The sequence below is a fragment of the Rhipicephalus sanguineus genome, chromosome 1, assembly GCF_013339695.2.
Source record: "Rhipicephalus sanguineus isolate Rsan-2018 chromosome 1, BIME_Rsan_1.4, whole genome shotgun sequence".
Classification (NCBI taxonomy): domain Eukaryota; kingdom Metazoa; phylum Arthropoda; class Arachnida; order Ixodida; family Ixodidae; genus Rhipicephalus; species Rhipicephalus sanguineus.
The window spans coordinates 243,489,828-243,558,850 of record NC_051176.1 but is presented as its reverse complement, the minus strand read 5'-3'; the positions used below and the strand labels follow the sequence as shown (position 1 = coordinate 243,558,850).

The 69,023-nt window shown below is 45.9% G+C and overlaps 2 protein-coding genes and 1 long non-coding RNA gene across 3 annotated transcripts in view; all 3 read right to left on the bottom strand.

The window, feature by feature from the left end:
* LOC125757021 (uncharacterized) overlaps positions 1-6,061 on the bottom strand; it is an 8,620-nt gene extending 2,559 nt beyond the window's left edge. Inside the window, exons 1-2 of the long non-coding RNA XR_007415008.1 lie at positions 5,915-6,061; positions 3,566-3,738 (exon numbers count right to left, since the gene is read on the bottom strand). This is a non-coding gene — a long non-coding RNA (uncharacterized LOC125757021). The remainder of the gene's footprint in view (positions 1-3,565; positions 3,739-5,914) is intronic.
* An 18,363-nt stretch (positions 6,062-24,424) lies between these two features.
* Positions 24,425-38,487, bottom strand: LOC119382066 (uncharacterized). The gene is made up of 5 exons (XM_049412617.1): positions 38,394-38,487; positions 31,885-32,002; positions 25,681-29,354; positions 25,446-25,572; positions 24,425-24,705 (listed from the first exon to the last, which is right to left on the bottom strand). Exons 1-5 carry the CDS (start codon positions 38,485-38,487, stop codon positions 24,498-24,500), a joined length of 4,221 nt encoding a protein of 1,406 aa, XP_049268574.1. The 3' UTR covers positions 24,425-24,497.
* A 5,581-nt stretch (positions 38,488-44,068) lies between these two features.
* On the bottom strand, positions 44,069-53,241 carry LOC119387887 (uncharacterized). Its single transcript, XM_037655452.2, has 2 exons — positions 53,004-53,241; positions 44,069-44,676 (listed from the first exon to the last, which is right to left on the bottom strand). The coding sequence occupies exons 1-2, from the start codon at positions 53,081-53,083 to the stop codon at positions 44,433-44,435; spliced, it is 324 nt and encodes a 107-aa protein (XP_037511380.1). The 5' UTR covers positions 53,084-53,241; the 3' UTR covers positions 44,069-44,432.
* Between the last annotated feature and the right edge of the window lie 15,782 nt (positions 53,242-69,023).

Genomic DNA, 69,023 nt, shown 5'->3' with positions numbered 1-69,023 from the left:
CATGCCTAGTTTCAATTCTTAAAAATGTTATGCAAGTTAGTTCGGTCCATGACAAAAGTCGTTTTTCTTTACAATATGTTATATATACTATTCGAACTATTCTCTTAGAAATTATTCGACCAAGTCACTGTTTACCTCGAATTGGCTTCGAACCACAATTTTACTATTCGCCCATCCTTAGCACGAACAAATTTAGGCCTGTCTCTCTCGCAACCCAATATGTAATACCCGTCTTGATGTGTTAACCTAAGGGAAGCCATACGCTTAACGTTATCAGAAATTTCGATCGCAAGATAAGATTCATAACAAATACACGTTCGGAAGCGGCGCCACAGCCCCGACATTCTTTCGGACGGTACGATTTATAACGTCGTGTTGAACAGAAGTATTTCATCTGTAAGGTACGTGTTCCCATTCATACTTCTATTTGTAAATGTCGCACTGTAGCCGTTCATCTGTTCTGGTAATGAGGGAAAGCCCGTGACTTTTAACGCGACAGCGTTAAAGAGCTCGTTTCGCAGAAATTCCGGCGTCGGTGTCGTTGGTTGTGAGCAAAAAATCATCATCTTGTCCGTGACCGAAAAATCGAGAAAGATCCAAATAAAATAAATATTAGAAATCTTGCGTTTGAGTGAGAATCTAACCCAGGCCGTCTGCGTGGCAAGCAGGTGTTCTACCACAGAGCTACGCTATTGCTTGAAACTGCTTCGGAAAAAAACACTATATGAATGCCATGTAGGGGGAACGAGTCTCCTTAGCGCATGTAATATTGTGTGGCAGAAGCGTAAAATCGCGCCACGCGTCAGAACATGTGAATTGCGCAACGGGTGGGTGTTTTAAAGGCCCACCTAATACAAAGCGCTCAGACATATTTACTCATCATCATCTGCAAAAGCATCAACAAAGCGAACAGCTGCATAGGTTCGCTAGTTGCCTTACGGACGCGCAGTGGGCCCTCTGCTGATTCGCAAATGGAAGAATTACAGCGCAGTGGGCTCTTAACAACTGTACGTGCAGTGGGTATTCTAGGATAGTTTGAAACGGCCAACGTTATGCGCACTCTTGTTCGTTTCCTTACTGCACGGTTGAAGCATGCACCGAGAACCTAAGCGAGGCTAGCAATTGAGAAGGCGATGCTCACAGGTCCCGATTACGCTATCGCGTTCTACTCTTGGAAGACGAAGCTCAAGCGTCCAAGCTTTTTTTTTCTGTTTAACGCCTAGGCATGGCGGTGGTACAGTGGTTACGGTACACGGCTGCTGACCCGAAAGTCGCGGGCTCGATCCCGGCCGCGGCGGTCGCACTTCGATGGAGGCGAAATGCTAGAGGCCCGTGTACTGTGCGATGTCAGTGCACGTTAAGAACCCCGGGAGGTGGAACTTTCAGGACCCACCACTGGGCGGCATGCACAAGGGAAAATTCAACGCAGAATCTTCTCTGGGATTTATCTAAATGGTGTGTCAGCGCTGTGCTTGGTACAACTTTGAGAAACAACACGAAATAATTCTGAAACGGAGAAGCGCGTTTGAAACACCGAAAAGCGAGACCAGCAACGACAATGGACAGGCGAATGGTGCGCTCTTTGCTCCCGATGGCATCCAGTGTCACCCGCTTGTAATTGCAGCGCTTGTTATGCGTTGCAGGCCTTCCCTGGCCTTCCATTGGCACGGCGCCATTCGTCTTCTTGCTTTCGTCAGCTTCTTGCTGCAGTTGCTCGCTCTAGGCAGCCTTCTTTCTGGCATAATCTGTTTCTTGAATAATCTGTACGCACGAGTGTCATATCGGTCGGGGAAGGGACGCCCCCACAGAATGCACATCCCGCGACCACCGAAACTCATCGGGAGCGTGGAGTGTTTGACATTTGTCCTAGAAAGGGTTTTCGTTTAAAAATTTCCGTATTTTTCAACAAAGTGTTCACAGAAAGTTCAGCACATTCGTAAGGTTCAAGGTCCGAATTCACAAAACTTTCCCATTGGTTAGCTGGCTTCGCCAATATGTCCCGCAGCGTGATTGGCTGAAGTATTCTATTACGCAAATATTTTACCTGAGACTTTTTTGTGATTATGCGCCCAGATATATCCACATTCTGCAAGCGTCATTGTTTAGCACAGTGGGTAAGGTACTCGGCTTCTGAACGTGTGGTCATAGCTCACGAACTTTCCACCGCTAATGTTTTTCCTTTCGAAGTTATTTTGGTTTATACATTAATTTCTTAATGAATAACTGTCTTACGGGAAGGACAGACAGGCTTTCCTCGTTAGGTGGGCATAGAAATGCTTACGCATTTAAAAAAACTCGACTTCGATGCAATATCGATTAATCAAACGCATGACACCTCTTTCTACAAAGACAGAGCCTGATGGTGTAACCATTCGGCCACCACCGATTTCTTTTTTTCGATATTGTACTAGGCATGCGCCTGCAGCGAAGTGGTAAGAACATCGAGCTAGGGCATTACGCCACCACTGCACACATGCTCCTTGCGTGCCACTTCCATTTCGTTCCTCCACGCTCTGCGGGTGGCGTGCGGCTAAGCCGCGTGGCTGCGCCCAAACGCGCCTCCAAAGGGAGACTGGGCACCACGGCGGAGAACCGCGGTGGCGTTAGCGCCGACGGCGTCGAAGGGCGGCGAGCAGCATGAGAGGAGCGAGCGCGTGAGCCGGGCTTGTTGTGTATACATCGCGCGGCCTATTAGAAAACTATCATCATCAACGGGCATGTGGCACAGAAATTGGGCAAGTCCCACTACTCACCAATGGTTCACTAAGAGAGCGAGAGAGAGAGAGAGAGAAAGCCATAGAAAGAAAGACGGAAATAATGGGAATAAAGACATAAAAAGATAGAATGATATAGCAAGAAAGACACAGAAGGAGAGAGAAAGAGATAGGAAAAAATAGAAAGATCAAAAGCAGGGAGAAAGAAAGCGAAGAAAGAGAAAGATAAAAAGAGCGAGAAAGAGACAGAAATAGAAAGGAAGAAATAAAATGAACAGATACAAAATAGAGATACAGGAAGCGGAGAAAAGAAAAAGAGAGGAAAGAAAGAAAGGAAAAATAATGAGAAAGAAGGCCACCCAGTTACGCTCTTCCTTCAGGCTTGGCACGACTAGTGCGAAGCTGCCATACAAGGGAACGGGAAAGGAAGCAGCGGCTGCGAGAAGAGCCCGAAGCGATAGAAGCCCTACGCCAATGACGACGACGTGCCCGTAGATCTATGAGAGGTGCGAACGCTCGGTTCTGGAGTTTCGACATCCGTGTCGTGACTAACCTAGCTAAAGCATAACAACAACCTGGAAGGAACCAGGTTAATACTTCAGGATCGTCCAGTTTCGCTGTTTCAAGCCTAGCGCAGCTTCGCTTCTCTTTTTTTGTGTGTGTGCTCCTGTGAAATTATATTGGCAAGGACCGAACTATAGTTGCAACTGGAAACTGGTTTCATTATGCTTTGTAGTGATACTGCTTTCGTTGTACCTTTTCTGCACACCATGTTCAAAATTTCTTGGTTTCCTTACAATTCGCATAATAATGCCCCTTTGGAGGAATGTATATGTGAAGAAATGACTCACTTGAAATCTGTGAGCGTTGCGCCTTTGGCATGCCGTCCGAACTGCAAGCCACTCCTTGGTCTTCTAGAGCTCCGCTTGAGAAGTAGGAGACATGTTTTCGTAGTGCCTCATCCAAAAAGCAGTCCGTAGAAGAAAGTGCCATTGATGTACATTTTTGGTATTCGTGCACAGCCCTGAAGAACAAATAGCAACGTGTCAAAGAGGTGCGCCACACAATCGCAACCAAATGTCAGTAACAGTTTTTCAAATGCCGACACCTTTGCGGCGTCACTTTTCTTTTGCTTCCTGTAGGCTGCTGTCAGCTGCGTTGCCGGCCTAGAAGTCCTCATTTGATCTCTTAAGAGAAAGCGCAAAGCGAGGTCTTTTCAGGACTCCAAAATAAAGGGCCAGGAGAACCTCATTACGCTGATGCACGTGGCATATGGGAGCTAAAATTATGTTTGGAGAGACCGAAGCCACCTTTGTGTAATTTCCGCAGCACTCCGTTATGATTAGATACTATAGCGAATAATGGCGCTCATTTCTACATTGAGATCATAGATACGAGGCGGCACTGATCCGCGTTCCGAATTACAATATCTTGGTTTTGCCGAAGCCATCGACCTAACTCATCGGTTTTAACGGAGCGTTCAGTGCGCAATGTCTACAAATTGCGGCTTTCCCCTTTGAAGACGAGCTTCAAGTGCTGCTGGGGCTTATGAATGCTGACGCGTTCGTTCGGCTTGGCATCGAGTATGCAATATAGAAACGCCTATCTACGGTGTCTTCGAAGTTACACTAACAGTCATTTTTACGAAAACGAGAGGACAGCTACGCAAAATCTGCTTGCATAGGCGGTTTGAGCACCTTGGCGGGTACAATTTTTTAAGAAGATAGGGAATCAAACGCAAATTACGTTTCCTAGTTATCTCGCTGACACGATTAGAGCATATGTGCATATTTGGAATGTCAATACGTATTTCAAGATCACTTCGCTTAGCTTGCTTCTAATGGAATGCTCATTCTGGTTTAGAGGTCTGGAGAAAGTTTTCATAATCCACGAGTTCAGTTTGAGTGCGAAGGTAGTCAGAACGCGGCTGGAGCATACAGCCGAGTCATTTGTCTAACATGCGGGATTTTGCTGCAGCTGCGAGCGCCAAGCAACTGGTGAGCATGAGTATTTTTTACCGGTGTTCGACACTTGCAACATCGTTGAGAAAAAGGTAGTCGGCAAATCTTTTCCCTTCAATTCCGCGTCTTTTATAATTCGAGATGTTTTCGGGTATAGAAATTCTCGACGCGTAAATCCAATTTGATGAAACTTGGGCGCCAGATGGTCGCACGGCAAACGGAGCAGTTACAGTTTCTCTGGGAAACGGACGGCACCAAACACTGCGAAGCCTCGTCGCGTCATGTCGTGGCAGTTCTTATGTGTGCGCACTGCTGAGAATTTCCGTCCCTGAGGTAACACGACTGTATTCCCTAGCACGATCACACCTCGTTTTCGAAAACGTGAATGTGTGTATATACACTGCAGGGTGTCCAATTTATCATTTACTAGGTTTGAAAAATAATAGCAAAGCAAAACCAGTTGATAGTACGAAGCCAACTTTACGCTTCTTTTCATGCACCTAGTGACGTCCACAGTATTTTTATTCGCCTACATTCTATAGCTTGCAACGATCAGTTAACTTTTTGGTGATTTAACCTACGAGCAGTGCGTCATACATGGTTGGTAGAGCACACTTAAATACTGAGTTTCGATTTGAGGGGCAATATTTAGGCGTTTTTTTTAGGAAGCATGTGAAAGCAGGAAGCCAACATCACGTCCCGTTTGTATGCCGGGGCAGTGCTATTTTGTTTGTATTCATCTTGTTAAGTTATCGTAAGCTCGCAGGTGGTGCTATTGATCGCGAAAAAAAAATGAGCATAGAATGAAAAAAGACATGTTACCTGAAAAAGTTGTTTGTTTCACCAGGCTTCGGCGCCCTTAGTTTTTGACTAGCCTTATTCCACTGCACATGTGTTAAGCACTGCTCTCGTCCGTGTAACCGCCATCGCTCTGTTTCCGGCTGTGATAGTCATTTTTAACGCACGAACATGACCTCCGTCGATGTGGCCTTCTATCATCAGTCATCACAATTAGATCCGATAAGGGCTTTGCAGGACGACTTCACGCATTGCAGGACGATTTGACGCATCAACTCAATTTAATGAAATGTCAATAAGGCGAATGTAGTTTTCGGTTATCTTTTCTTTCTCTAATAAACACTTGGCAGAGTGATCATTTTCATGATGTGCAGAGTTTTGAGTAATCGCGCGTGCGCGCCATTGCTACGAGTCTTTAATAGACCAAAAGGAAGCTCTTACTGGCAAAGGAGTCTCCGGTCTTCGTTGATCCTGCTGTCGTTCCTTTCCGTGACGTAATGGAACGCTAGGCCACACAGAAAGAATTTGCGGAGCGCCGAACGTTTGTGGCAGGCTGACTGGTCACTCAACTGTGGTGCGTACACGATGTGATCTGAAATGCGAAACGTTCTATGGCTTGAAACGTTTCAGAAGAATGGCTGGTTCTGTGCTCACGGATTGAAACGCGACATCGAAGCGTTCAGTATAACGACTGGTATGCGCAATTGCTCAAGCTAACCGCGTCACGTCTCAACGAATCTGGTCGCTAAAGATAATTTTGGCTCTGACGTAGGTGTTCAGAGTCGAAATTACGCCGATATCGCAAAAACTGTAAAATGTCGAAACGAAGGTGCGCGCGTGGCGTAGTCCTGAAATCTCGGGTTTCAATCCATGAGCACTGTACAACACCAGAGTGAAATGCCAGCAAACAAAGAATAGTATTTCTATAATTTACTGGAACTTTGGGGATGTCAAGTCATGGTGACTCGTTTATCTGGCGTAAGCGTCCTCTCGTTGTGCGACATTTGTAAGCAACATGTTACATATCTTAAACGTCGCAGCTACTGGAAGCCTATGGGAGCAGAGTGAGCGCAACAAATTTGCCCGACCGCTCTTCTACGGCCTTAAAGCACACTCTTACCTATGACATCACTGCAAGAAACATTAAACTGTTCAATCTTTTCCCTGATGCGATCTTCCTCTTTCTCGAGGAAGAACTCTTTCTGGGGGCAGTGTGTCAACTTCATAACTGTTCTCACACATTCGACGAACGACCGAAGTAACCTAGGTGAAAGAAAATAGTGTCTTATTGTGGGCCGGCCGACTTGAGTCATGAAACCGCTTTGACTAGCTGCTTCTCATTCTGCTTACTGGCAGGCATAGTCGCTGGCATCGGTGATGTGCTTTGCATCCATCTCGAGTATGCTCTCGCACTCGTTTCGACCGCTTTCGTACACGAATCTTCGACAGATCGTTTTATCTGTGCGGGAAAAGTGCGAAGTTGCTTGCGTGATCGGTTTCCCTTCAGACTAGATTTTGCATGAAAACGACTACGTGAACGGCTGACGCGAAAACCGCTGTTTGGAAACGTACGATGTCGTCGTTGTGACTGCCTCAACCGTCACCAGGCATCCACCCGCTGGCGTGATAGCTAGCCTCTTACGCAGTACTGCGAAGGCTCCGAGGTGTCTTCGCGCAGCTATCACCCACACGGCTTTCAGGGTTCTCATCTGCACTCATGAACGAATATTTCATATCACAATTAAAAGCGCACCTATTTTTGATGGACCGGTGCGCCAATTGAGAAGTGACGATCCCCGTTCTTGATGAACATGCTTGTGGATCATTTAGAACAAGCCTCGTGCCATGTTTTTTTTTTTTTAATACGAATCATTTCTTAGCGAACCAAATGCACTTTGAGCATTCCTATCTATCTATCTATCTATCTATCTATCTATCTATCTATCTATCTATCTATCTATCTATCTATCTATCTATCTATCTATCTATCTATCTATCTATCTATCTATCTATCTATCTATCCGCCTACGTCTGGGTGCTGTCGTGATCGCCTCCTTATCTTAGTGTAGACCAAAATTGATATGGGAGGATAAGAGCGTTTGACGAATATGAGTGTCTGGTCACGACATGGATAGCATAAAAAAATCACAGCATATCCACGGGGTGAATGATGATGAGTGGGGCGAAGCTACGGAGGGAATCATCTGTAAACCGTGAAACTCTTCCGTGAAATGCGCCCAGTACATAATATAAAGAGTGTGAAACATCGTGTATATATTAAACATCAAACTTTTATTGTACTGTTGGTTTACGTGGTCCCTTCATTATCACTTGTGATCGGTGAAATGCAAGGAAGAAGTCCGCTCCCGAGCGAAAGAGCGCCAAGAGCGACCGCATTCCCCGCTCGCCCTGTGCGAATTAAAGGCAAGGCTAGAGGGAAGACAGGACGCGCGTTCCACGACGCGAGGTCGGTAGCATGCCCAACGAAAGCCAACGGAACGAGATCGTGCAAGTGCTCCGGCTTCGCATCGCCTCATGGTTCCATTTAGCGTCCCAAAACCAAATATATTGCTCAAGGTGTGCCTTGCGTTTTTCGTAGAAATAATTTCTTTATCATGTACGTTAAGACGAAAAGTTGAAAGCTCACTAGAGTGTATCGCCCGCAAAGTATGTCTTTTAGTGTGATTTAACTCTCGTACGGCAGGGTCCTCGCGCCGTTGCCGGTCCACCTCGCCCGTTGACGATCGGGCGAGGTGGCTACATACAACTACTACTACTACACTTTAAGAAAAACATCTGGCGTTCTTTCGTTCTGCTTTTACAAAACATCTGGCGTCTTTCGTTGGTTTATTTCATCAATCAACGGCGTTTTGAACAAAACGCACAGGAGAAATCTCACCAGGCACTACCTTGGAGGTAAACAATGGCTGCTAATGGGAATGAGAGACAGAAGAAGTCGGCTTTTAGCTAACACTTTCACTTCTACTTCTACTAACGTTTCCTACTGGAACATGCCAATGGCTGCTAATGGGGAATGAGAGACAGAAGAATTCGGCTTTTAGTTAACGCGCACGCTGCGAATTTTTTATTGTTCAACAACGCACAGGAGAAATCTCCCACCGGCACCACCTTGGAGGTCAAAGCGTAAGACTTGTTACGGACTACTACGATGACGACGACTACGAGGGACGAACGGGTGCCGCCTTAAGGAGCTTCGCCCCTAAAATCCTGCCTTCGTACGTCGTCAGACTTTTCCTCCAGACACGTGTGCCACATACCCGTATACCACGGGCCGCGGTATGCGGGCATGCGCCACAGGCGATGGAGAGTTTATCTACTCAGGAACGACGAGAACAGACATTGGTAATTTAAATGTGAGAGCGTTAAGAGAAACCGACATCGGCAGCGCTGATCCGGCGAATGCAAACAATAAAAAACAGGATCCCAGCAGCAATCGAACTAAAGCATTCTGCGTGGCAGTCACGTATTCTACCTCAGAGCCATGCCAGGTCTTGAAACTGCTTTGGAAAAAGACCCTATGGAGGCGTAATGTCGGTGTAACGTCAGTTGTGGTTACAGTGCTGGCTATCTAATTTTATAACAAAGCAATAAACATTACATATGTACTCCTATGATACAGGCGTCATGTCCGGTTAACGTCAATTGTGGTTCCATTGTCGGCAACGCTTTTATGGCAGTCTAATAAACATTACATTCGTATTCCTGTGATTCAGCAAGCTATATTCAAGCGTTGCTCGACCTGGAGGAATATGCTAACGAAAGTTACGTATGATACTCACATCATCGCACCGTAAAGTGCACTTCGGGCACTGTCGCCAAAAACGACATCATGTTCTACAACATAGTGCAGAATAAAAACCGTTAAATTATTTCGACCGTTTCGATAATACTGACGTCTCTGCTCTAACGTAAGTGCTGACGTTACGTCAGACCGTAAGTTACCCTTTAAACGCAGTGTAGTCGACGTTCCTGGTAAGCCCACGATGTGCACAAAACTACTACACTTACTAAAACACGTCGATCCACCTCGTAACGCTTGGCTCAAAGCAAAAAAAAAATGCAGCATAGACATTTACTCGCCGACCGCTTCGCATGAAACCAATTCCCACAAGGCGTGGGATCTGCCTTTTTTTTTTTTTTTTTGTATAGAACCCGAAAGCTTGAAGTTCCTGAGCGTGGTAAATTACGCACAAATATACGTGTGCGTGTATGAGGAGAGTGGGGGGAGGGGACAGAGGTAATGTGACAGCCAAGCGACACTGTTTCGTAAAACCCGGTGACCCAGTCTCGGCAAAGCATCTCGAAACAAAGCTGTGCAGCTTTGATATCAAGTACCGATTCGCACGAATAAGTATTCATCTACCACTTTAATGAACTACAAAATCTTAGTAATACATTCTTTGCACGTTGCAAGTCATTGTCGTTACTTTTTTTTCTCGTCTGATAAGAACACTAAGAATCAGTTCTATTTTTTTTTAATTGTTGTTTAGTAAAACCAGCACAGATGGCATCTATTTTAGTTTTTCAAGCATGGTTTTAACAGCAGCAGGGTTTACAGGTAAGAACTTGACAGCCTTCGCCATTAGGACAATTGTCACGGTAAAATGTTTATTTGATATTGTTATCGGCTCATTCATTTACATCATTAGCCAATGACAAAATACGGCATGTATCAGAAGCGTACGATTCGGATACATTGCAGCCTGAACAGCTTGTAGGCTCAACGTAACTTTTCTCTCTTAGAGATGTTTCTAAGTAATAAAATTGATGCAAGAACTTGTTGAAACTATTTTTGTCTGCAAAGAGATACCTAGTCGTGTCTGATGGCTGACGTTTGCTGTGAAATACGCGACGCAAATTAGGTTCGTCGTGTTGCCTCACGAGATGATGCGCCTCTATGTGTAATGAAAGGCGTTCTGAAACACCTGCATGGTGTAACGTTAACCGGGTGTATTTAACCTTAAATGAACTTTCGCGTCTCGCTAATGAATACAAATGAGGGCATCCACATACTAGCGACGACGACCAGCCAGTGGCACCAAGTCATTACGAAGAAGAGCCTTTGTGATTACGACCCCTGGAACTTGGAGGAGGCTGCTCAAGAAACCCGTGAGCCGCGTGTTACGCAGAACTTGAATGTTTTGCAGAAAACCAAACAAGACGCCGTCGTGCTGGGCCGTTAGAATTGGAAGTGAAATGCCCACATTGCCAAAACTTCAGGATCTTGTGGCAACTTGCAAACGCTTCAGTCGTTCTGGCGAAGTGGCGAAATTGCGATAGTATTGAAGTGATTATTGTGAAAGCTTACCTTTGTCGCAGTTCAGTCTATTCGCAAACCTGTGCTGCTCAACGTTGGCAAGGGCTTTGTCCGTTATTTCTGAATTCCCATCGCATCTTGTTGACCGCAGTGCGTCGTGGACACAGCTGTGAAACGTCTTGAAGTAACTGTAAGACGCAGCATCCCATGTCAGGTCATCTTAAAGAAGTGGAAGCCGCTATTTTTTCTTTGTCACTGTGTTCCCCAGCAGAATATGCGCTTAAATTAAGCTGCTATCTTCAGCAAAGTGCTCCAGTGGAAGGGCTCGCTAATCTTGATTGGTAGTTTTTTCGTCAAAAGCTACAACGTATTGCCATATACCATTTTGCGGGGCGTGGACATTAACTTCGATTACCTGGGGTTATTGATGCGGGCTGCTAAGGTGGACTGCCCCACATCGGAATGCGACTACGGGACTCTTACCTGCAGCCTCGACGTTATTTTCGCAACGCTACTCGACCTATAACACTGCGGATCAATAGATGCACCTTGGAATACTCTGAGGTGTTGCGGAAACAAAACAAAACAAAAAATAAATAGGCGGCTACTTCTTGCGTAATGAAGTAATAAAGTGAGCGCCGGAACGGTTGTGGAACTGAGAGCCATTTGAGTGGCGCTGATAAGCCCATTGCCTGAAAATTAATCCTTAGTTGGTCATTAATACACAATATTGGTATGTCCGCTCTCTAAAGAACTGCGCTAGAACTGTTCACCCTGCGTGTACACTAAAATATCACTGTACAATTTCACTTTTCTGCTTAGTCGGCATGCGCCCTACCTCAAAATAAGTCTCAAACCAGAACTATTCTGAGCGAGAATTACACGGAGGGTAACGCTAAGTTGCCGTGTGGCTCAGGCCACAGGTGCACGTAACGCAGCTGTACGCCCTTTCACGTACCTGCACTTGACGGTATCGTTTTCTGGCGACGACGTTATGACATCGTTGAACACTTTCTCGCACTCATTAGTGAACGTGAATAGAACATCTTGGTCGCACGATGATATTCTTCTTTCTTCAAGGCTCGCTGCAACGAGAGGTGATTATTTATTCACCACTTATCAGGATGCCTTTAACGAAGCGTAATTCCAACCGTTTCACGTTTATTGAACACGCACGCACGGTCTCCGAAAATGTGACCGTATCGAACTTTGCCAAAACACGGTGCCACCTCCGCATCTATCGCTCCTGACAAAGGCTCATTTAGTACGCTCTAACATAAAGATTAATACTCCTATTCGCTCTTTTCTTTATGGCGATTATCGAACCCCAGCCGCGGCAGCCCCGTTTTCGGTGGAGGCGAAAATGCTTGAGGCCCGTGTGCTTAGATTTAGGTGCACGTGAAAGAACCCCAGGTGGTCGATTTTTCCGGAGCCCTCCACTACGGCGTCCCTCATAATCATATCGTGGTTTTGGGACGTTAAACCGCAACAATTATATTATCTTTCTGGCGATTGTATTGCTTACATTAACATCTATAGTCAAGCTAAACAAAGTCTAAAATAGATTTTGTGAGCGATTGTCGACTAGCGCTCAAAATAGAAAATCAAGCTCGATATTGCTAAGTGTATTCGTACGACCACAGCACACAGATATGGCACGTGTATACTTATTGCATCAACAATATTTCCAGTAACAGCTGTAAGCGGATTTAAGTTAGGAACTATTCTTTCTCCGTGGTTTAAATGCATGACAACCTGAAACAGGCGTGTTAACCCTCTCATGCATAGCGGCCTCATATGAGGGCACCTGGATATAGATTAATAAGGGACATTGAATTGCGATTATTCCTTTCATTCCTCCACGATGTCCTCAAGTAAGGAGAGAAGGTTTTAGAAGTATATCATAGATGTCACGAATGTCCATGTTAAACAATGTGACTTAATTTATCCTCGCTAAACAGCAGGAAATCTCTCAGTAGTAGTTGTCGAAATAAAAAAGAATTGTGAACGGCAGACGTGCTCGTTTTTGCGATAAATCTTCTTGTGTCAAGCATGTCCAGTCTTACCTTAAGGGCACAAAGATGTTTTCGGCCTTTTTTAATGAAAGCTGACGTCAGAAAAACACGAGTGCAGCTGTGCTCATTTGAGGACACTATGCGGCAGGCGTTGCGTTGTGCAGTGGCAGTGCACGAAGATTTAGAAGCATTTCTTTTAGAAGCAAGTTTCGAAAAGCAGATGTTAAACTGAAGCCCCTGAAAGAACTGAAGTGTGACGGACGAGGAAGCACTTCGAGTGATAACATAACTGCAACAAAATGGCTGAATTTCCCTTGTTCATGTTGTATCTAGCTATGCTGACCGGGAGCCTGAAGGGATGACGAGGCGGTACAGTTGCAAATACATATGCATAATTGATATGCCGAGGCCTTTCTTCAAAGAAGTTTATAAACACAAGGGCGGAGTGTACCGCATGGAATCTATAGTGGCCCTACACAGGAATGACGTTCGAAACAGGAGGGGCTGCCTGAGGATGTTTTGTCACCTTCTCAAAGCAATTGTTGTGAACGCATGAATTCTGTCAAAGTGGCTCAAAGAAGATCAATATACAATGGACCACCTCCAGTTCTGCCGTAGGTTACCCATAGCTCTCGTCTATCGCAGTGATATAGCGCAAGAACGCAAGCGACGGGGCCGTCCTAGCGAATCTCCTTCCTATAGATAAGAGGTCGCAGTATGACGTGAGCGATGAGATAGGATTTTATCGTGGCGACCACTTTCCGAACAACACCGAGCAGAAGTATACCTAGCGTCGCCGCAGTGATTTTTTCGTACCAAGCACATGGAATTCTTCGACCAGTAAAATGCATAGATTAGCAAACTCACTCATGAATTGACTCGCTCAGACTCACTCAGACTCAGATAGGGCCGTGAGTCTGAGTCTGAGTCCGGTTGAGTAATACGTTTGTGAGTGAGTCCGCGTGAGTCCGGCTGCGAAAGAGCTTACTGAGTCTGAGTCCGAGTGAGTCCGGTTGAGGTAATTTTTGGCGAGTCTGAGTCTGAGTGAGTCCTCAGAGCAAAATATATTTCTTTAGTGAGTCTGAGTGAGCTCAAAATTTTTGCCGACCTATGGTGAAATGTACCACTATGTCCTCAATACTTCGAATCTTTACACATAACCTAGTTGCAGCTAAGGCCACTTATATCGCACAATCACAGCAAGGAATACTGGCGCAAAGAAAATAGTTTCGGCTGTAAAATTTGTATCTCTTGTTATGTGGTCAGTTGTCGTTTGTTTTGACGGAAAGAACGAACAAGCGTTTTCAAGAAATATGCGTTTATACTGCATTACATGCTGTTTTTACAACGAATTCCTTGAAGTGCAAATGTAACTTCTGTGAAGCACGTTTGTAGCGTAGCTCCGTTGTCCTCAAATAAGGACACATCATTTTACCTTTATTATGGGTTGGAAAAATTCAGCAAATTTATTTTCTTTCAGTCTGGAGTATGTTTATCAATATCTGAACCCAAAAACTTTTTTCTGCCACTCACAATTCTTTATGTATGAGTGGGTTAAATACGCAGTTCGAGTGGTCCTAAATAAATAAGTCTACATGCTTAAAAGCTGTCTAAAACATTGCACGTCTAAAGCTGGGCGCGTTGCTTTTACGTCGCAAAACCGTTATTTGAATGCACGCAAATCGTGCAATATCCGCGCGCTAAATTTGAAATCATACATATTGAACGTAGCAATGCCAAACTTTGGGCTAGTTGCCTATGCATATCGTATGAGGAACCAGCGCGATTTCAGACAGGGACAAAATCAGCCCGTGTCGTTCTCTGTGGTTTTGTGCCCGTCTGAGGAATTGCGCTGTTTGCTTGAAATATATGTATATATATTGAACGTGTTTGGCGGAAAGCGTAAAAATTTTTAACAGAACAGTTATGGAAGACATGTATAAGGTGAGTAACCTTAAATGAATACAATAAATAACCAACCACTGTTGCGGCAGCAATAGTGGTTGGTTACACACGCGCGCGCGCGCGCACACACACACACACACACACACACACACACACACACACACACACACACACACACACACACACACACACACACACACACACACACACACACACACACACACACACACACACACACACACACACACACACACACACACACTGTGTACACACACACACACACACACACACACACACACACACACACACACACACACACACACACACACACACACACACACACACACACACACACACACACACACACTGGATAAGTTAATCCTCTAAAGGAAGTGGCTGGTTTCTTGACGAAATGTCACTATCCCATTGTAGATGTTTACCTCTGTCGCCTGAAGGACACGAAAACCACCGAACATTTTTATTACTATCAACGAAGTAACCTTTGCTCTGATACAAGCAAGGTGATTACTGGCGTTCAGAAAGTATCCACAAAGATGAAGCCAAGGGCCGACTGTTATGCAAAAAATGTTAATTAAGTTGATTATCGAAGATTCGGGCAGCGCAAATGATCGGTTTCAATGAGAAACAAATACGAGCGACACACCCATTTCGTTATGCCATGGGTGACACCCGTCGCTGGTCATAACGAAGAGGGGAAGTGCGTATAGCGCGTTTTCTTTATTGATCCTTGTAACGTAAATACTGAACATAACCCGTGACGTGTTGCAAAAACCCAATTTTTTAACTAGCTCAGCGGCAGGCATTATTTCCACGAGAAATAAAAATCAGTATTGTAATAATTTGCAATCAACTAAACACTTCACGGAAAGTATTGCATTTCACGAATTGTACCTGGTGACTTCGAAAGTCACATCCACTCGGCACAAAGTTTGACGATTACACTAGTTTCAAGCCATAGGTTCCCAAAGTTTGCGATGAAGTGCACTGGTTTTCAACTAACGTTTGAGTCTCAGTACATTCAAAGTATTTTTTTTAAGTAACTGAACCACCAGTGCATTTTTACCGTATTGACTTTCCCAAACTGGTGCTAGTTTCAGAATTATTTCCAAATGTATAGAGCGATGATGTGGGACGCGTTGCATATCACTGGCTTGGCTTCCTGATTTACAGTATGTGCGCTTAGATAATTAGCTTAATTCCCCCCTCCCCACCTCCTCCCGTGCGCACGCCTACAATTGCAACGGTGACCTCACCAAGTCACCGCGCGCACAACCTTACAAAGCCGACGTCACTTTCACGGCGTCAAGACGCAGTCTTATTGAACTGATTGGCCAAAAGCCGTCTTCAGTCAATCTAAAGAGAAATCGGTCGCCTTTGATATATGGACTCTATGTGATTCATGCCTAGCTAGGAAGTGCGACTCTTGCCACTTCATTACTTCCAGCGTTTCTGTGACTGGTGTACTACTTCTTTGCTGTCACCTGCAGTCGGGGTACTCTGAGCGAGTCACGCGGCATGCAAATCGTATTAAAGGAGATACGTACATGTCTCTGTCAAGTGATCCACAGCGCCTGCTGAGGCACTGATGGAAATCCAGAGCACGGCACATAGAGCTATCCGTGGCTTGTTCATCGCTTATTCATTGGGCAAGCTGGAATGCCTAGAGCCTTTGGACACCCGCGTCGTTGTTTCTGAAGAAAAAAGAAAACACGAGCTCTAGGTTCATAACTGCATGTAAACATGCACATCGAATATACGGCGTATCCGGTAATTTAGCAATACAAAGGTTTGACGTCAACAGAATGCAATTAACTGAAAAAAAAACAAATCAAGTTCATAAAACCGTCTCTGCGCGCCTATATTGGAAACTTGAACGAGAGTGGACCCGACATGTTTTCGGAGCGAAAACTTCCATATTTGCTCTCGGTAAACGTCGCATGTATGTATGTGCATGGCAACTCGTCGAAAAACGTAAGGTATAATGCAGTTGCAGCTGCCGCTTCCTGTGATTATCAACCCAAGCAGCACAGAAATTAATTTCGCGAGAACTCTCGTAAGGTCAGATGTGAGCTATTCACGACGGCCGATATATTAGCGAAGACTGCCGGCCAGTGGGAAACAGCGCTTGCGAACTAACGGTTTTGTGAACTCGGCATCAGGATTTCAGAAAGCTTATCGTGCCGAATTCTCAATGCTTGACGGCGCCTGTTAGCTTTCTCTGGCCGTAATACGTCCAGCTTAAGCACTGATCGATCATTTCTGTCACGAATAATTCTACCGTAAGTTGTTCATGCGAATGTAAGCCCTTATTCGTAAGGGTTTTGTTTCATTCACTGGGCCGCCTGCACTAATATGTCTAGAGATGACTGGAGCTTTCTCGTACGAACAGTTCCAGAGTACCAAAGGAAAGGAAGCAACGTTAAATGCCCTAAAGCACTCCGAGTTCAAAAACGAGTGAGTGTTTCCTTTCTCGCCTTCACTACCCATCCTACAGGCCATACCTCCTCCTCGCCACTTATTTCTTCATAAAGCACCTGTACAATGTCAGCATTGATCGTCGAGCCTATCAGGATTTCGCGCTTGTCGGCTACACGCTGTTGACTCCGCTTCCGCAGGTGGAAACACACCAAATGAAGTGGAATCAGTTGATCGCGCACGACAGTCATGCGAGCCAAGGAAAAAACGGGTGAGGGACTGCATGGAAGAGCAGAGTATGAAAAATTCACAACTGATATTTCTCGTATGTGGACCAATCGAGACTATGTGCCCTGAGGACGTCATGTGGATCACCGTTCTGTCCTCACGAAGGGCGCCAAAAATACGAGAAACGCCAAGAGAGAATAGCACACTGGTTTTTTTTTTTTTTTTCATAGCCTGTTTAGGGGCCCTTTAAACATAGTACGATGACAATAGAAAACAAGCACTATAGCTCAAGAACTTTTGGGGTTAATATAGGCCCAGGTGCTCAGTCTCCGCGTTGCGGTTTCAATAAACACAGCTTCTTGTCTAACATGGGTAGCACACGAAGGAAAACTACTAGAGACCCGCCGTAGTAGCTTAGCAGGTTAGCTGTCGCGCTGACAAGCTCGAGGGCGCGGGTGCGATTCTCGGCGATGGCGGTCGCATTTCGATGGGGGTGAATTGCAAGAACACCCTTCTACTTAGATTTAGGTGCACGGTAAAGAAGCCCAGGCGGACAAAATCAATCCGGAGTCCCTCACTATTGCGTGACTCAATCGAAACATGGTTTTGGCACCTAAACCCCACAAATTAATATTATTACCCTCGTACATAACCTTACCTAATGAGAGGTGATTACGGAAGACCCGAAGAAACACTTGCACGACGCCTTTTTGTGCTACCAGGTATTCCCGATTGACCAGCGCACGTGGACTTCGGTGAGGATTGCTAGGACCGCAATCTGAACAAAGAGTGCGGTGCATGCCTATTAATAAACTGCTACGCTAACATTAAACTTTAATCAACTGTATTGCAGAATTTACCCATTGATTAGGGAGATAGACCAGCGAGAGGATAGCATAAAAACAGTTCTGTCGTCGTTAAACTTAGAGCTACCCCTGAAGTCTAAGGAGTGATAACATTGTTTTGGGTTAGAATTCTTTCAGCAGCGTCCTTTCAGTAGTATTTCAATCGCGAACTCAAATCACGTAACCTCTTCAGGCCTTGCCTCTCTGTTAATATGCCGTTTTTTTATAGCAGAGTAAAATGTGATTTGCTAACTCTTCAAGTTGGGCCCCACTACATTTAGGAAATACCATTGCGATTGCATTCTATAATCAGTAGTGCGGTTTGGCGATGTCGCCTCGGCGGCTCGGCGTCTGACAACTGTACATAGCCGCGCAAATAACGAGGCACGAAATCCGCGAAGTTACCGTCAAGGAACTGTCCACGGTTCAAGGAATCAAATTGTAGACCGGGTGGCCCACAACTGGTCATTTCACGTAAGCGATACATCGTATAGCGTGAGCTACGTGCGGAGAGGCGCACAAAATCGGAGTGAGGTGCCCCTTTTAAAATGTTCGCGACACTCGTATCGGAGCAGGTTTGGGCGCAGTGCACGAATAGCCGTGCTCGTGGCCCTTGCCAAGGAGCAGCAAGCCTAACGCAGTCGGCTTCCACGGCCACTATCAAATCCGACACCCACCTTCGCTCGACGCCACAGAACCTTCGAGCGCTGCACGTCGTCTTCCGAGGCTTGCGCGTCCAGTCCAGGCGCCGGGAGTCCTGGGCGATCCACGAACGAGAGAACAAAAGCCCGGATCCTGCACGGAAGCGGGCAGCTGATTCGGAAGCTCGTGAGTCGACGCCGGGCGCGTTCCACCGCGTGCTCATGCGCGCGTGCCCTGCGCTCTTCGCTTCTTCGGCTGCCCGCCATGGGCTGCGCTTATTATGAAATATGGATACGCGCACTGCCTCATGGCTGTGGCAGGTAAACTCGAGAGCTAAAACGTAAGCGTCTTAAAGCGATGTTTTTTTTTTCTCAAAGGCGATCGTGTTCAGGCTGCGTCGAATACCGTGATTCACTTCTATGTGTGACCGTGCTTGTTAGAATGTTAAAGGTCTTAGACTCGGTCTTGGATTAGTCTCTGCTTTCAGTTCGACGTCGACCCGCTCAAAATTTACGAAACAATCAGCGCACTGAAGAAAGGAGCTGGAACTTCGTTAAGCAGCTAAATGCCTACATCTTCGAAGTGAAGAGTAACTTTTTATTCCTTTGTGCTCGTGGCAAATGTAGATGTGGAACTATGGATGATAGGGAACCATACCCACTGCGCCTGGTGAAGGCGTTTACTCTTTGCGATTGTCAACGCGTTCGATGCCTTCACGCAGCCCACTCTTGGCTCGCGAGCCCGAGTGGATGCGCAAAACGATATCATTTCGGCGCTTCTGTCAGAACGTAATTTAAGTAGTTAATAACGATTCACTTCCTGTTCGAGCTTAGAGTAGGGAGAGTGTACAACTAACTCACAGACTTACCACGTGCAAGTCACATTTAAGTAGTAGTATACATAAGTACATATATTTCTTCTATGGAAACTGGCAAAGCTTAGCTTCTCTGTTATGCTTAAGCACGAAGCCTTCGTTATTGCTAAGCGTTCTACCCTTTTCTTTCTTATCTGGCATCGCGACTGGTTGAAATAGCGCATACAATATTTTGTATTATTTCAAATGTTTCACGACGCTTTTATTAGTCACAAGCAGCGCATTTCAGACGCTTTAGAAACGTAGCTTCTCAGAAAGCTTCGCTGTATTGATAAGGATCACTGCGTACAAAATAACGATATCTGTAAAAGGCAAATTGGCGAGAACGTAGTTGAACGTCTAGTCATTTGGTATCATTTTACCAAAGTCCTCGAAGCATATGCGCTTCCTCCTGTTACCCTTAATTACATGCATAACCGCTACGCATCACAGTCACACCATTGCTTGAAACAGCGTCATCAGTTCTTGTACTCGTACGCGCTAGATCTAATACCACTTAATAAAACACCTCTGCCATTCCCTGATTCCGCTGCCTCTTTTTTGAATGCCTATATTTGAATGCCTATTTTCCCTGTCTCAGTGCCGGGTAGCAAACCGGAAAGTCGTGTTCTTGTTGACCTTCAACTTTGTCTCACACCCACTGCGGGGGATTGGTCATCTGGTTAACCTACCTCGTTTTCCTTTTCTTTTCTCTCTAAATGCCTCAGCAATGTAACCATCATCATCTGACACTACCCACTACTATAGAATATACTGTGCTGTGCTTATAACAAATTCATAGAAATGCATAATAAAATTACTATTTAATTCATATCTAATCATCCTCATAGGGACAATTTTCGGCAAAGGTTATGTGTATTAAAATAGCGCAGCTTGCACAAGGTCGCGCAAGGCTGCGTAACAACAGAACTGGTGGACTGGTGGTGGAAAAAATCGACGCATGTGTTCTGGGAGCGAAGCAGATGAGGACAAAGAGGAAGAAGACAACGAGGACAGCGCGTGCCGGTTCATGAAGATGGTAGTTTTTCTACGCCACACGGCAAACTATACTTGCTGTACAGTAGTACACATGGTTATGCTTTCTCTCTTTTTTCTATCATTTTTGTGTATGTTGCTTTCTATCTCTTTCTCTATCTGTCTATTTCTCTGTCTTTCTGTCTTTCTCTTTCTTTCTATGTATATCTCTGCTTATATATATATATATATATATATATATATATATATATATATATATATATATATATATATATATATATATGTGTGTGTGTGTGTGTGTGTGTGTGTGTGTGTGTGTGTGTGTGTGTGTGTGTGTGTGTGTGTGTGCTCGTTCTCGCATCCTCCTTTCCCTCCCCTTCACATCTCTCCTCCACACCCTCGCTTTCCTTCCCCACAACCTTGTTGTACCATACTATTCAAGGCTATGCTCTGCTCTGCCAGCGTGCCTGGATAGCCGAGTGGTCAGGACGCTCGCCTTCGGATAGTGGGTACGCGTGTTCGAATCTCACCTCGACGAAAAAAATAATATATATATATATATATATTTTCGCGAAGAAAGTATCTCTTTCTCTCTTTCTCTCTCTCTCTGTGCTCGTTCTCTTGCCCATCAAGTTATTGCCCCATCGCCGGACAAATCGGCGCGCGTCTTCTAGACGCGAAGAAGAAGAGGACGGGGATGGTGCGTGCCGGTTCATGACGATATTTTTCTTTCTACGACGCACGGCCAAGCTCGACCTTAACAGCTCTGCTTTAAAATTGTGGGACTTAATTCACAAAGCTTTTTTTGTTTCTAAGTACCGTTTGCCGTTGCCGATCACCTTGGCTAATATCATGCCCGAATTTACGTCTGGCTAGTAGCTGCTTTATATGCAACCCTGCAGCTTTATATGCAACATTCAGTGAGCTGAATAAAAAACAGCTTTATTAGGTCCTGAGGAACGCAGTGGCTGATCAAATTCTGTAGCAGTAATAGCCATATTATACAATGATTATTTTCTTCTAAAAAGTCATGACGCGTGCCGCTGCCATCGCCAGCATCGGCAAATTGATGTGGCGGATGATAATGAGTATAATTGGACAATGGGTGAATAGAGAGAGAGAGAGAAAGGCCAAGGAAATTTTATCTTAGAGATCCAGGTGTCGATGCTCGGAGATGAACGGCCACTTTCAGGTATAGCTGTGGGCTTGTTCTGATAGCCCAGCCCTGTTCACCAGCCGTAGGACATGAACTGGTCAGGGTAAAAAATAATTGCCGACGACTACGATACTCCCTTATGCGAAATGTGAGCGCAGCTCCGCGCGTGTTTTCATTCAGCGACCTAACGAGGCAAAGAATTTTAAAGATACTACATGCATATGTACGTATAGTCACAGATTAGTCTTTAGTTAAGGGCGATAGCACCTGGCGACGTTGTTTCTCAATGAGCACACCAGAACTCGCCTGCAGCAAACCGCAAGCTGAGCGTTGGTTCGAATGTTATTAAAAGCCAATAAAACTCGCCTGAGAATTTTCTTTAAATAACGTTTCCTTCTCCTCTTCCTCCTCCGCCAATAAAAACTAAAAACTTGTATAAAAAGGAGGTAGTGGTATAGGATACATATGGTATCGGAACATATGTCTAGTAAAGATAAGGACCAATGAACTGCCTGGATAATTAATGAAACGTAATTGACTGAGTTCACTGAAAAAGCAGACTGTTTTCTTGAGGGTATGTGCCATCTTGATGAACATACCCACAAAAGCTTTGGAAGTCGACGACCAAAGTTAACCTGATGTCTACCCAAGTAAACCAAAAGGTCACCGAACGCTAAGGGCTAGCGCCATTCAAGGCACTTAAATAGAAGATTAAGGTCGCCTAAAGTTTGTCGCTTTATTTTTAATATGTATTTTATATTTTGTTGTTTGTTCTATATTATTTAGCTTTGTCGGTCTCTTTTTTTTTTTCCTTTTCTAGTTCGGCGGCGCGAACTGCGGTTACAGACAACGTTTCACTTATTACAGCGAAAGCTGTTATGAGATCACAACAAGGGCCGGTTTTGGCGCCTTAGTTGTCCGTCGCCGCCGGTGTCGGTAACCACTATCGCGCGAAATACGAAAAAAAAAAAGAAATAAGAAAAGAATATCCAGGATAGAACAAGGTTCGAACCTGGGACCTCTGCGTAGGAACCCAGTATTCTACCTCAGGTCCATGCCGCTGCTTTAAACTGCTTCGCAAAAAGACCCAATACAGGCTTCATATCGGGAAGGAACCACATTAACATATGCAATGTAGTGTGGTAGAAGAGTAAAATAACAACGAGGCGTCACACAATGCGAATTGCGCAACGAGTGGGTTGTTGAATGCTTCCAACCAATTACAAAGGGCTCTGCCCGAATTCTTCATCGCCATCAGCCATACAAAGTGCACATAATACCTTACAGGTGTTTAACGGCTACCACGATTCTCCGCAGATTGACGAAAAATTGCATAGTGGCTGCTTCCCGACTTCACAAAAATTACAACGATTTATAGCGTAGTCGGTTCCTCGCAAGTGCAGTTCTAATGGTCGTCAAGAAAGCCCATAAGGCTCCCATGATCCATTTCCTCAGGGTCTCAATAAAGTTAATTCCCTCTCTCTCTCTCTCCCTCTCTCTCTCGCTCTCTCTCTCTCTCTCTCTCTCTCTCTCTCTCTCACGTTAAAGTATGTTATAAAGCGTGGTGGGAGAGTGGGAGAGTTAAATAAGACCGGGCGTCACACACTGCGAATTACGTAACTAGTGGGTCGTTTAAAGCTTGCAACCCATTACATAGGGCTCAGCCATAATTCTTCATTGTCATCAACCGTCGCATCAACGAAGTGCACATAATGCCTTACAGATGGTACCTCGCTTCTCCGCAGAATGACGAATAATGTCGTCGTGGGTGCTTCCCAACTTCACAAAAATTGATTTGTGGCATAGTGGGTACGTTGCTAGTGCACTTGTATTAGTTGCCCCGATAGAGTTTATAACGGGCTCTAGAAATGCCGCTCATCCAGCTTTCGCAGCTACTGTGCTGCGCTTTCCGCGCAGGCCTGGCGTTTCTTTTATATATATTTTTATTCGTTAACGTTTCTTGCCGTGTTTGAGGGTTCGCCTCCCCGTCCCAACGTGGAAGCGGCCCGCAGTCTTGCCCCTATAAAAATGGGCAGCGAGGGTTTCAGAACAATCCAGCCGCCCACGGCAAAAGAAGAGCGTCGCGTGGCTCAAAGCGCGCGAGCCTGGATATCTTTCGTTGAGCTTGTTCGCTCGGTTGCGGCAGTGGACAACGCTTGACGCTCGATCAAGAGAGCTCTCGAGATTGCAAAGCACGTCATGGGCCATCGTGTGGCATGCAAGTAATGTGTAATTTCATATTTCACCGTGTTCGCCCATCGTCATTTACGTTAACGTCGGCGCCACTGTCGCCGGTGTCACTTGGCACGACCGATAAAATGAAAAGCATCCCAGAAAGAGATCTGCCCCGTTGTTGTACTGCACAACGAAGGCCTAATTGGAAATCGCTTCGTTTGCCTTGTCCTAACGCAGCCTGTATAGCGTTTTAAGACTGGTGTGGATGGTTTCCTACCGTACCACGGCTTCGCCTAATGCGAGACTTGCTCGATAACTGCCCATACTATCTTCTGTCTTACTACATGGTATAGACACCTTTCTGCTGCTGCCTTGCGCAGTTCATGCGGTTAACCCGCCGAAGGAAATGAACATTCTGGGTGTAGTGTACTGTAGAACTTTTTATTTACATTGGTGTTCTTTACAGAGACACCTCTTCCCTGTGTGGGGCTTCTTTCAGTTTCCTCCGCGCAGCAGGTGGTTCAGGGCCACCGCAAGTACCAAGAGCATGGTAGAGCCGGAAAGGACGGAGCTGCCGCATCGCAGGTCGCGCATCTGGCTCATGACAGAGCCCTGCAACTCTTGAAACTCGTTGTTGTTCGAGCCGACACATTTTGAAAAGTAGCTTCCAGCTGACAGGCAACCCTTGATAGACTCCAGTTTACTGCGAAGGAAAAAAAAACGCAGCAATCAGGCATAGAACTTGCATTGACAAAAAACATTGTTTTTATACTTTATCCAATGTGGACCATTTTGTAACCATGCATTCTCGTCAAGTGTCTATATCGGCTGCACCGATCATGCACCACCGAACAGCCACAAAGTGAAAACAAAACATGGCTCCATTATCGCGCTACGCTTTCTGCCGTATCTGAATTTTCCCAGCGAACTGCAAGGCTGCTAACAGCGCGAAAATTCTAGACTGGAGAATGTCAATGCTCGGCCGACGTCAAAATGCCGTCATTCGTTTTGCGCAGCTGACAGGGCCAAGGTATGGGACTATAAAATAGATAATAGATAATGAGTTCATGCACATAACTGCACGCATTGACTGTGCCGTGAACTAAAGACGTAGCAAGCGACGGAACGGAGAAAAGGTTACCTCTTTCGCAAAATATTGGAGAATACGTTTATGCGGAGATCGCGAAAATGAGCGCGCCGCTTGCTTTGTCGAAGCGCTGCCTGTGCAGTGCGCTACCGATTTAGTGAGGAGTTTCCACCATACTATGGCATGACACGGACCCTTCAACTCATTCAGTATTGGAAATTAAGCGTACGTAAGATTGTCGATTGAAGTATAATGAAGATCACTGGGAGTATTGGCACAGCTGTTCGGGTGAACAAGCACGTTTCACCTCTGCAACTGCATTTCTTATCTACTTACTAAAAGAAATGAATACTCACTAGCAAGCCATAGTTTTCTTTGATGCAATCTTCCGAGCTTCTTCAATAGAAAGTTGGTGCTTGGTGTAGATTCCTCGGCAGTAGTCTGTGTGAGCTCTCAGAGTGTCAGGAACGCAGTCGGGCGACTCTGCGCAAGAACACGTGGGCGCAGTGATTAAAATAGTTTACATTTTAATTGTTAAGGCAGTTTCGAAAAGAGCATAGCGGTAATTAGGATATCTTATGAGACACTCACCAGCACTGCCTACTAGATTTCCTGCTGGCTTGATTTCTTTCTTTGGCGTCGTTTTTGTCGGCTCCATAGTGTGCACCCTCTCTCCGAAGCTCATGAGTGGCCTCTCAGCTGCATCGACGCGTCCGACTTGTCCTTTAGGGCTGATGGCGGGTAAGGTGGATTTTTTTATTCCTGCTGCTTCTTTCTCATCCTCATCATCGTCCTCATCATCGTCATCGTCCGCATCATCGTCGTCGTCGTCGTCGTCGTCTCCCTGGAGGTCGTCGTTTCTCAGGATCTTAAGGCCTTCGGTGTCCTTGAGGCTTTTGTGGAGCTTCCTCGATCCGCGGCTGCCCCTCAGCCGTCGCGCTCTAGCGGCCCTCCTGTTGCTGAACCTCCTCGCTCCTAGTCCAGACATCTGCGACGCACGACTATCCGACGAGATGAGACGATGACCTGCCACATAAGGGGCCGCTTCTCTCATGACTCCCATGGACTCATTAGGCGGATGCTTCTCTGCTGTTTCCACGGCCGGAGGCAATTCGCGACCTGGTGCTTCTGGAAGAGGACGCAAGTGAATGCCCGCCGCACCCTGATGCTCTGTATCGTGAGCAGATTTATTAGAGTCACTTTCTTGGCGTTCAATCCAAAACCTTTTCTTGGCCTGATGAATGAGAGGGTCTTTGACGATTGGTCGTTCAACGCCTTCGTAGCCTTGGCCGTAAGCAAGCGGGCTCTGTCTTCGGTACTTGCGGTAGTACATCTCGCCATCTCGCATCGCGTCTGCATCGCGGAAGGAATCTCCCGCTCCTCCCACAATGCGCTCACCAGACTGCGCCTGAACTTGCACCTTCAGTGCCTGCAGTCGCCTTTTCCACTGATCCATGTCATCGTCCTTTTCGTGTCTAAATTCTGGTCCAGAAGGCTTGTTCATGGTCTCAGCGTCAGGAGAGTTCTTAGGATCAAGGATGCTGTCAAGTTCTTCCAGGAGCTTCCAGCGTACCATGCTCTCGTAGTTGTAGTCATTCTCTGGCTTCCGGCGGTGCACTTTCTTGTGCCGCGCAATCCTCACGTTCTCCTCCTCGGCTGAATGTCTACGCCCGCGATTTCCCACATATAGGCCTCCGGTCCTAGGATCCCCGTCCTTCACGCTTGGATATTCCTGAAAAGGATCTCGTGTTGTATCAACCTCGAACGGCTCGTCACCATCCCACTGCTTTCGTCTTACCTTAGGTGCATCGTCGTCATCCCGGAAGCGTGGCCTGTGCCTCTTCTTCAAATCCCTTCCGTACTTCAAGTCGTAGTCACTACCGCCTGATCCGTACTGGTCCACTAGGTCATCAATCAGGCTGTTTTTTCCTTTGATGTTCTCGCCGGACTCCCCAGTCTCGTAGGCATGCACCATTTGTTTTTCGACGCTTCCTCCCTTGTGTCCTTTCACTTCAATGAGTGGCCCACTTCCAAAAACCTGCTTCGGGTCCTTCAAGTTCACCGCGGCTTCACTCAATGCACCCGTCTTGTTGTCAACGTGCCTCCTCCCCGATGTTGAGAGCTCTTCTTCCAATGTTTGGTTGTGAGCTGTCTGGTTGTGGGCTGCACTGGCGTTGGCTGTACTCGAGAGATTCACAGTTTCACTCTTGGTGTCGGATACTTTTGTCTGATTTGTCGTCGTTTTGCGTGCGCGATCTTCTAAAGACTCATGAGCGAAGGAGCTGGCATCAGAAGAAATGTCGTGCTTTTTCTCAAGCCTGTGCACTGCAAGACTGATCTCTGGAACGTCGCTTAACTTGGAGTTCTTGGGTTCGTCTTTCTCTAGGCCGGATTTTCCTGCTGCATCGGCATTCTTTCCTTCTTCAGTAGATGCGACACCACTTCCAGACCTCGTGTTGCTTTCAAGGCTTGCATCCGGGACCTCTGCATTATTCGTTAACTTGGCCTTGCTTTTTGGTAAGTATAAAAGGTTGCCGTTCTCTCCGCTTATTTCGGATAGAGGAGCAAAAGTTCCTATATCTTTGTCTAGATTTCCCTCGTGTGCCAACTTCGTCGTTTGTTTTTCTGCGTCATTAGATTTTTCCAAGTTTTTCACATCCTGCAGAAGCCCGTCGCCCACGGCTGCAGCAGTTTTGTTGGCTTCGATCAGTGCAGTTTCGTTCCCGTGCTCTTTGCTTACTATCTCAGGTTTCTTTCCCTCAGATCCAGTGTGAGCATTGACTTCGTTCTGCCTTTTCTCGGCGAGTAGCTTGTCATTTTTCGTTTGATTACCGACCGCTGTGCCTGAAACGACCGATTTGTCTGCAGTGATCTCGCCTGATGAGCCTTTCTTGTCAGATTCTTTCTTTTCCGCTGCATCACTTGCTAATGTGCTGTTGGAAGTGTGAGAGTCGCTGGGGGAGCTTTTGTTCACGCTCGTAATAGAAGCCGAATCCACGGCGGTACCATCTTTCATTTCAAGTTTCGCTTGGCCGTGACCAGGTGCTTCAGATGTGCCCGACTGGGATTGTCCTTTATTAGATACGGTTACGGTTGACTGGCGAGAATCGACAGGAATTCCTTCGCTATGGACAAGGGACCCCTCGCCTGCAGTATTTGAAACCTGGCTCTGATTCGAAGATGTGGTTTCACTTGCGTGTGCCTTGTTAACTTCTGGCAGCCCCTTAGTAGTTTCAGAATTCAGTGCCCCCTTAGATGGCTTACTTCTGTGGTGCCTCCTCCGGCGATGAGTTTTCTTAGAGGTCCTTCCTATGTCGGACAGGGAGATGTTTTTCACAATCTCAATGCTGATTGGGACTTTCACGTTTGCCAGTGCATCGTGACCGCCAGCTCCACCAGTGACGGCCTCCTTTTCCAGACTGCTAACACTCGTCGCGGCACCGTTCACCGGTGCAACTTCAGCTGGTGCAGCTGGTGGCACGCCAGCTGCTACAGACGATGTTTTGGCTTCACTACTCTTGGGCATATCCGTGCTGTTCTTGCTCTCTAGAGCACTTTTTCCAGCGCTGATATTTTCTTTGTCGTGGTCGGCTGCTTTGATACTGACGAAAGTCACAGATCCTTCCCCTTCGTTGTGGGCTTTTGCCGTGACAACCTCGAGGCTTGTGTCACCTTTGTGGTCCGGGCTAACAGCGGCCTTCGGTTTGATAGTTTCTTTGCCGTGGTCGGCTGCTTTGATACTGGCGAATGTCGCGGAGCCTTCCTCACCGTTGTGGGCTTTTGCCGTGACAACCTCGAGGCTTGTGTCACCTTTGTGGTCCGGGCTAACAGCGGTCTTCGGTAGGTCATCAGCGGTCAGCTTTGGTTTCTTTCCTTTTTTCCCTTTGTGTCCTCTTTTGTGCCCCTTCTTTTTTCCTTTGTGCTTGGGCGCCTTAAGATGCTCTTCTAAGAAGCTTTTGTTGGTCTCGCTGCCGACTTCAGATGTCTGTGCTTCCATCGCAGCGTGGACATCTCGTTTGACTTTCCTCTTGGGCGCATTGACCAAACCAGAGACAGCATCGCGACCGTGCAGGTTTTCATCCATGTCTCGCATAATCTTGAAGCTGCCATTGACTGAGGCTGGGTCACAAAGTCCTTTGGGGCAATTGTCGTAACTCTGGTGGTCTTTTATGGCAAACGATATGGCCTTGTTAATAGCTTCTTTGTCGCCACATCCCAGCGCTCCATACTCGGTCACCATGCAACATTCCAACTTGGAGTATAACCTGCAGAGAAAGACAAGGCGCATTGAGGCAACACAATCTGCTTGTGTTGTTGTGTTCGAAAGAGTTCAGTTGTACAATACAAACGTTTTGTTTTGCAGTTATATTCTTCAGGATATATATGCTCAATTGTTTACTGAAATTATCGGAGCAAATGGATGATACTCTTGTAAGTAATGCGGTACACATTTCAACATTTCAACAAGCAGTGGCTTACACTACCATTTCATTTCAATTGTTGAATGTTATATACCCCGCAAAACATTGGTTCTTTAAGGTAACCTTATGGAGCCCTATGGGGTGGTTTGTGATTAACCTAGTTGTGGTTGACAGACAGTGGCCTCTAAGAAGCTTATTCTTCTGAAATTTTCTCGCTACGCTGTTTCCATGAAACACCCCGTTTACACATTAAGTAATCCCAGTTGATCAAAATTATCTGGAGTACCCTACTACGGCGTGCATCAATTATATCATGCCTTTCTCACGTAAGAACCCGGCAACTGTCAAAATGGCTGGGAAAATATAGTTCAGAGAACTAATCACTCCAAGAAAACCCCTCAGCTTCGTCGTTCCATATTATGTCGCCGTCTCCTCAGCGCATATCAATTAAAATTTAAAACTAGTGCCATCATCCAATATGCGCGACTACAAAATCTAGCGCGCATAATTGAGCTTCCACGCATCATTACCTAGGTAAGCGTAAGTGAGCATGCGTCATGTAGTATCCCATTGCGCTGCGTGCGTAAGTGCATTACGCACAGAAAAGCCTAGTGCAGCAAATTTTTAAGGTAGCGGCACAAAGCGCCGGCCCAAATTGTGTCATCGCTGTGCACGACGTATACGAGCCATTTAGTAAGCTCAACAGGTAGGAAACTGACAGATTGGGGGCCCGTTCTATCAGCATAGCGAAGTTGGAAAAAAATGCAATGCGTTGTACCGTCTCCAGGTTCATCCGCATTTGTTCCCTAACGAAATGTACCCATTGGAATACGCTTGAAGGGCTACTAAAGAGCGATTACTAGTCACTTATGTGGTTACACGTAACTTGCGTTTTATTCCTTCCGTATTCCAATTTATGTTTACGCTATGTATGCGCCTAACCATCGACGGCTGTTACATTCCAGAACAGTAACAAGTAATTACAAAGCCTCGCACTCGTTAAATGCTTTTAACTGACCGCCATTGCTAATATGCACATTTACAGACTGTTTGGGCGTAAACACAATTGCTCATTGACTAGCGTTCACGCTCCGGCCGCAGTGATCGGAGTAGCACAGACGAACGCCGCAACGATAACGAATATTGCCACTTTTATAAACGAACTCTCGCAAGTTCGCGCTAACTAGCGCGCGTAGTACAGTTAGCAAAGTAGGAGCGAAGCATAATTGAGACATAAAGCTGACCCGTGTATTTAACTCTTAGTTGCCCACAATACCATAAGCATGTTATCAGTGCCACGATTGGCAAGTGGCGTGCAGAAGCCGTTAATTTGAGTCCTCCCGATACTTTCTTGTTGCTTTTTCTCCTTAAGAACAAAGTCGATTGAGTTATTTCGTTTAGGTAAATGAGCCGACTTCGTTGCCCTCGGACGAACTATACATTTTATGAAGGTATCGACCAATTTTGACATATTCCATGCTTTCAGCCAAGGTTTCAGCTTAAGTGTTTTAAGCAACTGGCTTTACGCACACAGCCTTGTGGTGCCGCATAGCCAGAGTTGTTTCTGGGTGAATAAACGCTAACAACAACAAGCATACAGCCGTCTGTGTAGATTTCTCTGAAACGCTAATGCGCTCACCCCTGCTAGCATTAATCACGTTTTTCATCAGAGCCTGACAACACGTTTGATGAAACCCTAGTCTAGGCGGCAGACCATAACGTCACGGCAACCACAATGTAGCTTTCCGCACCTAACTAACAGAGCTTCCTACAAAACCTACTACAGGGATCTTTGGCGCTGGTATCTACGGGAACTCCAAGCGTGGTAAGAAGGGAATGATGATTAACATATGGATCTGCCTATGTTCCAGGGCTAAGAAAGATGTAGAGGACGTACGACCGGCGTACGTCCTCCGATTTGTGCTATTACTGCTGTAGCGCTGTTTCACAAAGGTAAACTTATTCAACTAGGCTCCTGTCTTTATCAAAAATAATTGGTTTCATAGAGGCAACCAACTTCTTTGCTCAGATCAAAAGCTAATTTATGCTAATATTGTAGCAAATAATTTTCTCTGTTAAAATTTATCTTTGCAAACGGCAATTATATCGTTTGCTTCATGTGCGAACAAATCCTTCGTTACGACAACGTGCGAATTGTCCATCGCGTATGGTTCCTGCGTACAGCAGTAGCACGTGTCTCATTTCGACACATTAAAAGCCAGTGAGATGTCGTGCATGCCCTTCAAAAAGTCACTGAGAATTAGGTCAACAAAATGCTATACCCGTACGGTCAAAGGGTTAACCTTGCTTTCTTGTATCCGTAGAAAATGGTTATGGTGAACCGTAGCTATAAGGAGAGCCATAATGCACTTACGTGCAGTTCGTATGCTGGTTGTTCTGGTTCATCGAGTGCATCATCTCGAGCTCCGTGATGAACGCCGCCCTGCACTCGCTCACTCGAACGCCTTCGTTGAGACACGCCTCGGAAACAACTAAGAAGAAATATAATTTTTCATTAATTACAGCGCACTTTCTGCTCTACGCACTTAACTATTTTACACTGTTGACCAAAATTTCCCAAGGTTCCTGCTAACTACAGCTGACGGTCAGATTAAGAGCAGATTATACAGAGAATTTGCTAACGTATCCGATGTGGGCAGCTATGAAATATTGCGTTTTACGAGTAGCATATGGATTTAAAGCACAGAAACCAGCGCCGAGATCAAGGGACCGCTACGACTTGATAGCCGAAATCGAAGTACACATTTCGTGACGGTCCCGAAATCCCGGTATCATTAAGAGGGCAAGTACGCGTATGGCTAAGGGCGCGTGCAAGGGACACCAGCCGAACATGTTTACAACGATCAGCCGCGTAGTGTTGAGAAAAAGAACATCACGAGCGACGAGTACGACGGCGTCGTTTAGTACGAAGACAACGCGATTTGGCATGCCGACACGGCATGCCAAACGGTTTCTCGAAACGGCGAGCATCGTGGCACTCACACTAGATTAGTTCCCCATCGCCTTATGAGATAACTAGAGTCATGGTGACCGAGGTTACCTACGCTGTTTCTGTTAGCCATGCCTAAGAAGCAAATTCTGGGAGTAGCTCGATCAGATGGCTCGCAAAACGATCACTGTAGCGGAAGAATTTCTCTATTCATAGCCGCTTTTTTCAGTAGTCTCTGCGTCAGCAACTGTCCTTTCTTCAGTAGACAATCGCTCAGTGAAACCTTGTAGCGCGTGACATCACCCCATAATGCCGATCCTGTGCCATACCATGCTGCTGCTGACGCTGCAAACATTTCTGCACCGCTGCAGCTCGATCGCCTCTAAAAAATTCGCTGTCTAGCTATAATGCCGCGAAAACCACGAACGCACCGATTACAGGTGACAGGCTAGCAATCTGTTTCGCGAGCGTACTTGATGCAAAACGTTCCTTACCTCGTCAATCCACTACACTCAAATCCGACCATACAGAACTAGAGTAAATCGAATTCTACTTTATGTCGAACTGTTTTAGAACACGACAATGCTTTGGAGTCCATGTGTATGGAAATCTACGGCTACATCGACCAAAAAGTTGTCGCAACCCTTCGTACATCGAACATCAGATGCGCGTTGAAGTTTGCTTTCCCTCACAAGAATTTGGCGCGAAAGGGGGCTTTCCCGCAAGCATTTGCGAGAGCGAGTGGTTTGATTAGGAGGGCGCCGTACGCAGTTATGTGAAATACCCCTTGGCACCTCGTGCTCTTTCATGACCTGTCGCCCGTCGGGCTCGGTCAGGCCCGGTCGCCGTTCCCTTCTCCGCGATCATCTGCTCCCTTTGTTAACGCGATGCCTGCCATGAAAACCTGCTCTTCTCCGCAAAGCTAGCGATAATCAAATGAGACGAACGTGCAGAAAAAAATTCTGATGTAGCTGCTGCATACAGCTACCCAAAAAACACGCTGAGGACGATATTGAAGAACAAGGCCGACATGGGGGCTAAGGCGACCTAGAGGCTTCCGGCGCCCGAGCAGTTCGTACAGCTGCGTATGAACATGAAGCGCTGCCTACGTCGGTGCCGTGTCTTGTCGCGTATAATCCGCCCCTGCATATAATCCGCAACCCGGACCACAAACCGCGGAAAATAAAAAATTTTAAAAATCCTGCGTATTTTTGTGAAGCCGCCTTTCTTGCATTATCGTAAAGTACCGCCGTGAAGCCAACTTGCGCACCGAAATTCGTATCGAAAATACGGTAAATTCATTACAAGTTTTATATCACATTACACGACATATCGAGCTATGTTTTGCGGGTTTTACTGAACATTAACTCACCCAAGACCTCGGCTTTAATCAAGCGACGTGCGGCTGTACTAGAAATCGTACGAGCAAGCCACACAGAATAGAAGACTCGAGATAGAACCGTACTAACAAAAATTGATTTCTGGGCCCGTATTCACGAAACCATCTTGCGCTAAAAATGTTCGTAGGAGAATATTTCGGCCAATCCTGATGCTGGACATATCATTAGCGAAGACCGTTGTCCAATGGGGCACAGCACTTACGAAAGAGAAGTTTTGTGATTTCGGGCATTGAAGTTTTTGCGCGCCATATTTACGATATAGTAATGTGGCACACTGGAGTGGGAAGCTCCGCGTCAATTCTGACCACCTCGTGTGCATATCGCCCCCTTTGCAGTACTGCCGCGGACTGGAATTCTAACCCGCGTCCTCAACCTTTGCAGCGCCGCACCTTAGCCTACCACGGCAGGCATTCTATTCAAAAAAACGTACTCTGAAATTTTAGGTAAGTGCGAAATCCAGCCACCCAATTACGGACATAGCGAAGGTGAAGTTCACATTAAAAAGCCCTTCCGAACGGAACGCAGTATTCCCTTGCGCTGAACTAAAAAAAAAATCTAGTTTGTTGAAATAAACTTTCCCTACCCGTCCCGACTTTTCCTGATAGCGATACTATTCCGAATCGTTCTAGCGCAAGAAGTATTTTGTGAATACGGAGCGTGGGTTCTGTCTCGCCTTTACATCTAATTTATAACACCAAACGGAAGACGCACAATCAATTTTTATCACTGCTAAGCATTGACGATAATAATCCGCAAGGGCACATGGACACAACGAGGTTATGACGCTTTGGAACGCAATTAAGTATTGCGGAGAATTAATGAAGCTGCAATATGGTTCTAAAAACGCTGAAGGTATGGCTACAGTATGGGTTGATAATGCAGAAGTGAGCTCGAGGCTACCGAATGTCTTCAAGAGACTGACAATAAAACGAATATCTTTCCTCGCTGTCAGTCGTTCTGCTGACATACCGTATGCTTAACAGTGTCCAGAAAACCTGCACCTCCGATGACTAAACACACATCAGGTCTGTTTGGAACAAGTTTTGAAAATGAAGTAAGAGAAGCTGACATCTGTATAGATCATAAAGTAGTATAAACGCTTTAAGGTGGGCGCATTTTGAAAAGCAAGAACACAGCCTCCGTTGACAAACGGCTTTCACGGTAAATATCGCAAGAGTAAATGTCAGCCAATTATGACGTCTGACATTGCGGTAGACGGCTGGATAATGGCAAACAAACTTACGAACAAAAAGCATTCAGAACTCGGAAATTCCATTTGCGTCATTTTAAGTAGAGAAGTACTTTGTACTATGGAATTGCATCAACATCTTTCCCCGTAAATACAGTTAAGAGCCTGTATTGATGTTTCTTAAGGGCTGTATCGGATTTACCATTGCAGCGGCAATCTCGTTTTTCAGCGGATCGCTATCAGCAGCCTACTACAGAGCGCCAGTTAATGGGAAAAATGCCCTTACAAAAGATGCGTCGTCAATACAGGTTCAACGCTCGTCACTGCTACATCGTCGGGCTAAGCCAAAGAGACGATGAAGGGTGCTGACATGGGATTTGAAGGCGCTATCTTGTAACATTACTATTTCAACTGGCTAGCGACGCTAGTTTTGTTAGTGCACAAGCTTTATGTCTAACCGGGTGTCCAGCGTTGACATGAACTGTGCAAAATTGCGTGCTATGACGTCATCAATGACGTCATCGCATGAAGTCTTCGCTTGGTCAAAGGTGTGCCGATCGCGGAGGCAGTGGAACACCCCGTAAATGCAAAATTATTTTTTTGGCGGGGGGGGGGGGGGGGGGGGGAGCTGGAGATGCAATGGTCTGAGGACACATTTCGCATTATAAAGATGTCCCAAACCGCACAACTCGCTTGCGCCTGGGCTCTTTGTCGTTGCCCAATGGGACACATTTTTCTGGCGCTAGAACTTAGTGTGACATACCCAATAGCCTGTATATGACACTTCTATCATAGCTCAAAGGCTGTACCAAAGTGTGTGCGTTTTCACGCACGCGTAGCCGCTTCAGAAACGCTAGTGAATGCTGGCTTCTCCGCAGCGTGACAACTAGTGTGGAGAGGCCCGCTTCTGTCGTGTACCCTTTTTAGAGCGGAGCTGTAATGCTTTTCGTTATGCCGCTTCGCGTTCGCAGAAACTATCATCATCCTGAATTACCTCTGCCTTTCTAGCGCGTGCAACGCAATAACTCGGCCGGCACGCGCTCTTCGTCCTCCTCATCGCTCCCCGAAGCATGTGCGCCCGGCGCGCGCTCTCGCGCTGCGCCGATTTGTCCGGCGTGGAATGCAGTAACTCGGAAGGGCGAGAGAACGAGTACAGGGAGAGAGAAATAGAGAGAGAAAGAAACAAAACGATAGAAAGAAAGAGAAATATAGCGAAAGAAGGGGAAGAAAGAAAAAAGATGGAAAGACGGAACGAAATGCACGAGAGAAAGAGAAAGAAACAGACACAAAAGAGATGGAAAAAACAGACAGCACGACAGGAAGAGAAAAAGAGAGAGAGAGAGAAAGAGGTAGCGAGAAATAGAAAGAAAGAAAGAAAGAAAGAAAGAAAGAAAGAAAGAAAGAAAGAAAGAAAGAAAGAAAGAAAGAAAGAAAGAAAGAAAGAAAGAAGAAAGAAAAGAAAGAAAGAAAGAAAAAGAAAGAAAGAAAGAAAGAAAGAAAGAAAGAAAGAAAGAAAGAAAGAAAGAAAGAAAGAAAGAAAGAAAGAAAGAAAGAAAGAAAGAAAGAAAGAAAGAAAGAAAGAAAGAAAGAAAGAAAGAAAGAAAGCCGCCCAGCTCCGCACTTCCTTCAGGCTTGGCACCACTGGTGCGAAGCTGCCTTAACTTTTTTTTTTTTTTTACGAGTGCGCGTATTATGATTGGCGCAAAAAATCGCCAATGATTGCGATCGTCGCTAATATAAAATTAGAGCGCAGCAGGACTCTAGCGTCGGCGGCGCTGAGCTGATGCTCACGCGGTTCGTTTAGCAACCGCGGCTAAGCACGCCCAGGGGTTGCGTTGCAGCAAAGAAAAAAAAACGATGAACACGGGAACGCGTGGCTCGCGTGGAGCCCGTTCGGCTCGTTCAAACACGACCATGCCGCCATTTGACGGGCACTACCTTGCTTTATCACGCACCGGAAGTCGCTTTTAGCTGTTCTAAGTGTGAACTCTGCCGTGTAGAGCACACTAACTGAACGCGCCCATTCTACAGCGGTCGTGGCGACGCAGGCGAAGTATCGCGTGCGTATTGGGTCCAAAGTCTACGCCAGCGCTGTGTCTCCTCGGTCGCTCCTCTCCACATTCTCAGCTGTACGCTCCTTTTTCCTCCTTTCTCTTCGCTATCAATGTCCTCCAATTTCTGCTGTCGTCTGCGTTCACAAAAGCGAGAATTATTTAGCATGTTCAGAAGTAGCGCGTGCGTATTGGGTCCGAAGCCTACGACTAGTGCAAGGATGATGCTAGCCGTTCGCTCGGTTACAACGGATGAGGACGACGCGAAACCCACGAACGATTAAGCGGTTTTAACAAAAAAATTGGAAGGAAGCCCCTTCTGAACATGCTAAATAATTCTCACTTTGTACCGTATGCCGTGGTAGTTATGGGCCTAATGAAGCGCAGTAGCAGAGAAGGAGTGCATGTGAAAATGGGCATCGCCTTAAGTGCTGGTCAGAAATCGCAAAGCCTTCACTTCTCGAAAATTCTAGAAATAGGTGCGACTTCCACACCGTATATCCGAGATAATGCGCAGAAAAAAAAGTGAAAAGTCAAGTAGTCCGGTAAAAGTCCACGCCTTCCTCGACAAATAAGTTGTCCCGTTTTGGCAGTTAATAAGTCGCGAATCGTTATGCGCGAAACGCGGGGTATTGCACATGCATGCTTCGGATAAATATCTATAGAAACGACAAATTTAATCCCCGAAAGGAAGAACCTCTTACTAACCGGCATGTTAGCAAAGAGGAGGGTCGGCCTACTTGCAGCAAGCCCAAAACGAGCATGATATATCTAAGGAATAAATATATCGGACGAAATATTTTAATTAAAGGAGCTTCATTCGACATCTAGAGGAACGGCTAAACACGCGGCCTCCGCACGCTCCACACACGCCGCGTGCATGGGACGTGCGCACGTGGCGCAAATTGCGGAAAGAAAAGAAAAAAGTCGATCTCAAACAAACAATTTCCCAACTGATCCGCAATGTTATTCGCATTAAGTGCAACCCCGAGTCTCGCATAGTTCCTGAGCTTCGGTACTCGCGTCCTTCGGGTTAGGCTTACGTGTCACTGCGAATCGTCTAGAGGCCGAGCGCGTGCACCGGGGCATTCCAGAAAGTTCGGCTGCTACCACCTCGAAAGCCTAGACAGTACAGACAGGCGCCTTTTTTTCTCTACGCACAGCGGCCGCTCGTGAGCTTTACTAAAATAAACGCAAAAATACTAATCCAAGCGAACAGGCAAGCGGAGCTCTCAGCAGCTAGAAAAGTGGGCACGCCACGCAACGGAAGGGAATGTCGGAAAAGCAGCTTACCATCTTTGGTCCGCCGTCGCCTCGCTGTGGCGAAGCACCCGCTCCAGAGGGACAGCAGTGTGAAGATGACCAAGCTGCCCTTGACTTGAAACATGGTCCTGAAATTCATAAAGTGCAGTGCGCCGTTAAGAAAATATTGCACCCTGCAGTAAGAGGAGAGAGGATCTAAAGCCGCTGAAGCAAGCCTAAGCGTTAAGAGTAGATATGAGGTAAGCCCCACTCCAGCCCCGCTAGGCCTAGCACTGAGCCTCGAGGCCCGACAAAAGGGCTATCTGGGGAAAAGGAGCAAATGAAGAAAATTACGGGGCCGGCCAGCGTCGAGGGCGGTCGCGAAGGCGAAAAAGGACACGAAGAGAACGCTGGCAAGCAGCGTTGGGGTCCCACCTTATACGAGCGCGGATCATTGGCAGTCACAGTAGAGCATCCCAGGTGCCCGAGATGCAGCCGACCTGATCGTACGCTGCCAATGTTCGATCTGCGTGTGATCGCGGCCCGGACCACAGCGTGCACCTCGCGACTCCGTGCGCGCGGTGGTTTCGTCTTCCTCTGCTTCGCTCGTGCTGCAACCGATGCGCGGCCACGGTGCATGGCAGGAGAAGCAGCCTGGAGAGAAACTTCGAGAAATGTGGTGACGTGTACCCTCACTGAAGCAACAATTATATTGGTGGCATCTCAGTGAGAGAGCAGAATGGAGTAGAAAAGCATTAGGAGCCACGCGGAGAGCGAAAAGACTCGTCTTATACAAAGCGCTACAGGTGGAGTATCGTAGGAAAAGAGACGAAGAACGGAAGCGACACGAGCCGGCGCGCCAGGTGGAACTAAAGTTTCAAAATGCGCATGCAAGCGTGAGCGCACTCACGTGTAATAAAAAAGAAAGTGCGCGCGCTGAAAGTATGCCATGGTAAAAGAAGAAAATGGTGCTTCTGCTTTTTTTTATTTGCATTGCTCCTGTACATTGCGGTTTAATACGCCTGTTACAGAAAAAAAAAGTGTCTTGCTTGTAATGCGACACAAATACATCACAGCTACTTATAACTGTTTCGAGTAAAATTTAGAACAACGGTTGCGGTTAAATTAACGCTAAAATTATAATGTTGAAAGCTTCTTCAGCGAAGGCGTTATGTTGTTTCGAGGAGAAAGGCGCGAAGACGACGACAAAGAGAGATACACATAAAAACTATAGCTGAACAACAACAGCAATAACAACACATAGGGCGTCTTTTATCTGTCTCTGCCGATCACCGTCTTTGCACCTTTCGCCTCGGCGCATGCTAAGCCAACACAGCCAGTTATCCACCCTAACGTTACGTTGGCGTTGTACGTAGCCAGCTTCCGGACGTTACTACCAAACACGCAGCGCGTTGCCCAGCGTTTCTACAGAGCTTTGCGTTGGCATAGCGGTATAGCGCGTCGCTATACCAAGTCGCCACTTATAGTATATCAGGTGCGACGCATACTGCGATAGCGCTGTGTCGCCCCGATGCTGGAACTCGCGTGCCTGTGCTAAGGCCCTTCTGTGACCTATATGTGTTGTGTGACATAGCGTTGTACACTACGTGAGACAGTCTGCCGAAACTTGTCATTCATGGATTAAATTGCCAGTAAAATGAAACGGGCCAGAAAATGCCAATTGCATGCAGCAGTTGGTAAACACCGACTAGAAATCGTTTTTTGGGCGACTTGAAGTGACGAAGGCTTGCGTACACGACGTAAGTTCCGTTGCGCAAAAAAAAAAGAAAAAAAATCGTTGGGATGATCAAAAACTATTTTTAGGCACCGATCTTGCGCAATAACTAACACACAAATTTTTTTAACGTTTTTCCGCGTGTTCTTTAAAAGGCCCCTAAACCACCTGCAATGCTTTTTTTTTTTGCTTTTTTTAACATTTGTGGGAGCGCTGGCGGCAGCGTATGAAGAGTAGCAGAAGAGAATGAAGAGCAGCCTGGGGTGCGCTCGCGCTCGCCAGCAGGGTTGCCACTGACTTTCGAGAAAATGTCGCCAAACGACGAGCAAAAAGTCGCCAAAAGTCGCCATTTTTTTTACAACTTTCGCCAAAAAAGTTGCCATCCTAGATATGTGCGGCATACATAGTAATAAAACTTTCCACTCACGTATAGCCCGGTAGAATACAGTACCATCCAAGACCCTTAAATTATATTGACGTTTCTCAATGCCAGTTGTATCGCCCGCTTCACCATGGGAGTGCATGGTGCTGCTTCTCCGACTAGCCGCAAGATGTGCGTGGTGGCGCAAGGGTGAATGAATGAAGCGCTCATGATATCCTTCCATCCCTGTCGGCTCGTTTCAAAGGTAAAGGTGTGGTAAACCTTGGACGAAAACCGTGAAAGCGCTGTTTGTAGACAGCTTTACGTACCTTTATATGAATTAAAAGGATTAAAAGGTTCATTGACGGTAACACGACAGAATTCTTGCAGGAACCGATCATTAGTGAGACTTACACTTTTTAAGTGTGAACTGATATGATAAAGGACGCCACCGACCCTTTCTTATAGTCACTTATATCTACACGTGTCAATCCGATGCGTTAATAATGAACAGGTAGACAATGTAGAATGTTTATAGCACTTGTTTTCATTGCACACGCTCACCGAGAACAGTGGAAAATGCCCCGATAAATAAGCTAAATTGGGGGTGCTGCAACAGTGAATAAGTCGCCAAGCTATTCAGAACAGTTGGAGCTTTGGCGGAACAAATGGTCGGAACACGCGGCCAACCCGTCGTCTAGCCCCTTCAGAAGCGAAACTTTAGAGAAGCTTAAACCACCTAAAGCTATATACTTATAGTCAAACACTGCCCCCTCGCGGTTTGCGAGGCAGTCCGCTGACTTACATTTTGCTAAAATGTCGCTGGGGGACATTCGAGTACCTGCTGAATTTAGATGAATTGGGGAGATACACACGAGTTGCAGGACGGACATACCGAATGACGCGTAATGTGCACGTTCTACTCGTGGCTCTAAAACCAAGAAAAATACCGGGAATGTTGCCGCTCATTCATTGGAAAGACACTGAACTTAGGATGCATTACTCAGTGGAGACCTAAGCCGAAAATCGCCAAAAATTCGCCATGTCGCCATTCATAATTTTAGGTCGCCCCGGGCCTCTCAAATTCGCCAATTTGGCGAAAAGTAGCCACCATTGGCAACCCTGCTCGCCAGGTGTCTTTCTTTTTTATGTTACATAGCGTTTAATATTGTTTTTCGGTCATTTCCCTATATAATCGACAGTATGGCCAATCCCCTTCGTGGGTACGCGCCAGTTTCCCTAGGCGACAAAGCAAAACAAAACAGCGGGCAGTCGGGGGTCCAGGTCTTGGGCAGTAAAGGTGTTTGTTCTGGCTGCCTCCGTGTTCTTGCTGAGGGCTGCGGCCCACTGCCGGCTCTGAGCTTACACATTTGAAGTAAACACGCGCATCGAGTTAGAATGCATAGTCATGATAAACAATGCCAAACGTGGCTGCGCTACTCGCCGCGGGCGCACCACAAAATAACAAAAATCAATCCCGCGCTCCTTTCCGGGCCTTTCCGGTATCCCCAGCACTCGCCGTGGCGTCACCAGGGTGCATCCGGGATGCCACCAGGAGCAGACGCTATCGATTGGTCAAACAAGAACATGTTTGTCTGCTAGCAGGTAGACGCGCTTTCTGCTCTTTGTTGTGTTGCTCGGCGCGCGGCGAGTCGGAAAGATCAGCCGACAAAAGGAGCGCGAAGAAGGAAAGAGCGAAACCGGCGAGAGCCGCGTTTCGATCTTCAAACGCGTGTAATTCCGCTATTACGGCAACATTTTGGCAAATTCTCGCGGCTACGTGTTCGTTGTAGACTCGCGCACCACCGCTCCTCCACAACCAAATTTCGACCTCTGGGTGGTTCAGGGGCCATTTAAGGGGCAAGTGGACGAATGTGGCACTCATGAAAAACTCGCACTCTCTCTCTGGTTATAACGGTTATCAGCACTTCGCGTTAATGTCTGCTATATTGTGTCATATCGAGTACGCGCAAGAGGTGGCCCAGCATAACTCTGTCCCGTAACTTCAGATCTTCGCCCCAACGTGAAAACTTACTTTAGTTTTTCATGTCGAATTCTTTTCCAACATACCTTCTCCTCGACTGCACTCTTTGTGGCTGGCCGCATCTCAAGCGACGCGTGAGAATCATGCAGGAGATCTCCTGTGTAGAAATTCGTGAACTTTCGTTTTATTCCTAGAGAAAATAGCCCTCCTTCTCTGCCTTCTGTACATACAATCTGGCACTTAGCGAACGAAAATAGCTAGTGGCTGCTTCGTCTTACGTTCAATCTGGCGGTGACTTTTATGGAGCTGCGGTTATCTAGTGTTTGTGGCATTTTCTCTTGCACAATATGCAATTATCGCGAATAACGATAGCGTGAAAGGATTTCTGCGCACTACTAGTTGGACCAACCGCCGTACATAATTCGTTCGATATAAAAATGCTGTAGAAAAGTGAAATGCATAAACAGGCGGTCAGCGAAGTGTAGTTCTGTGAAGGAAATATTGTGTAATTACACGCGCGCCTTACTACAAATGGTCGACAATTCCCAGCAAAACGACCAGAGACCAACTCACGAATAAGGGACACTTCTAGCTTGTCAGCTTTCAAAATTGTATATACCATCGAGAATTTCAAATATGTGTGGCAAAATACTCTGATCAGTGGTGCCCTGTTCACAAGCATCGTGCTTTCGACTTTTCCGTAAACTGTACTATTCCTAAAAAAAAAACTTGCATAGTTGTTCTCATATGCAAATCGCACCATCTACTGCGTGGTCGTCCGAGCTATTTCATCAGCGCTGCCTGTTGGAGCTCACACAATGCGCGCAACTTCATGTTTCACGGTGGAGCGCATACTGATTTCGGGCATTAAATGTTTTCACCTCCTTCATTATTCAGTTTTGTTCTAAATGTCCTGAAAGAGATCGCAGGGAAACCTGTGCAATGAAGGTTTCTTCATTTTCTTACGAGTGTATGCTAACTGTGGAATTGATGTACTGTTAACAAAATCTGGATCTACGTGCTTAACACTATAGCACATGAGTGCATGCCTTGTTTTGCTTTTTTTTAATGAAGTCCGACGAAAGTACATGGTATGAACGTGCGTGAGTGGTTTAATAACTTTTTCTTATAAGATACGACCTTTTTTATATAGGGCACATACAATACTTTACATGCGCAGTATAGGTGCCAACTAGGGGCGTATGTACATGACGGAGCACGCAATTGCACGGGTGAAAGTTGATGCCAGGGTTCCCAAGTATACAGAGGAGGAGGAATATGAGATTGGGGGTCAGGAAGAACACTAACCATACTATATACTGCGGTTGCAGTAACGGATGTCATACGCTTCTATTGAATGAAAGTGCTGCGAATATAAACGAAGCGTCTACAGAAGCTGAACAAATCAGTATTACAGCTTAACACTCCTCGTATGGCGGGTAATGTGATGTGATGGAAACCTTGCCAGACATTATCCAACCCAGATGTTATTGGTTCACTCAAGTCCAACACTGTTTGGTTCTAGTCAAATTCGCATCCTCTGAGTTGATCCCCTGCACAATTCTCCAAGCACTACTCAAAGTCTGAAGGCTAATATGAATAGCTCAGTAAATAACACTGAAAACCATTTGTGTATATAACTTTATTGACTAATCTCGTAGAAATAACGTTCCGTAAGAGGCACTTGCTTTGAATCTCGGTGTGCTTCAAGAGATGCCCAGTTTGTGCGATTGCATTATGCAGACCAGAATTCGCGGCGCTCGTCCGTGGCGGTCCCCCCACTTCACACGCTTGGCATCGCGTGTGCGGTTGGTCGCCTCTTTTGTTCGGGGTGATAGCGTGTCTCGTAATAGTAACGTTATTTTCCATCAAACGACGAGAGCGCGACGCGTTTGAAATACAGCGTACATAACCGATCATCTTTACGCCTCCTCGCTGTTCCTCAGTGTCCAGACCTGCCGAGCACTAACGTATACGATAACACGGCGAAGCGCTGAGCTGTCCGCTTGATTAATTCGCCGGGGGGCGGCAGAGCGCGAGCAGGGCTGCTCCAGTGAAGAGGAAGCGGGTGACACTCGGCGCCACGATGCTGGGAGGCGCCGCCGCCGCGCGCCGAGCAGAGGCCCCGATGCAGAGGGCGCGCTGCGAGTCCACTTCGCCGCGGATCCGCTGATTAGCGCGCTCGTCTTCTTCACAGCTGGTTTGTCTGGTGACGCGCACCAGGCAGCGACGGAACATCGCGTCAACTTTGGGCCTGCACAACGAACGCGACAGCACCAGTCCCTTTATCGAGTCGCATGCTGGACCACGCTGTATTTCGGGCACTGCAATCAGTGAAAGTCAGCGACGCATACTAATGGATGTGCCATGGGACACCTTAATCAGGCCAAGAGGTCTCGTTTCGTTTAATTTAATTCGCAGTATCCAACACGCAAATAACAAACAAATGACGAGTTAGACTAAGATATATATATATACTGCCCCGCCAGGGTGGTCTAGTGGTTATGGAGCTCGACTGCTGACCCGAAGGTCGCGGGATCGAATCCCGGCCGCGGCAGCTGCATTTTCGATGAAGGCGAAAATGTTTGAGACCCGTGTACTTCGATTTAGGTGCACGTTAAAGAACCCCAGGTGGTCGAAATTTCCGGAGCCCTCCACTACGGCGTCTCCCATAATCATATCGTGGTTTTGGGACGTTAAACCCCAGATATTATTATTATTAGACTAAGATATAATGGGGAAACACCTTTATAACAGGCTTTTTCAACGACGATCGCCTGCTAGTTTAGAAGTTTGTGTCCATGATTTAGGAGGTGCTGAACTATATAACAACAAAAAAACATGCAATACCAAGTATGGAAAATTTCTTTTTTCTTTGTAGGTCATACTTTATGTACACCAGCCGTGAGCTAAAGAATGGACAATTTTACGCAAGACACGTGGACGCCGCGGCCTTGGGCTGTTAAACGAATGTTTTCATATTTTTGTATATCGCTACATGAATGAATAAGGTCGTGAAACGTCGAATGCACCAACACAACCGTTTTCATGCGCATGCGTCTACCGTAGCACCGTCCGTTTAGTTAGACACAAAATGGCAAGGTTAACAGCCCAATATGGCGGCACCGAAACGCATCTGTACAATACTCTATACGAGGATGGTCTGCTGGGCTAGTTGGCATTGCTTCTTGGAAACGTTACAGCGCACACAGGCGGGGACAAAATAACAAGAGACAACACACAGCGCTGTTTATAAAGTTTATAAGGTATACGAACCGCAAGCCGGCCGAAGAAGGGGAAAAATTAAATTATTCGCAATTCAGACAGCACAAACTGAAGTTTTTGTTCAGGGGAGTTCAAATTCGCACACTACGAGCGCTTCCGGAACAGGCGATAAAGTATGAAAGTCACCGCAACACATTTCGTTCCTTCCCACGTCCCAAAAGATAATAAATAAAGAAATGAAGAACAGCGTTGCCACAGCAGCCATCACCAGTTTCAGATCGACTTAGCAGGACTGCACGTGGTAACTCGGTCTCTGAGGAGGATCTAGGAACCTGAGGGGCATCTAGAGCTTGATGTCACCATCCGATTCGGCAGGATATTTCACCCTCATGTGCACGAAGGCTCGATGCGAAATTCGTTTTCTAGGGCATACTTATTTTCAACTGGATGGCTCCTGAATCGAAAGGACAATGCCATGGTGCCCTCTCAAAAGCTCTGAATGTCCTTGGACTGCCTCAACGGCTTTTCGCGAAAAAGACGCTCAATGAATGATGATTATACGGTATAATACGTCTAAAATATTAAGAAATCACCCGGACCTTGACATTAAGAAATCGCGCGGTCCTGATAGTTTGCCAAATGAATTCTTAAAGCGATACGCGATTTGCGTGTACTGTTTTCTAAATCACTAACTGAAGGCGAGATACCGATCGACTGGAGAACGGCAGCAGTGAAACCTATTTTCAAAAATGGTAATAAGCAGCACAACTTGAACTATCGTTCTCTCTCTCTGATTTCAACGTCATGCAAGCTTCTCGAGCATATAATACATAACCACATTGCTGAGTTTCTTTCAAAAAATAAGATATCATCATGCAATCAGCATGGCTTCAGAAAAGGATTTTCTACATGCACTTAATTATTAACTACTGTACACGATTTCGCTAAGGCAATAAATTCAGGTAAACAGGTTGATGCAATTTTGATGGCTTTGACAAGGTTTCCCACAAAAAGCTACTCCACAAACTTGATGTCCCTCTGGGTAATGCCAAAATTGTTACTTGGGTTTCTGCGTATCTTTCAAACCGACAGCAATATGTTTCATCTAAAAATCGTGCCTCTCAGAGGCTTCCTGTTGACTCTGGCATTCTACAGGGCTCTGTACTCGGACCACTGTTTGCTTCTTCTTTTCATTAAAGATATTGGCAATGACATTCCCGTGAAAATTAAACTGTATGCGGATGATTGTGTAATGTATTCAGAAATAGATAGCGTCAGTGACCAGCTACGACTAAATGAAGCCTTTGAAAAAATTGTGAAATGGTGTAATGATTGGCAGATGGCTATCAACTTTGACAAAACAGCTTTTATGAAAATTCCGCGCACGCGTAGCATTCTGCACTTCCAGTACTCGGTGCGTAATGTCTTGCTCGCTGAGGTTGAACACATAAAATATCTTGGCATTTGGATTTCCAATGATCTCAGATGGAGGAAGCACATCAATACTGTGTACAAAGAAAACGAGCCCTTAAAATTAACACTTCCTTCCTTCATCAATACTGTATGTAATTCTGCCAATCAAAAGATTTTCTTCCTCAGGCGGGCTCTGAGTCTAACAACTCTGAAGGTATCTTCTTGCATTTAACGCAACTGTGCGGCCTTTATTAGATTACGTATCTGTCATTTGGTACCCCTTCACTAAAAAAGGCATTGATAAAATAGAAGGTATTCAAAAGCGGGTGGTTCGATACATATATAACTGCTTTGGGCGGACCTCGATGACAGCCTTGCTGAACAGAGCCAATCTTCCAACATTGACCCAAAGGAATCGCGTTCTCAGATTAAAAATTTTTGCTCCAGCTAATCAAGGGACACTGCAGCGTAGATATTTCTGAATTCATTTCCTTTTCAACAGGTTATGCTACAAGGCAACGGCATGCACTAACAATTACCCCCTTCACTAGCCACAATAACTGCTTTAAATACTCATTTTTTCCCAGGGTCGTAGCTGAATGGAATCAACTGTCCAACGATGTGGTGTTGCAGCCATCCCTGAATTTTTTTTATGCCTCATATTGTGTAATTTATTCATTGCGTAACTCATATTGTGTAACTTATTTATTTTTATTTTCCTTCTGTTACCGTTGCACTTGCACTTGACGAGTTGTTGCAGTTGTACTTGAGGAGTATATTTATTTCATGATACCTGTATGTCTTTGTACCAGTACTTACTTGCTATATTTTTATTGTACTATTGTTTTTGTTTGCCCTGCAAGTGATATTAAAAAGTGGTATCCCCATCCTGCGAGAATCCCGTAACGGGATTGAAGTATCAGTAAATAAATGGCCATGTAATGGCAGGAGGTGTCTGATCGGTATCTCGCAGTGTGTTGTTCAATTATAAATATTCGCGCGTGCCATTAAATATACGGATAAGCCCCATTGTGAAATTATAATGGATAATTCAGTTCATATCAGGCTTTTTAATGCGTCCTATAGACTAATTGCGGTCTAGAACACAGGTCCTATAAACAACCAGCACACACTGATATTTCTTTTATAATGTATTCTAAGCACCTTTATGGCCATTTTTGATAGACCTTTGGTTCGGAGCCATGTTCTAACCATCGTCATGGGCAGGTTTCGGCACTCTTTAAGATCGTGCAGCAGACCCCACCCTGGAGTTCTGTTGTGTTTACACTGTAGCTTTAATGCCTTCCCGGAGTTGCTACGTGGAAATACTTATGACAGTCAGTGGCATGTGCGACTGAAAAACAGCGTGAGATTAACCGCCTTCATCATCATCATCATCATCATCATCATCATCATCATCATCATCATCACTGATGACCGCCTTAGGTTGACAAAAATAGTGGCATCCTCAAACCGCGAAAGAAGGTTATAATGGACCGCTCTTTATCCTATTCATTCCAAAGGCCTTAGCAGCCTCGTTATGATAAAACGTTGTTGTCGCTGTTGTTGATGATGATGATGATGATATGAGGAGCTACGACGGAAGGCGAGGAAGCGCCTTAATAATATAATAGGTGTTAGGGTTTAACGTCCCAAAACCAAGATATGATTATGAGGGACGCTGTAGTGGAGGGCTCCGGAAATTTCGCCCACCTGGGGTTCTTTAACGGGGAAGCGCCTTCTGTCGTAGCGCTATTGGTAGAGTCAGAGGCTGAGTCCGAGCTAGTTGGTACATTGACATTATGAAACCATTAAGCGCACGAAGACGGGAACAAGAAGACGACACACAGAGCGCTACTTCCAATTGATATTTATTGCGACACAAAAACGCCATATCTGTATAGTCTCTTCACTCATGAAATTATTACTGCGCATGTTTGAGAACTGAGCTATCAGTTTCTCTCTTATTTCTACGCTCTCCTCCTCTCTCTTTTTTTTCTCCTTTTTCGCGCTAACGATTACAGGCTTTGTTAGCGCGCGCATGGAAACTGGGCGACACAGAAAGAGCGCTTGATATCACGCAAGCATTTTTTAACAAGGATCATAAAGACGCTCCCAATGGCAAAATCAATAGGGTGAAAAGGTGACGTACAGAGAATGAACAAGGGTGTAACAAAAGCTGGCCAGCATAAATGAACAGGAATAAAAGACAAATGTGTGCCGTTTTCTTGTTCCCGTCTTCGTGCGCTTAACGGTTTCATAATGTAAACTGGCAGAGCATTGGGCGTGTGAATCGCAGGTTGTGGATTCAATCCCACCGGCGGAAAATGGTGATTTTTCCTCCTCTTAATTTCAATCTGCGTCATAATTACTGCATTAATGGGGTTACAAGCTCCAGCTAATGTCCGCCATGCCTTTCTTGGCCTAATTGTGCTGGGTTCATTTGGTTGGGTATTTGAGCCAGAGAACAATAATAATAATTTCCGGGATTTTTTGTGCCAGAACCACGATATAACGACGAGGCACGCTCATGTGGAGGACTCTGGATTTATTTTGACCACCTGGAGCTCTTCAACGTGTTCCTCGACCTAAGTATTCGGGTGTTCTGGCATTTCGACCTCGTCGTAATGCGGCCGCCGTGGCCGGGAATTGAACCCGAGTCTTCGATCTTAGCAGCGAGACACCTAACCTGCAAGCTACCACGGCGGGGATCCTTGTGCATTGACGGTTTGTTCGCCAATATCGCAAGTACGACGCTCTTTTTTCGTGCGTTTAGTTAGGCTCCATTGCAATCCCCGTGCCTAAATTAAACCGAGCGCTACGCGAAGCACGAAGCCGTTCCAAATATATAATACACCAAGACCTTGCTCAACTGTCACGTTCACTACAATACACTTGGATGGATGCCGAACGCAATTTGCTGTGTATATTTATACATCCAACCTGGCCTGTATACAACGCTCGTCAGTGTAATTAAGTCTTTCTGGGGCTGTGATTTCACAGTCGGCTTGCGGCCGCCATCGGAACGAATCATGCCTCAGATAGGAGCAAAGGCGGGCGTGGATAAATATTGCTCTTGCATCGAGACGCACGCCTTTTTTTGTCCCTTAACCAAGCACCGTTATTACCATTATTACGCTCCGATCACGTTCGAGTTGCCATCACCGGCTACTGCATGCGTATAGTGGTCGTAAGTGCTTGCACTTAGGCTAACTTTCTTATTTTCGCTACCAACCGCGGATGTCTTTTTTTCGCAATTGGTCCGTTTTGATTCGGCAGCGAACTCGTTCCGCTTAAGAGCCTAAAGGACGCAATTTCCTTTCTATGCCTGTCGCCGTGGCTACACCTCGACGTTAGTAAAATGTCCGTGTGCAGTATGGTCCAAAGTTAAAGATAGCGCATAATTAGGGGGAAACCGAAAATAAATTGAATGAATTGTCAGCATGGACAAAAGGCAAGAAGTTAAGTAGAGCTATGTCTTTATATATGGTCGAGGCCTCCATGTGAAAACGGAACCGTAATCGTTTAAAAAAAATACCACTTTTTTGTTCCATTTAGCAATGACTTATAACTCTCTCTCTCTCTCTCTCTCCATATATATATATATATATATATATATATATATATATATATATATATATATATATATATATATATATATATATATTATATATATATATATAAGGAAAGAACATTCATTTTAAGGGCTCGTTTTTCTTTGCTAAGCACAATATTAATGAGAACAGACAATAATGTCAAGGAAAGTATAGGGGATGTTGTTTGTAATAACTGAGATATAAATGTAAAGAAAGTGAAGTGGACGCAAAGATAACTTGCCGCCAGCAAGTTATCAAGTTACATTGATATCCCAATTATTGCAAATAAAATCCCCTATATATATACTTTCCTTAGAATTATTGTCTGTTAGTTCTCATTAATATTATATATATATATATATATATATATATATATATATATATATATATATATATATATATATATATATATATGTGTGTGTGTGTGGGTGTGTGTGTGCGTGTGTAGATAGATAGATAGATAGATAGATAGATAGATAGATAGATAGATAGATAGATAGATAGATAGATAGATAGATAGATAGATAGATAGATAGATAGATAGATAGATAGATAGATAGATAGATAGATAGATAGATAGATAGATAGATAGATAGATAGATAGATAGATAGATAGATAGATAGATAGATAGATAGATAGATAGATAGATAGATAGATAGATAGATAGATAGATAGATAGATAGATAGATAGATAGATAGATCATGCGCCATCAGACGACGGAACATGAACTGTGGCGCATGAAGCAGTTCGTCGCGGATGCGTGGCAGACAAGTTTTGCGAAAATGTGACACTTTTCTATAATCGACAGTGAGTGGACGCTGTGCTAATTTATCGTCTTCTTTTTTGAAGCAATAGGTTGCATGAACCAAATGACATTTTTCATTATTTGGCAACTGTCAATAAGCGGATATGGCTGCCCTTATATCTCGCCATTTGTTTCATCCCTGCTGCCTTTCTTACCGTATTTCTTTCCTTCCTTCCTTTATTCTTTCTTTCTTTGACTGTGCTAGACCATGTTTTATTGCATTTATTTTATGAATTGACTTGCGTAAGGAGCATCGCTTTTATATGTGGCACCTTCGAGATAACCACGAACCAACCTCTGCTACCAGCCATGCGGGCATATTCGGACTTAGGCAACAGCCACCACAACAGTACCAGCATGACAAAAGTTTCGACTTCAGCGAATCTATACGCCGGCCAAGCAACTGTCTTCGTTGCGTCCACGAGAATCCCTTCCTTAATAATTTCATCACCCGGTTACATAATTTCGAGGATGGGCTTTCCTACTCCTCAAAGGCCCTCGAAGATAAACAAACTGATATTGTACGCCGCTCTATCGATCGCGTATAGGCAACTGTACAGCTTACCACACGTGTACAAGCCACCAGCAAGGGCGCACGTTTGGTGAACGTTTAGTCATCCCGGCTTCATACACTTAATACAACTAAACATTCCGGAAGCCTTGCGGCTGACACCGATAACTGCGTGGTCGTCGCACCTGAGAGGTTGATTACCGAATTCCAACAATGCACAAGTAGTTACTGTCACCTATGTTCTTTTTTAGGTTTCTAATATTTTTAATGTTTATACGAGACGTTAACACTGGGGGGTATGCGAAAACCGACGTTTATTAGGCCGTAAAGATGTCTTCTCTCCAAAGCGGTGCGTCATGTAAGGAAGCCACTGATTAGAAAGCAGTTGTCGTTTTGTAGAAAATGCGCGATTTAAGATCAAAAAAAAAAGAAAGAAAAAGCAAATATATGCAAGAGAGTGAGAAGAAGCAAATTTGTTACGAAGAATACGGATTTGGCACAACGCGCTACTTTATCGCGAACTCTTTCATGGTTTCAGCGTGCGGAAATTGCATGTGTTCCGGCTTGCCGTCCATTTTATATTACCTTACGAAATGTGCGGGCCAATCTCTTCTTTCGCTCGATCTTCGTGTTCCGAGAACTGCGTTATTAAGCACATAATCGGGCGTCCTTCCTGTCTGCGCGCACAATTAATTCATGCTAAATGTTCCCGCGAAACAAGGGCTAATCAAATCATTCGATTTTTCTCTTCGTGGGGACTCCGTGTTCGCCCAGCGTTTATCTGGTCCCTCATGGTGCTTCTTTCGTGGACGGCGCTAAGCTTGTTAACTCCAAACGGGCGTCTCTTATTGAACACGGCACTTCTCCCGGCCTTTTATTTTGTATGAGATCCATATCCGGCCACCCTGCACTCCTTCGTAGCATGCCTCCCCACACAGAGCCGCTAATACCCCTGCCCCTCTTTCCTTATATCCCTAGTCGCCCGACTGTCGCTTTCGAGCCGCCATCCGGCCCGGCAGAGGCACTTACGCGCAAATTCCTTCGGGCTTGTCCGAGTAGACGGCTGCCTCCTTCCAACACGCTCGAGCCTGCTTCAAGAAGGCGCTCATGTTGCAGACTGGATCTGTAATGAGACGCTGTCGTAAGGCTCATTCCTGTGCGCCGCTGGCTTAGCCCACCCGCCCCAAGCGGCCGCAATCGAGCGTCTACTTAATTAAAGTCGTGGCGGCCAATCGAATGGTGACTGTCGTTAGCGCTGGCTATTACGCGCAGGGGAGATGCGCGCGCATCGCGGAGTCCGTCGTATGGGGGTGCTGCTGGAAAGTTGCTCGTGGAGATTCAATCACTTCCGGGCAGCGCCCGGAAGTGATTGCAACTTCCGCGTCGGCGCCTGTCGTGCTCTGCTTCTCTTCAGCTCCTGCTTATAGGGTGGCTACGCTCGGCGCCGCAAGCCGTTTTCGCCTGCTCTGTCGAGAAAACGAGATTGGCTGCGGAACGTATACATAGACGGGTTCAATATAGTTTTCTCTTAAGTCTTCCTTTGGCTCTGCTTTTCTTTCTTTTTTATCTGCAACCGCAGATGACAGTCTTACTACCTCATGCAAGATGGTGCAAAAATCGCGATGCTACCGCTCCTGTTTTACTTTATTCTCCTCTCATTACTCAGCGTATATGGTGCATATAGTGCGCTCGTTAGCTTTTTACTTAAGTCGCCACAATTACCGAAAGAGCGGCAAGATTGGCAGTACGAAACCGCACGTTCCAAACAGTGTAGCCCGATGCCGCAGTGCCAGAGTAAGCCTTGCAGCGACTGGTATAGCAAAGGCGGCAGTGGGCACAGCCATGCTTTGAAAGTCGGGAGGCTTCCATTAGGCTTTCGGCAACACCAGAACAGACCATCCTCCGCAAGTGCCCCAGGTCGTCGACAGGGCCTGAAGTTCGGTTCTCAATAACACTTCTTGGGCAAGTTGGTGCGTATATTTAAGTATGACTCTTTGGGCGCCGAAACAAAAGACGCATACGCACAGAGCGCCATGTGTATCTGTGTGTGTCTGTGCGTTTCTCTCTGTGTCTGTTGTTTTAGCCCAAAAAAAAAAAGTCATATTTACGAAGTTCAGTTCGCTTGTGGAGTTGTCCTTGCATTGCACTTATTCTGGCGCACTTAATATTTAAGATCAGTCGAACTTAGTCAATAGGGCATCTACTGTCGACAAAAGACAGAGTTATCTTTACAGCGAGGACGAAATGTATGTGTGTCGCGTACACAATGTTAATTGAGCTTATTCTTTTTTGCCCACTTTGAGGCGATTGCAGCGGAAGACTGTGTTAGTTCCGTATTCACAAAAAAATTACAACGCTAGAATTGTTTGCGACAGAAGGTTCTAGCTAATCCCGACGGTGGAAATATTAGCGAAGGCGGCCAATCAAACCCAAAGAGCAGTTACGAACTAAAGCCTTGCGAATACGGGGCCGGCAAAACGGCGTCTGCTTTTGCAAGCAGTTGTAGCCTAAGAATTCTTTTGTGAATACGGGCCTTGGTCACATGAAGACGCCGTCATTACTTCGTGGGAAGCGTTAACGAGCTCTTAGGCCGGATACGGCAGCTACTCTGCATTGTATAACATCAAGGAAAAGAAGCTGCATGGGCCGCCCATTAAATCTAGTGAGCGACAACAAAATATTACTTCCGCTGGATCCAGGGTCACACCTTCATCTGACGTGATGCGATGGCGCACGTGGCGAAGAGAGGTGTGGCTTTCAACGGCCCTTTGTCTCGATCGCCCGCTCATTATTATAATTAGCGCCACTGGGTGAATAGGTCACAAGACGGAGAGACATTTGTGCCGCTTTGCAAGGGAATACGGCCGCGAAGCTTGGTCCACCTCATGTTTCTGGATCCTATACCAGCCGGTTGCTACTTCTTCCGAGAAGTCACGTCAGCCTCTAGATTCTGAAACGAGTTTTGCGTTATCGTTATAGTTAATCACTTAACACGAGTGCAATAAGGGATACGAGGAATCATAACTGTAGATCTGCCCGCGTTCATATCTCTATTTAAACGCCACTACTAAAGAATTACCCCAGGAAATCAAAGTGTAACCTATTTTCTAATTCTTTAGTTAAAGTTTAACCTAGTTTTCTAGCCCTGAAGAGCACTGCAATGAAAGGTTTTATAACGGCCCATCGATAAGTGGCCTTTAGATGTTCAGTAGTGTTGAGCTTATTTCTGACACTTTACTGTTTCAAAAGTGTATAACGCTTCAGATGGCAATATGATCAATTTTTAATTACGTGGCCGTACACTAACAATGACCTGCGCGATGACCTGCGCGCGAGAAGAAACGAAATGTACTTGGTGAGGTGACTGCTGTTGCTGTTTTTTTTTTCTATTTTTCGCTCAGAGTACACATGCATCAGTGGCGAGCATGCCACAGCGTTTGAGAAGGCGCGGATGTGGAATGAATTGAGCTCGAACCATACAAAGCGCTTATTATTAGCAGAGTGCTTCTCGAATTCTGGTACTCTGCAAACTCTACAATTCTGACACGCATCAAAAAGCATAACTTAACGAATCGTGCAACCGGAATACGGGCGCGACCTTTCTCTGCAGTGTTTTCGATGGCCTTTATAATAATTCAGAGAGACCATGCTCAAATTTTGTGTGACAGCACACATACCAGCGAGATAGATCTTCCTGGCAATTAAACTGAGCTTAGCGAACGAGAATAATTGGATAAATATAGGGTGCAGCTTGAGTACGGTCCTTGCAAAGAACTGCAGCGCATGCTATGCAGACAAGTCCGAGCATAGTGGCAGATTAAAGGCCCGTGATGCTGGATTTGCGATCCCTATAGTTCGCGGCAAATTTAGCCGGGGGGCCACTTCACAAACCACCACTGTAATCACTCGAATCCTTCCTTTTCCGCGGCTTTTCCTGGGATTGCAAGCCGCAGTTTGGGAAGATGTGGATTTAATATCAATGAGCGCAGGCAAATGGCCAGCACCGCACTCGCCTCGCGTGAATGCCAGCGGCATGAGCGGTGGAGCTGTCGGCACGCCGCCGCCGCTGCTGGACGCTTCGCTGCTCGTTGAAGTGGTGGACAAGCGGCGCCTGTACGCCTCCAAGTCTTGGAACAAACCGCGCAGCGTCAGCAGACCCGAGCGATTGCCCCGCGTTGTCTGGACGCCGGACGTCGAGAGGGCGCCGTTGGGGCCTCCGGCGGATAAGCCCCTGCTGCCGGACACGCCTGCGCCACGTGGCAATGTTCGCGTGGGGTTACTTACGAAATGCCCGGCACCGCACGTGACCCTATTAGTTTACAGGTCTCTTCGGTCTATACTTCAATGCCTATCGGCAGGAGCATTGCATCAAATGGAAGCAAGGACAAACGAAGCTGGCACGTACTATTTGCGGATCGCCGCAGACTTGAGCTCGCTGAAAACAGGCTATGCGATCTTGTCTGTAACGTTACATGCTGCGGTGAAACGCTCCCGTTATTATGCCACGTTTTCCCCGCGGGCAAATATAAACGATATCCTTGCGTGGTTCCCTGCATATGTTTATGGTTTACCAATATTAATCCCTGCACCGCTGGCGCGGGCTTACTGTGTGAACATACGCACCTCCACGTACTTATTCTGGCGAATAAAAAAAAAACGGTTTCTGCCTGTGGCAATGGTTCGTCATGCGTCTTGTATCAAGATCTCGCAGCATTGTCCGTTTACTAGAATAAAGGATTTGGAGTTAGAGTTGGCCAGGTTCATGCGGCAAGAAGTGTACATTACGGTAATATTCCCACCTGCGCCTTAGAGAACGAATTCGATCAGCCAAGAAGTTTGGGGTTCCCATCTGCTGAGAAAGTACCCTGTCTGTGGTACGTTACCTCTTTCGTTGAATGATTGCAGGAAGATGACGACATAAGCTCCACTTTACTATAACGCAGCGCTGATGACTAAATGAAATTAAGTTGGTTGTTGTTGTTGTTGTCTTCTTTATACGAACACGTTGGCATATGTGTACATAGTGCTTTCGATTTGCTTTTTTCTTTTCTCAGTTGATTGCTAGTTCAGTATCAGTTTCGTTTATTTAGGATAGCCGGCATTCTATTTTTACGTGACGCGAACTTTTATAAGGGGGTGGATGCTGAGAAGCTAGTTGCCTTTTTTATTAAAAGTTGCTGCGCGGTTAATCGAGTAATTTACAATGGTCACTACCGAACCATGCCATGTAAAACCGCATTTTGATAAACAGAATAAAACTGAAGAGGAAAAAAATGATCCGTTATGCGTTGGCCGTACGAGCATCATTCTTGATGCACATTTCTTAATAATATAATTACCTTCCATAGTGTTGCTTGCGTTGCTCCAAACCTCCCCAACTGCCAGTCCCAGCCAAATCAAGGCACACCGGTACCTGTAACGTTTACGATTGCAAACGCAGTGAGTACTCAAGCGTAAACATTTGTGCATACGATCGCAGGATTTAACTGCTTAATTTTGCCAAATCCTAACAAAGTTCACTTGTTTGCCTATTTGTTGCGCACGAAATATGGACTTGAGAGTTATGCTTCAGTAGTGATGAAACGTGTGTATCAACAGTTCAATTATTCGTGCGATTCAACATTCCAAAGCAACAGTGGAGTTAAGAGAGTCATCTGAGAGCAGGAGTCTGGTTAAATGTTGACCATCTGGGGTCCACTGACGCATAGCTAAGCACAAGAGTGTTTTTTTTTTTTTTTTCTTGCGTTCTGCCATTTAGCCGCAGGCGGGTATGGAAACCGCAAACTCTTGCTTAGAAGCTGAATGTCTTAGCCGCCGAGCCATCGCGGCGGGTGAATTCTAATAAGCAAGAAGGCCGCAGAGTCAATTACAGAACCAGACTTTCTAAACACAATATTTCACTTTGCGCTCGAGACAAAAAAAAAATGTAAATGCTGTTTTTCTCTCGCTGCCTGCGAAAGTCTAAGCAGTGGCGATAAGCAGAGCTCAAATTGTGGGAAAATATGTTCTGAATTCTTGGCACTTAAAGTATCCGTTCCCACCAGCTCGAACGTGGCTTGCTTACTGGAGAACGAAAAAAAAGAAGCGGTCGGGGGGGGGGGGGGGGGGGGTCGTTTCTGGTTTGTATTCATAATAAACGGCGTGCATGGAAGAACTGCATTCAACAGTGGAAAGGACTTAAAAGAGAAGGGGAGAAAAAGGCGTTGGAGTGAGTGAGTGAGTGAGTGAGTGAGTGAGTGAGTGAGTGAGTGAGTGAGTGAGTGAGTGAGTGAGTGAGTGAGTGAGTGAGTGAGTGAGTGAGTGAGTGAGTGAGTGAGTGAGTGAGTGAGTGAGTGAGTGAGTGAGTGAGTGAGTGAGTGAGTGAGTGAGTGAGTGAGTGAGTGAGTGAGTGAGTGAGTGAGTGAGTGAGTGAGTGAGTGAGTGAGTGAGTGAGTGAGTGAGTGAGTGAGTGAGTGAGTGAGTGAGTGAGTGAGTGAGTGAGTGAGTGAGTGAGTGAGTGAGTGAGTGAGTGAGTGAGTGAGTGAGTGAGTGTTTTAGGGCCCAGGTGACGCCCATGCGCAGGCGGAAGTGAAAGCTTCTGCGACGCCGAAACTACATAACATCCATAGCAACTTTTAGCGCAACAAAACGACACAAGAAAGACGACAGGACACAGTGCTGCTCTCAACTGACAATAGCGCTATGTCCTGCCATCTTTTTTTGTGTCGTTTTGTTGCGCTAAACGTTACTGTGGATAAGCACCAGCATTGTGTGAACGCCTACATAACATGTTACCATTGCCAACAACTTATACCGCTTGCGACAATCAGTGTTGTAGCTCTGTTGCTTCTTAACGACGGTTCTTGCAACACGCTTACCTTCGACCGACCACGTACGTATTCGCTTGAGATTCAATGAAACTGTCACCGATGTTGCACAGTTAAACAAGTTTACGTGAGCTATATTCGGGCGATAGCAAGACTATCATAAGTCCAGGCAGGGTGAGAAGCTTACGTGACTTCGTTTAAAGAGGCAGGACCCATATTGACGAAAACATCTTTTTTTTTTGTTTGTTTTTTTGCGTCAAATGAAAGGTCGAGCCCTCAAGAGCCCAGAAAAGGTAGTGCTAAGCGCGAGTGCACCCTGAAAAAGTAATTACAGTATGCTTTTAAAAGCTAGTTTCGGTTCCAAGTGTACCCTGACGTCACAACATGGTATGAGCTTCTTGTCACGTGCGCGCACATGACGTTTCCACGGCTGCTCCGCACCATGGCTACGTTGGTGACGCACAAGTGGCCATTTTGAATGTTTTGGTGACGCACAAGCGGCCATCTTGGAAGTTTTGGTACCTGACGTCATCAAAACTAGCCAGACTGCTGCGTGAAGTCACCAGAATTACTGTAGCCTGACGTCAAGCTAGTGTCGATGTCGGTAGGTGCGCCATGGAAAAATTGTCCTTAATATCAAAATAAAATATCTTATCAGCATTTGATGTGCTTCGCACTTGCTCTCTGCATACAGTAGATTTGTATGACAGAGTAAACTCGCCTTCTAAAAAAAGTTGTCAGTACACCTTTAAGAGAACACTTCAGCTAATCCTTATGCTGTACATATCATTAGAGAAGCCGGCTGGCCGATTGCGAAGTGTCAGGTTATTTGCTGAGCGTGGACATGCAGCCTCTATTTAAAGTGTGTTACGTGTACAATACTACACGCGACCTACATAATGATGCACTGTTTTAATGGCTGCGAGCCAAAGCTGCATGACCAACGTTTGACTTTTTCGCGAAACCAGCGCTTTTGAGCATGTCTATACGTTATAAATTTCGTGCTTCGCTGCCATTAGGAGCGTGGAAAAGCACCAACTTTGATAGAATGCAGGGGCTCACCTAGCCATTTTTTCATAGATGGTCCTTCTTCATAAGCGTCTTCGTTCACTTAAGCATAAATGCCCATGATGACAGCTGAACTAATGCTGCACTCAAAAGGCAAACTGAAACCGACACATCCTATGTGGAACGTTTATGCTTCGATGTGACTTCCTTCTTTTTTTCTTCAAGCCTATGATGCACTATCTTCGAACGCACCTTACGATACAAACTCTGTAAAGCAGAGATAAATAACAGCGACGACCTATAGCACAGCTGTTAGGGCCTCCTTGGCCGGGAATTGAACCTGTGACCTCCTGCTGGCACCAGGACGCCATTGCCTCAGAGTCAATTTGGCGGCGGCGCTTGTCTTTATGAGCAGCCATCTGAAGACTAATTAACTGGGTAACTGGCACGGCTACGAAAAGTTGTGACGTTTTCGAAAAAGAGGAAAAACGGATGAACCACTGCAGTGTACGACTGTTATAGTTAATAGATGTGTAAATATACCAGAATTGGCTTTGTCCTGATTGAATGGTTAATTGGTTTGCCTCTACCGATGGCTCATACCCACTGCGTGGAATGTATTAAGAATCGGTTGGCTTAGAAATATATTTTCTCAAGTCTAAAAAACAGTGACAATAAATTTTGATAAAATAAACGAAAAGAAAAACTTGATTTCAAGAATTTTGTGAGGACATTGTCTGAAAGCAAGTAAGAATATAAAAATCAGCACCTCCATGTATATGCAGGTGTATATATATTTATAAGGTGTCCATTTATATGGAGACAGTAGATGGCTCCCAATAATTTCGACCACTTCAACGAGCACTGATGTCGTACAACACATGCATGTACCTCTAGCATTTCGCCTCCATCAAACTGCGACCGCCACGGCCGGGATCGCGTCCGCGTCTTTCGGGTCAGCAGCTGAGCACCACAACCACTAAGCCACCGCAGCGGCTACTTTTATGTGTAAAACCACGGGAACAGTCTACTTTTACGCTAGAAGCATAAAATGCAATGCAGCCAGTCCAGATGGATCACATTTCATGAAAGGCGGACATTGCGTAAGAAATTGCAGCGTTCAGGCAGCTAAATAAAAGTATCTGCAAGAAACATATTTTCCATTCTCTCTTGGGTGCATTTTTAATTGAAAATTGAAGTCGACCACGGTTATTTCATATCTGCGTAGCAGAAATCTTAAAAGGCTGTAGCCACTTTCAAAATATTAGTCTCCAAAATCTGCTTAATAGTACATTGGCGTTACAGTAAAGGTCATCCCGAACTGCTTGGAGTACGCTCTTGGGGTCTGTTAGCTCGAACGCTCATGTATATTGCGGTAAACTTCAAGGCACCTGGATATTTATCTTATTTGCTCTATTTCCATAGTATTGGTCAGCCGCCCTTTGGCAGGCATGGAAGGATGTGATCACGAAAACAGCGATCCCGCATGTCTTAAAGGGACACTAAAGAGTAAAACGATTTTTCTCGCATTAGTAAAGTAGTCTTCCACGATACCAAAAACACCACGCTTTCTGCGCGAACACGCTTAATAAGCGAGAAAACGCGCTAAAAGAAAATACAGGTGGCGACGCCACCTTGGAATTCCCGCACCATTTGCCATGACGTCACATAATTTTGACGGCGCCTGCTTGGGCCTACGTAGTTCCTAATCGGTTAAATCAAAGTACATTGTCCTCTGAGGGGGCCAGAGACTTGACATAACGAGTTTGTGGAAATTTCGTCGAGCCAGTGGCGCCAAAATACGTTAAATGCTCTTTGAAGTCTTTTACGTCACGAATTACAAAGTTCGGCGCGAAATTTAAAAATGGAACTTTGAACTTGGTTTTCTCCTCTAATAATACACGTAAACCTATGGTGGTGAAATAAACTACACAAGAGTTCTCCGAGCACACTTTATCAATCTAAACTAATTCATTGTTTCTCTTTAGTGTTTAACATGAAACATAGCACGTCACAACATGCAAGAAAGATCGTTGTCTAAACAGGACCCTATGGTTACGAAAAAAGAAAAGTAATGGTAACGCACAAATGCGTGGGAGCCAGGTTCGGTGAACATGCGAAGTCTTTGTTCTGTACAGCGTATCCGTTTCTACAGTTTTCGGCGAATCAAAACATTCACGTTAGAATTGACACGCTCCTCCATTGTCTACGCTTAGACGTTGCCTTCACGCCTCACTCGTTGCGTCGCATCAAACAGAGGATGTCCCCGTATTGTTCATGCTGACATAATCGCGATTCGTCAGGGTTGCGTATTATCATAGAGTGCCCTCGACGTGAACAATATCAGTCTCGCCTGTGTGATTGTTCGAGCATCCTCGACAGTCGAACTCTCACAGTGAGCGATATAACTTGGACCGTGGACATGACCTCTAAGCAGAAGCGTTCAGTGAGTGCTCTTCACAATTTTTTATTCGGCACTAACATCATAAATTACATTGCTGTTTTTCGTATTTACATTGTGTTTCTTCTTTAATGGGCCAATCTCACGGTCGTCTTGTTTTTATGTGAGTACATGAAGATAGTAATTCTGTAGATCTCAACATGCTGTGTGATTATCGACCATCCTCTGCGTTCTGGATAGTGGTTTCGGTGTTTGTGACTGTAGATACATTTTTTGTGCGCTTGTCTTCGTGTATTGCTTCTGAGTGGTTTATTTATTTATTTATTTCCTTTTTTTTTTTGTTTCGTTCTCTGTTGGATAACGAACTCACGACTTTGGGATAGCCGGCTGTGACGTCGCCTATCTTCTCATGTCCTCACATCCGAATAAAAAAAATAAAAATAAGGCGAGACATACATTGATACCGAGCAAATATTCATCGGTCTTTGACGCTTAAAAAAGCTGTACGTTTGGAAAGGACTGATACAACAAAACAGAGGATACGATTCATGCAACTCTGACCCATCTAGAACACCACCTAGAAGCACGAAAAAAAAAAGGGGGGGGGGGGGGGCTTGTGGGTGCAGAAACCGCACATGGCACGAGAGAATAAAAACGCAAAAACGCAAAACCGATCCAAACGAAGCGCAACGGTAAGCGCAGAGCGCTATCTAAGAGGATACTATTAAGAGTCATATTGATGATGATACAGTTGCTACGAAATAATACACTCGGAGGCTGAACACGTGGCGTCATTTGGCAGTTTGATGTATTTGAGGTAGTATGAGGTGTTAGTCTAAAGATAAAAATTAAGTTTGTAGGCAACCATTCTATTAAAGGCGCTTTTACACTAGTCGGTCTTGCGCTGTTAAACTTTATGTAATCGCTTCCGGTAACTTTAGCGTTATTGCTAATCATGTTGCGGAGCACTTTGAGTCGGCGTAGTTTGCATCGAGGGTGTTGCCAATCCTGAACGATGACTCGTAAAGTTGACGACTCGTGACAATAAGCACGCTACTCTTCGGTGCGCTCCCGGGGACACAGGAGTGCTCGATCTCAAGGTGCCGCATCCATTTCTTGCCGTAGCCGTCCTCCGCGAGGCCTCTCTTCACAACGGTATACGTATAGCGCACGACGCATATGCTTCGCAGCAAGACGCTATTTGCCTCCGACAATGACCGCGGGATTAGCACGGAACTTCACCCAATTGTTCAGGGCACCTGTGAATTCCGCATGGCCATCCTTTCAAGTGCTTTACAACAGTCGAAACGGTGCGATCGCTGTCGTACGTTGTACGGCGGCTAGAAACTGTTGCACAAACCGGTGGTGGCGACGGTATAGTATAACGTGTTGCGAGAAACAAGCGAACGTTTGCCATGGTGCTGCATGCACGCAAGTTTTGCGCTTTTAAATGCGAAGCATTTCTTAGCGAACTTCTGCGACTTTGAGCGTATCTATCTATCTATCTATCTATCTATCTATCTATCTATCTATCTATCTATCTATCTATCTATCTATCTATCTATCTATCTATCTATCTATCTATCTATCTATCTATCTATCTATCTAGCCGCCTACGACTTTGTGCTCTCCTGGTCGCTTGGTTCATCGAATGTGCACCAAAATTGGTATGGCGTAACATGACTGTATGACGAACATAAGTGACAAGTCATAACATGAAAATCATGACACGCATGTCATGTACAGCATGATTTACATGCTACGCTCATGGTGCGCTGGCGGCCGTTTCACTAGCTTGATATACACCAAAATTGGTATCTTGTGACGTGAGTGTGTAATGAACATAAATAACACGAGTTAACATGAAAATTATGACACGCATGTCATGTACAGCATGACTTACGTGCCACGCTCATGGAGCGCTGGCGGCAGTTTCGCTAGCTTGATCTACCCCGAAATTGGTATCTTGTGACGTGAGTGTGTAATGAACATAAATAACACGAGTTAACATGAAAATTATGACACGCGTGTCATGTACAGCATGACTTACGTGCCACGCTCATGGAGCGCTGGCGGCAGTTTCGCTAGCTTGATCTACCCCGAAATGGTATCTGTGACGTGAGTGTGTAATGAACATAAATAACACGAGTTAACATGAAAATCATGACACGCATGTCATGTACAGCATGACTACGTGCCACGCTCACTGGAAGCGCTGGCGGCAGTTTCGCTAGCTTGATATACACCAAAATTGGTATCTTGTGACGTGAGTGTGTAATGAACATAAATAACACGAGTTAACATGAAAATTATGACACGCATGTCATGTACAGCATGACTTACGTGCCACGCTCATGGAGCGCTGGCGGCAGTTTCGCTAGCTTGATCTACCCCGAAATTGGTATTGCGCGACGTGACTGTATGACGAACATAAAAACTCGAGTTAACATGAAAATCATGACACGCGTGTCATGTACAGCATGACTTACGTGCCACGCTCATGGGGCGCTGGCGGCGGTTTCGCTAGATTTATATACACCAAAATTGGTATCTTGTGACGTGACTGTGTGACGAACATAAAAACACGAGTTAACATGACAATCATGACTTGCATGTCATGCACAGCATGACTTACGTTCCACGCTCATGGGGCGCTGGCGGCCGTTTCGCTAGCTTGATATACACCAAATTGGTATCTTGCGACGTGGACCGTGTGAGGAACATAAATAACACGAGGTTAACATGAAAGTCATGACACGTATGTCATGTACAGCATGACTTGCGTGCCACGCTCATGGGGCGCTGGAGGCCGTTTCTCTAGCTTGATCGACCCCGAAGTTGGTATTGCGCGACGTTACTGTGTGACGAACATAAATAATAGGAGTTAACATGAAAACCATGACACGCATTTTCGTCAATGACATACAAGATGATGTATGCAGCTCTTTGCTGGCTGCTTCGCATTACATCGATTCCCACAATGCGTGGGATCTGCCGGCTTTTTTTTTTTTTGTAATGCACAGAACTTCAGTTATCTCTCTAGACACTAAACAGGCAATTAGCTAGATCGATAATGTGAAGCTATCTACCGAGGTTCTTCGAGTTTGATCTTGGTACTAGTCGGTATAGTACTCTTGACGCAGCTCGTGTATCCACGAATCCGCAAGTGCAGCGTGCTCAGCCTTCTGTGAGCGAATCACCAGGGGAGCAGTGCAGCCGAGTCGCAAGACATCCAGCAATGCCGCCGGCGCCGTTATAACTATGCGAGCGCGCGCGCGTGTCATGACTTCAGCGAGCGAGCGTGCGCCCCTGCCTCGAAGCTTTGTCTCTGCCATCTCATGCGTGTCCGCGCCCTTGCATATCCTCGTTATCCTGAGTTTCCTCTTCGCGCCGCCTGCACGCTCACACATTCGTTTGCCTCGTCGTCTTTTGCCTGGAATTACTTAGCGTCCGTGACCGCGATCGAGCATTAAGCGGGCGCTGGGGAGGGCGCGCGGTTTAACTCCGTTTATTTCCTTTTGCTCTGAGGCCTCGTTGCGGGTCTCGATGTGACAACACTCAATACGAGGTGTCGGCTTACTTCGTTACAAGTTTTAAAGAAGAAGAAGAAAAAAACGAAAGTTGCAGGTTTGAGTTGTTCCTCCGGCTCTTGAAGTTTGTTTGACGGAAGCCCGTCTGGTCGGGATGATACATGGTGAAGGTAAAAACCTCGAGGCACTGCGCCGACCAAAATGAAAATTAAAACACACAGCAAAGACGTTTCGGCTCCCACACGGGAGCCTTGTTCACAAGTGAAATGAAACATTCGTCAAGCAGTTCGCCTTATGTACGCTTGAATACGTCACGCAGGCAGCGCGCATAAACTGGCGGTAGATTACCATCGCACCTGTTGAGAGTGCGCGGTGTCGTCTGTATCACGAGCGACTCAAGATGAAGACGCCGTGACAGTCCTTTTTCTCTAGCGAGAACACGTGCCCTCCCCCAGTCGATTGTGTGTCCACCTGACGCATGCTCAGCCAAAGCACTGGATTTCACATTTCCCTTCTTCACGTCATAATTGTGCTGCTTGAGACGCCGTTCAAAGTCACCAGTCTCACCAATATATACGTCGTCACAATCCGCGCATGGGACAGCGTACACCACACCGGGGAACTTCACTTTGGGTAGTCCGTCCTTCACATTCACGAGTGATTGTCACAGTTTCTGGTCTGGAACGTGTGCCACCTGGACGTTGTATGAACGCACAACGCGGCTTAGGGCTTCCCTTATGGATGGGATATACGGTATCCCCGCGCGCTTTTTACCAGAGGCAGCACAGGGCAATTGTGGACGTGCCATTTGTCGTTCGACATCGTTCAAGAAGGAATTTGGATAGCTACAGGCTGACAATTCCCGCCGCACCAAGCGTACGTCCGCTGCGTAGTCTTCTTGGCGTGTTCAGGAAGCCGACCCACACAGGGCGTTACTTGCATTTTGATAGCACGCAACCTGCTGCTCACAAAAGGGCAGTGGTTTCTACGCTTCTACGTCGCGCGCAGAAAATCTGCACAGACAAGAAGACCTACGCAGCGGACGTACGCTTGGTGCGGCGGGAATTGTCAGCCTGTGGCTATCCAAATTCCTTCTTGAACGCTGCCGAACGACAAATGGCCACGTCCACAATTGCCCTGTGCTGCCTCTGGTAAAAAGCGCGCGGGGATACCCGTATATCCCTTCCATAAGCGAAGCCCTAAGCCGTGTTCTGCGTTTCATTACAACGTCCCAGGTGGCACACGTTCCAGACCAGAAACTGCGACAATCACTCGTGAATGTGAAGGACAGACTACCCAAAGTGAAGTTCCCCGGTGTGGTGTACGCTGTCCCATGCGCGGATTGTGACGACGTATATATTGTGTGAGACTGGTGACTTTGAACGGCGTTCTCAAGCAGCACAATTATGACGTGAAGAAGGAAATGTGAAATCCTGTGCTTTTGGCTGAGCATGCGTTCAGGTGGACACACAATCGACTGGGAGAGGGCACGTGTTCTCGCTAGAGAAAAGGACTGTCACGGACGTCTTCATCTTGATGTCGCTCGTGATACAGACGACACCGCGCACTCTCAACAGTTGCCGATGGTAATCTACCGCCAGTTGATGCGCGCTGCCCTGCGTGAAGTATTCAAGCGTAACATAAGGCGAAACTGATTGACGCATGTTTCATTTCACTTGTGAACAAGGCTCCCGGTGTGAGGAGGCTGAAACGTTCTGTGCTGTGTGTTTTTTAATTTTCTATTTGGTCGGCGCAGGATCCTCGAGGGTTTTTACTTCACTCCTCCGGCTCTACAGCGATTTTGAATCGACATCATTCATGTTCTCACAGCAGAAACTGTCATAGTTTCAAGAACTACTTCTTTGCGAAGTGCGCGACGTCGTCCTGAAAGTATTGCCTCTTGGAGCCTTCGAAATGCGTGTCCAGTGGTCACCGCTGTGAATCGGTGTGGGGCGCGAAATCCCGCACGAATTGCCAAGCGCCAAAGGAACGTGATAGCGCAGTTCGCGTGTCAGCTCCTAAATGTACATTCATTCAGTTTTCATCTGAACTATAGCAGACATTGTTTATCGTCTTTTTTTCCTGCGGTAAGAGAGAAGCTTTGATCAAGTCAGGCCAGTTTATTTCTTGAAGTGCCTTTTTATCAGGGGTGGTGTAGAATCAATGAGCTACAAGTAATGGACAATTTAACGTAAGAACACTGAAGCATGAAAACAATTTATGTACCATTTAAATACCTACGGATAACAATATAAAGCAAGTGCGCGTGTTAGATTATGCATTCTAACAAGAATGGACATCTATTTGGAAAGGCTGAAGAAATATCAGGCGACTAGCGGTGGCAGTCACCATAGTGAAGAAAAGCATTCCACTCTCACGCTGTTCGAGAACAAAATTAGGCAGGAAACGTAATTGCGTGTGAGCGTGACTTTCAGCTCATAAAATATTTGAAGTTGATTTCTAGTTAACTGTGCGTGATGTTCTTTCGGGTGCGTTGATGTATGGTTCATGATTGAGTGAGATATATATATATATAAACTCATTAAAAATGCGAAGCTGGGTAAAGTACAAAATTTTGTTTTTAGGGCTTGACCCGCTTACGTCATGCGAGTAGGATGCAGGGGCGTAGCCAGGGTGGGGGGGGGGGGTTGGGGGGTTCAACCCCCCCCCCGAAATTTTTCAGTTTTGCTTGCGTATATATACATGCGCACATACAAACGCACGCACGAACATACATAACGTATGGTTGAACCCCCCCCCCCCCGAAAAAAATTTCTGGCTATGCCCCTGGTAGGATGAATGAACGAAGGATGAGAAAGTGGACAGAAAACTTCACACTCGGCGCAGCCGTCGCTTCAACAACAAAATGGGCGCAGCAGACCCTGTTTGGAACGTTTAGTCGCTGTGAAGGTGCAAGGGAGGAAGACACAGACCCAGTCACGCTACCCGTTGCCCGGTCGGGCTTCCGGTGACATTTTTATTGGCTGGCGCAGCTGTTTCATTTATTGCAACGGACATGGACGCGACAGCTGCAGCAGCATAAAGCTGCCAGGCCGAGCGCTTTCGCCCGATGAGGAAGGAAGTTGCACGAAAATTGTCGAAAGTGGCAACTTGGGTGTCGAATTGAAAAGCTATGCTCCCGCTGTACTTTCTCTGATTTCCCTTACTCAGTGAAGTAGTAAAAATTTCAGCGCGCCAATGATGTTGTGATCGATATCCTTCCAGCTTACTGCGTAGCCTGCAGCCTAAATTTGCAGCACAGCACATAAATGAGGCACCGTGACAGTCGTGTCGTCCTGCCTGT

Bases quoted from the DNA above. Each gene is read 5' to 3' on its own strand.
- LOC119387887 (XM_037655452.2), bottom strand. From the start codon at position 53,083: ATGAGCGCCTTCTTGAAGCAGGCTCGAGCGTGTTGGAAGGAGGCAGCC. The intron at 44,677-53,003 runs GTAAGTGCCTCT...TTCGTTGTGCAG, and splicing joins AAGCCCGAAGGAATTTGCGC to GCCCAAAGTTGACGCGATGT.
- LOC119382066 (XM_049412617.1), bottom strand. From the start codon at position 38,487: ATGTTTCAAGTCAAGGGCAGCTTGGTCATCTTCACACTGCTGTCCCTC. The intron at 32,003-38,393 runs GTAAGCTGCTTT...ATTTCTTCTTAG, and splicing joins GCGACGGCGGACCAAAGATG to TTGTTTCCGAGGCGTGTCTC. The intron at 29,355-31,884 runs GTAAGTGCATTA...CTTTCTCTGCAG, and splicing joins AACCAGCATACGAACTGCAC to GTTATACTCCAAGTTGGAAT.